General features: G+C 39.2%; 1 long non-coding RNA gene across 2 annotated transcripts; it reads right to left on the bottom strand.

The window, feature by feature from the left end:
* Window positions 1-38,958: 38,958 nt before the first annotated feature.
* Window positions 38,959-58,352, bottom strand: LOC132025172 (uncharacterized). 2 transcript variants are annotated; one of them, XR_009406448.1, is made up of 3 exons: window positions 58,199-58,352; window positions 52,530-52,718; window positions 38,959-39,058 (listed from the first exon to the last, which is right to left on the bottom strand). It is a non-coding gene; the product is annotated as an uncharacterized LOC132025172 (long non-coding RNA). The 2 variants fall into 2 exon arrangements; XR_009406449.1 differs by having other exon boundaries at window positions 38,966-39,058; window positions 52,530-52,634.
* Window positions 58,353-72,089: the final 13,737 nt, after the last annotated feature.

Raw genomic sequence — 72,089 nt, 5'->3', positions numbered from 1 at the left:
ATCGAGCTCCGCATCAGGCTCTCTGCTCAGCAGGGAGCCTCTTTCCTCCTCTCTCTCTGCCTGCCTCTCTGCCTACTTGTGATCTCTGTCTGTCAAATAAATAAATAAACAAAATCTTTAAAAAAATTTTTTTGTATTTCTTTTTGATGCCAGCTTGTCTACCACCTGACCATGACTGGAGAGGCTCCCCAATCATATCTGCATGTTCCCCCCTAGTCTGTATGCCTTGGAGGATGGGGGATACACTCTCTGCCTGCTACCAGGACTGGTCAGGTCAGAGCACAGGCTATGTGTGTCAGTCCCATTTCCCGAAAGGTTTGCAACCCACCAAAATGGTCTCTTCAAGTAAGGTGAAGTGTTGTGTCATTAATAATCAGAACAACACAAATAATAGTATAACAGGTAAAAACAAGTAATAAGTATAGCAAGTATAGATATGAACATGCTGATAAAAAAGCATGACTTCTAAAAGCATGATTTAAAAATCAAAAGTAGATTTTTAGACATTTTTAACTGAATGAAATGACACATGCTCACTGCCAACAAGTTTAATCAGTACAGCAAAGTCTGAAGAAGTAAATGGTTTCTGCGATTCTCATATGATCACAGAGGATTATGTTTCCAGATATTATAACTTTATGACTATGTGTGTGTGTGAGCTTGGTTTTGCATGGATAATTTTAGAGATGATTTCTTCCTATGCATGTGGTATGGTATCTTGTTTTGTACTAAGCAATACGGTATATACATCTTCATGGTTATAAATAGTGAATTCTTACTATACTTTCTAGGGATGCAAAGTACTCCTCAAAAAGAAGTTATACTGAACAAAGCTTAGGTGACTTCAAAATTTTCCCTGTCCTAATCTTTGAGCCCACATTTTATGTCCTTGGTTGATTATCTCTTTATGACAAGTCCAAAGACATTATCTGTCTGGGTCCAAGGACAGAAGTGTAATATTGCAGTCTATAACCATAAGCCACTCTTAGAAGGATAGAAATGTGTATTAGCTACTTTAACTGCTTTGCCAAAGTTTATACACAATACTTGTAATATGTGATATATAAGCTGACTTCTGTTTTTCATAATTTATTATTGAATAGTTATTGGGTTTTAATGAACAAACTGAGGCTCTTCTAAGGCTACGTGGTCCTTTTTGATGAAGACTTTTGGTTCTCTAACAGAGGCATCAATTACAACGGCCTCTGCGAGCCACAACCATCAGCTGGCCTCACAGGTCCCCAATAGGGGTACAGTAATCTACTGATATACTGGAAATACTTGCTTAATGAGGGCATTTCAGATCCCAACACAGATTGTAGGCTAATAGAATGATCTGTGGACCCCTTAGTTCCTGATCTCAGACTCCACCAGATTGAAATACCCTTCAGAAGGTGTCTGCACTTCTAATATTCAAGAAGACATCATTTCAAGGAGTCTAGACTGAGCACCAAAATAAAAGTATAAAGCTCATATTTTACTGCTTCCTTTCCCCACATCTGGTAGCCCCCAAGTGGTTATCACAGAGTTAACCTTTCATCATTCCCTGTGCTGGTTCTTCCTAGTAAGAAAATGGTTGGATCTTGGGAGGAGCAAAGATACACGGACAACGTCTACTACACTTCATCCACAGTTGGTTACCTTCAGCGCTTGCACCAAACTCCATTTACCAAAATGGGTAGCAAATCAGTTTTATTCTATATGATATGCCTACCTGGCAAAGAGGTTAAAGCTACTTTTCTGAGAAGGGGCCCATGTAGGTGCCTGTATTTGAGACCTCTTGTATACCCCTTACTCACTGTCAAGGACACGCTAGATGTTTATGTGGGAGGGTATTGATGTGTGTGGTGGCGGTGGGGAGGGCTCAGGCTCATGAGGGCATAATCAGATAGAGGGGTGATGCTAAAAGGTAATGTAAGTCTTCTGTATGGATACAGACTTTTGTATTCATAGATTGTGGCTTTTATGATTGTAATTTTGATAAGACAAAAAGAGAAGCATCAAACAAAAGCTCTAGTATTTTAAGGAGGAAGCGCAAGCCTTTTTAATAGTACTTTCTCTAGAAAATGTCTTCTGATTTTAAACTTTGAATGCAAGATGCAAAATCCTCCTGGTTTGGTAGGAGTCCAGACCCCTGCCACAAAGCTGATGCGAGACAACAATCAGTTTATAAAAATGCTAAATATCCCTCCAAGGCCGAGACTGGCCAAAAGATTACATGCAGTTGGTCACAAATTCCAATAGAGTTGTCTTCAATTGGGTCCCCAAGAAAAAGATTCTGAATGGAAATCTCGACCTAGAAGTCTTGTTGAGGAGGACTTCCAGAAGATACATTTGCAAGGAAGTGAGGAAAGCAGATTTGGGCAGCAAGGGAACCAGGTGGGTACAGCTGTGACCACCAGCTCAGTGGGTCCTCTCAGGCAGTGATGGGGGCAGGAATGAGCCTTTGCAGCTCTCCTAAAGGGAGTGAGGGCAAGGGGAGCTCTGCTTCTCTTCATCAGCCAACCACCAGCTATAGGAAGGTGAGAGCTAGGGATTTTCCTGAAATCAAGGGGCTCATCTGGAAAAATAACTTTGTAAATATAATTAGGTTAAGGATCTCAAGTTGAGACCTGAGGCGAAACCGAGGAAAGAGAAGGCCACATAAAGACTGAGACAGAGGGGCGCCTAAGTGGCTCAGTGGGTTAAAGCCTTTGCCTTCGGCTCAGGTCATGATCCCAGGGTCCTGGGATCAAGTCCCGCATCGGGCGCTCTGCTCCGCGGGGAGTCTGCCTCCTCCTCTCTGTCTTTGCCTGCCTCTCTGCCTACTTGTTATTTCTCTCTCTCTCTGTGTCAAATAAATAAAATCTTAAAACAAAACAAAACAAAACTGAGGCAGAGGCTGGAGTGATGCAGCTATAAGCTAAGGAGGCCTGGAAGCCCCCAGAAGCTGGGAAAGGCAGAGTTCCCTCTTACAGTCTATCCAGGGAGCTGGGTCCTGCTGACCCCTTGATTTCAGACTCCTGGCTTCCAGGCTCTGAGTTAGTGACTTCCTGTTGTTGGAAGCCGTCAAGTTCATGGTAACTGCTGACCGCATCCCCAAGACACTAATACACAATCCCCCGCGACACAGGGCAAGGGTGGAACTCACACCCTGCCAGCTAATTTGGAGGAGTCGCCCACGTGATCTTAAGTGAGCATCTCTCACATTAGAAGTCACCTCAATGAGGACGGCTGTCATTAGCGGTAGAAGCCGCAGGTTTCAGCTGAAGATTTCTCCAGTATGAGGTGGGACCCAGACACTAGAGCTATGCTAACTGGGTTCAAATCTCTTCTACCCCTACGCCATGCTGTTCACTTGAGCAAATTTTGTAGCTTCTCTGTGCCTCAGAATTCATCATCAGTCAAAATAGAGAAAAAAGGAGCAGTTCTGTCCCATCTTGGCTATGAGAAGTAACTGGAATAATATATAAAGCATTTTAAAATGCCTGTTTCTTGTAAGCTCACAACATGAACTGCCACAATTATTTTACAATTTCCTCTTGACCAATAGGAATACAAGGTAATTCTCATTATCCTCTCCTAACAAACCTTTTAATTAACAGATTTGTCAGGCAATTAGTTTCAATTGTCTGTAATATGAGTACTTGCACAAGGAACTAGATATGGGTACATAATGTCTATACACGAATCCAGCGTGGGCTTAATTATATTAGAGAAGGTGACGCTTCATGGAGAAACACTAGGAGTAAAAATATTTAGCTTTGTTTTTCAGTAGCGAAATATGACACGATTAAATGCTAATTAACACAACTTCTGCCAGTGGGTCAGAAAATCCCTATGGTTTGTAAGTCTTTGTCTGATTTTTTTGGCCATGTGACTTTTAGACTTCAGATATTAGAAATCTATGCCATATATAGATATATCTATAGATATATTTTAATATGAATATGTAGCTCAGAGTCTGAAGGTTACTCTTGAGGGAATATGTCAGGTTTCCCGTTCCATTTGGAGGCTTGCTTTCTTCCCTGTGTGAGAAAGTGGGGGCTCCCATGATCATTCTTGGATGTTCTTATTAAAAGCTGACCTCAAAAAAAAAAAAAGTGACCTCAAAACCTCTAGTATTTACTCAGCCCCAAAATACAAAAACCTAAAAAAAAAAAAAAAAAAAAAAAAAAAAAAAAAACAACTCTCTTATGTATTAAGTTGTGGACATCTTGACAGAAAGATGTCCCTAAACCACAGATTGTTTACCTGGTCACAAGTAGAAAAAGGAGCCTTCAGGTAGAAAAACTGGTGTTTATCCAGGTTGGAGAAAAGTGCCTAGACACAGAAATACCTTTTCGAGCCAAAGTTACGAATATCATATTCATAAGGTAACTGTTCCAGTTGTGGAAATACAGGTCTGTCTAGTTGGTGAAACTCCCAACGGACCTGACTACCCAACCCACCTGAGAAGGAGAGCCTAAATGTCCTGGATTTTGTATTTCGTCCAACTTCCCAACCCTGTGCCTGCGTGTTTTCCTGGTTTCCGGAAACTCACAGCAAAACGATGCCTCCGTCCCCTGTCTTCTTCCTCCCTGCCCCTTCCCTCTCTGCTACAGGTCTTTCCATCGACCCTGCTTGTCCCCAGCAATTTAGAAATGATTAGTCTTTCTGTCTCCCCTGTTCTGTCTTGCTTTTTCCCTAGTTTCCCTAGCCCTCTTCCCTAATCTCCATCCTACCCCCTTCATCAGAGCCCATGGTTCCAGATGTGACGTCTCTTCCGTCACTCACGCTCAATTCTCCCAGCTGCCCAGGCCCAAGTCTGACTACAGAGACCTCCCATCCCTTCGTCCAGCTCTCAAATGCCTTAATGCATCTCTGGAGCCCTCTCTGCACAGATCAAAGGTCCGTCCCTCACCCTCTCTTCCTGGAACATTCTCCCCAGCCTTTCCCCAGGCCTGCTGTTGCTGCTCTGACCAGAATGATCCTGTTTCCTAGGATACCCACGGCTTTCCCCCAAACCTTCTCTGTCTTTTGATTCCTCTGCCAGATTCCTCACACTGATGGGCAAGATTTCTGGGCACAGGTGAGCCTTCCAAACTTCATTGTGATTTGGCTGAATGGATTTGTTGATCTCCTTAGCAGGCTGTTTTTCCCTACAAAAGGTCCTCAACCTAGAATGCCCTTTCGTCATATTGAGGAGCTTTTTAAAATGCATCCTCCTAGACGGGTGGGATGTGGACATTGCTATGGCTTAACACTAGTGTGCTTGTCTAGGTTTGGGAATCAGTCCAGAAGCTTCAACCTACACATGCTCATCTCCCCTGGCCCTTCTCCAAGGAGGTTAGAGTTCACCTTGAACTTTTGAGGGCATAGCAGCCCACCTGTAGGAGGCTTCACCCCCTGTCCTCTGCCCTAGTTCACCCCAAAACAACAGGAACAGAATGTGCCTTCAGAGCTTTCCAAGAAAGTTGCAGGGAAAGTTGGCAACCCATCTGGGCCTGGTGAACTACCAAAGAAGATTTAATAGAAGAAAGGAGAAGGGCCCTGGCTGAAAAGGAATTCAGGGTGATCACACAACAGTGACTTACATTTTTCGATGAACTGTGAACTTCCCTGGAAACTGGGGCAAAACAACGGTGCTGGGCAGTGACCCTGTGTGTCACCCCTGAGTTTCTGCCCCCTCTTCCCTCCTAGGTTTGATTGCTGATGGCTGGAGCTGGACTTTGAAGTCTTCTAGTCTGAGGGGACCATTTCACAGATGAGAAAAGTGAGGCCAGGAGAGATGATCATGATTGGACATAAGGTTCACAGCTGCACAGGGGAAGAGGGAGGCAGGAAACAGTCATCTGCCTGCGAGTCCACTGTCTTTCCAGCCACACCCATTCTCCACGTTTAGTCTCCTTTGGAAATGGGGCCGCTAACCGGCTACATAAAAATTGGTGGTTTGGTAAATGCCTAAGAGAAATTGAATTTTGTAAACAAGCAAGTGCTAGTGGTAATTGGTGATTCATTATTAAACTCGAAAAAAATGTGGGAAATAAATGGGAAAAATGACTCTATCTCTCCAAACCTCTCCACAGCAAGAAGATGCATTACCTCACAGAGGTAGGAACTGGAAAAGAGGGAGCGGATTCAGTGCTTAGTTTGGGACCTGTCACGTGGGAAGAGGACAACATATGGTTGTAGTAACAGGAGGGGTTTTGCAAAATCAGCCCGTTGCAAAGCAGAAACACAATGAAGATCTCGCTGTTTTCCTTCTGAACAGAGAGAAAAAGGAATTTTTGCAAACTGTAGCTGTTGCATTGATTGGGGACTCAGTTTTTTCTTTTCAGTTTAAAAGCACACTTGGGTGCTTTACCCCAGCTCCACACCCTGTAAAAATGAAGCTGATCTCATGCTTTTATTCAATCCAGTTCATTCCTTAGGGAACAGTGCAAACCAAGCTAGAGTAGTTAGTCACATTTGTGACCTTGCAAAGATGAAATAAACATATAAGATAGGTGACAAAGAACCTATTTGCATATTTAGAGTGGAAGCTTTAAAGCATCTTTGATGCTTGGTGCATTTTTTTTTTTTAATAGAACACAAATGTACTGGTTTTTACCACCTTATCACTTTCCTCTAAACTGGAAAACAAATTCCTTGCTGTTTGCAAGAACGTTTTTCGGTTTATTAAGCCCCCCCCCCTTTTTTTCACATGTCTTATAAGAAACGATTATACATTTTTAACTGTTTTATTTTGAATTGCTATAAAACATAATGTTAAATAACGATCTTAAACATGTAAAGTGTACAGCTCAGTGGTAGTAAGTATATTCACATTACTGTGCAATAGATTGCTAGAATTTTTTTTTCAAAACTGAAACTCAGTTTTGACAATTAAACATCAATTTTGCTACCCTACTCCCAGCCGTTGGCAACCACTTTTCTGTTTCCTGTTTCTTTAACTTTGACCCCTTTACATAATTCATGTGTGTCCAGACATCAAGGATTTGTCATTTTGTGACTGGCTTATTTCACAGAGCAGTGTCCTCAAGGTTCCTCTGTGTCACAGCCAGTGACAGGATTCCTGTCTTTTGTAGGCTACATAACATTCCACAGTATGTATAGACCAAATGTTGTTTGTCCATTCACCTGTCAATAGACATTTGAGTTGTTTCTACCCCTCGGATTGTGAATAATGTTGCAGTGAACTTGGGTGGGCAAGAATCTCCTCCAGGGGCACCTTCGGCTCGGGTCATGATCCCAGGGTCCTGCGTTGGGCTCCCTGCAAAATCTCCAGACCTCACTTTTGATTTGTTTGGATGCATACCGGCAGTGGGGTTGCCGGATCCACATGCTAATTCTTTTTTTAATTGTTTGAGGAATCTGCGTCCTATTTTCCACAGAGACCGAACCATTTTACCGTCCCGCGGGGACTGCAGAAAGGTTTCGGTTTCTCCACATCCTGGCCATCCCTTGTTTTCTGCCCTCTTGATAGTGGCTATCCCAATGGGTGAGAGGTGATGCCTATATTTTGAAAGAAACTCTGATGTATAATAATTGCTTTATTGTGATCGGACTAATGTGTGGTTATACTTGTATCATTTCCCCCTAATTCTAAGTGTTCAAATATAAAATAAATTGAAGATAGCAATTTTGCCAATAGACACTTTGTCTCATTTCTTTTTCGGGGTTTGAAACAGTATCAACATGTCTATTTTGGAGTTTTCTTTTTTGATACACTATTCAGAAATTCAGGCCAAAATAAGTAAAATGCTTTCAGTTTACAAATATAATTTGATGTAATTATTTTTCTTATTAAGTTAAAATAATACTTTTCTTTCAGGTGAACCCTTTGGGCTGGAGTCAGATTTGAAGGCAGGAGAATTTTACCCTGCAGAGAAGTTTCCTTAAATGAATTATTCAGACATCTCTCTTTTCTCCTTTTGACTATTTCACGTTGGTCCGCATATGAGTCTCCCCTGAAATGGCAACTGATGGTAGGGTAGGAGCATGAGGCATCAAAGGCATTAGAATATTTTAAGAGCCAGGGCACTTGGGTAGCTGAGTTGGTTAAGCCTCTGCCTTCAGCGCAGGTTCTGATCCCAGGGTCCTGGGAAAGAGTCCCACATCCGGCTCCCTGCTCAGTGGGGGGTCTGCTTCTCCCTCTCCCTCTGCTATTCCGTCTGCTACTCCCCTTGCTTGTGCTTCCTTGCTCTCTCTGTCAAATAAATAATTAAAATCTTTAAAAAAAAAGAATAAGTGCTTTAAAATCTCTATTATTTTGATTATTTTAATCTAATTTCACTTTGTTTTGAAACCCTCTGCTGAAATATTTACATAGAACGAAGGCACATTTTGTGACTATTTTTCATAACTGAACTATGACATCATTACTTTTCATCTTATATGGACTAAGTGAGGGAAGAGAAAGAGAAATTCCAAACAATAGATAATCCAGCCATAATATGTATCTGGCTATGAGGTGTCCTACAGACACACTTAACTTCCTCTTATGAACAGCTATAGTCACCTGTGGATGGGGTTTTATATTCAGCAGCTCACAGTTTTACTGGGTGACAGACTAATAAAACCAGTGTGGCCACAGATAGAAGAAACAGAGTATCCATTTGTAAATGTCTTAAAGTTGACTAAAACTTATGCCAGGCTCCCCAGCCTGCAAATGCATGACCGTATAGAGGAGGCAGATCGGCTTTATGGAATCGTAATGCAGAGAGACAAAGTTCCCATAGTTTGACTCTCTTCTCATTGCACACAATTAATATTAAAAAATGAAATTCTCGGGTTCTTTTCTCTTCGCGTCTTTAAACAGTGAAGGAGTAGGAATATCTTTCACTCCAGGAAGCTGCTGTGATCATGTGCTAATTGGCACACCAGGTGCCTAGTGCCCTCAGCCCAGGTGTCCTCCGACCACAAGCTGAGCAGAGTCAAGGTCGGACTGAGCTACGCAGCTCCTTCTTTGGCATCTATAGCTGCTCTCCATACTCACTCTGTCTGCAGTGATCCCTTTGCTTCAAATGTCCTTCTGGCTGAAACAAATTTCATCTTTAACCAGGAATATATATGTAGAGAGAGAAACCTTGTAATTAATGCATTTCTATACTGAATCAATGTTTAGAATAAACAGTCACTTTTATATTTCAATATTGGTGAAATCAAATTTTATATGCTATACATGTAACGAGACATGGCCTGCTATACATGCCATAAAATAGGAGAGTGTGGGTTTTATTATTATTTTTTAATGTAGAATATAATTTGAGCAGCTTATTCCACAGAGGGTGTGTGAACAGGAATGTACTGAGATAGGGAAGTGACCATGCATAGGAGGAGGTAATCCTTCCAAAACGAGATCTGTTGTGTGTCTACCTCCCCTTTGGTTGCATTTTGGGGGCACGCAATAAATCATGTCCATATTATTTGGCGAAGATCAGCACTAGTTGCCGGATGAACACAGATCAGATAACGATTCAAATATTAGCCTTTTAATAATCAGAGCTAGTTTGCACAACTTATCTTAGAGCTAGAGCAAGTTGGCTAGCTCATACTTCTCACCTGAATTAGTCACACTTGTCCACTCGGTCTCTCCTAGAAATACAAAACCTGCTCCTAAAACCACAGCCCATTCTTGGTTATAGATGAAATGTACCTTCCCTATAGCAAGAACTGAGAAGTGGCTAAGCCAGATGGGTCCAGCGTCTTTGCTCAAACACATCCAATGGAAATGTCACTGCTTCTCTTCTGAGAAGTGTGAGGACCATCCAGGAAGTCAGGGAGCACCAGATGGAAACAAACAGATCTAATCCAATTCACATATGATCACAGAGGCATAAGGGGAGAAGTATACAGTCTGTATAAAGAAGTCTGAGTATGGGACTAAAATATAGACTATTTGTTCTAGAGGCAACTTAGAGATCACCCAACAAAGCTAACATCTATTTCACAGGTAGGAAATGAAATCATAGATTAGGTATGACATTTTCCCAGGTTTTTTTTGTTTTGTTGTGTTTTGTTTTTTTTGGTTGTTTGTTTACTGTTTATTAACCTGGGAATGATTTACATTCTTCCTAACCAAACATCATTCCTTCTGTTTCTCTTAAAAGAAACCGGAGAGAAATTCAGTTTTCTCCCCTCACTGATAACGGGAAAGATGAAGTCTTAGTATAAATTCATTCAGGGCGGGGCGCCTGGGTGGCTCAGTGGGTTAAGTCATTGCCTTCGGCTCAGGTCTGATCTCAGGGTCCTGGGATCGAGGCCCGCATCGGGCTCTCGGCTCAGCAGGGAGCCTGCTTCTCTCTCTCTCTCTCTCTGCCTGCCTCTCTGCCTACTTGTGATCTCTGTCAAATAAATAAACAAAACCTTTAAAAAAAAAATAAATTCATTCAGGGCCACCCAATTTCATAAGCAGGTTCCTGGGAGATGTGCGAACCTAAGATGTGGACTCAGCCTGTGTGTGGGTATGGCCCACTGATATTGGAAAATGTAGCCTGAAACCCCCACTGGACCATACATCATAATGCAGGGTTTGTTTTCCCCCTCTCTGTTTTTGTTTGCTTTTTTGTCTATTTTTCAGTACCTAGATTAATGTCTGGCACAGAGTAGGCACTCAATACACATTTGTGAATAAAATGTCGCTAGAGACTCACCGCTATCAACAATTAACAGGCAGGCCAAGCTGAAGGTGTGTCACACAGCGTAAGTGAGGGTCATGACGAGGTTCTGGTGGGAATCTTGAGCTCCGCAGCTAAGACTCATGGAGCCCTACTGTGTGTTGAGCCCCAAATCCTGAACTGCCACCTCTGACTCCCAATAATCACCCCATACTGTGGGACTACCATCACCCCAGTTTTGCAGAAGAAATTTTTCAACCAAGCTAAACAAATCGCTGAAGATCACCTGTTTAGCAGGTAGCAGAAGCAGGACTCACATCTAGGTGCTTAAATCTTGTTTAATGGAAAGCAGATGCCCCATGTGGTCCAGGCTCAGTGTTTCTAGAAAACTAGTAAAGACGACATCCTTATGCACCCAGCGGGCTCTACATACAGCTCCTCTGTCTTTGTCCTCATGCAAGACCTCATCTGGGTGATATCTCCTGCTCTAGGCTGGGGACTGTATTCTGTGCACCTAACTGCATCTTCATCATCTCTGTAGCCAGCAAAACAGAGGAACACAGCATATGGACAGTCCCACTGGAAAACTTAACCGTCAGCGAGAGTGATGCTTCCATTCACTAGACCTGGTGATTGTACTGAATGAAACTAAGCATTGTGAAACCCAATATGAGAAAAAATACAGCTGATATAAATTTAATGGCATTTATTCTCAGTGAGGACAAGCTCAAGTATCCCAAGGGGTCTACGATGCCAGGCACTTGTGGCTGTATTGAATATTAAGTCATGTTCAGACAGAGTTTTAACACAGGTGTTGATAAAGAAATGCCCTTGGCAGGAAGGCACTCGTTGAAGCTAAGTAAGTATGTGATTCAAGACCTGATATTAATGGAGAAAACATTTCAATTAAACATATTAATGTTTAATCGAAAACAGAGGTCACAAACTCAAGCACCCACTGAGCAGTGGAAAATACCAAAAATAAGAGAATTGCATTCACTGAAACACGGGGAAGTGGTCATTTGTTCTTTCTAATCTAGCCCAGTAAACTGCCATTGTTCCTGTGTTGTCCGCTCTTTCCGTTATGAAACAGAACTTGGAAATGCAGCTTTTCACGTGGAATCTTCTGATTTTTAAATGTTAGCAACAATGAATTACATTTAAAAGATTATGAGAGGAAAATGAAATTTATTAGAAGACCAACTATGACTTGTAGGTCTCCAGATGACATCAGGGGCAAAGAGAAACATTTTTTTTTTTTCTCCTAGACAGAGGGATGACATCTATAACGCAAAAAAGCCCATTGCTTTGTAAAGTCAAGTGGGTCCCCTAGGATGTACTAGGAGACATGCTGGCATTCGTCATCATAGATAAGCCAAATATGGTGCCTGTTAACAAAATGTGGAGGGAGAAGAGAGAACCAGATGCACAAATTGGGAGCTGTGGGGAACCCGGTCAACCAGGGCCACTTTCTGGAAACATGGTTTCTCTCTGTGGTGATGCATGGATGCCATTTCTTTCTTTAAAAAAAAAAAAAAAAAAAAAAAAGATTTTATTTATTTGACAGAGAGCGACACAGGGAGGGAGGGAACACGAGCAGGGGGAGTGGGAGAGGGGGAGTAGGCCTTCCCCTGAGCAGGGAGCCCGAGGCGGGGCTTGATTCCAGGACTTTGGGATCATGAACTGAGCCAAAGGCGGACACTTAACGAATGACTGAGCCACCCAGGCACCCCAGGAAGGCCATTTCCTAAATATGTTTGCAGCACAGTGAGAGGTGTGGCTCCAAGTCTGATCACTCTGGCTCATTTTGCTTAAAGCAGAGCAGACGGGGGAGATTACTCTTCATTTATACCATAATTTTGGAATATTCTTATGAGAATTTGGGGGAAGTCTTGATATAACATTTTTAAAAATTGAAATAAATACTCAAATATCTTATTCACTAATGACTCAGAAGTCATTTTAGTGAAAATTAAGTATAATTATACTAAATCTAAATTTGTCAATAAACTAAAAGAAAAAATGACTTTTACATCCACTATAATTATATATGTAAAATTATATATATTCATAATTGCGTAGATACATATGACACAGGTATATATGTACATACATACTGTGTGTTTGTGTATATAAAATCCCTAACAGATATGCCAAAGTTGAACAAAACATTTCATGCAAAACAAAATTATTGTGAAGCTGGCAGCAAAGGTGAAAGTGATAAAATGACTTCCTTTTAAAATTTTACTTTTGTCTACTTTATACAGAACTATTTGGGATAATCCCAACTTATTTAGACGTCAGAGATTTCTAAACGAAAACAGGAAATGAAAGTCTTGAGGACAGAATGTTGATATTTGGAACGGGGCTCTGGAAGTGTCTCGGGGAAGAAACTGAACAAAAGGAGAGATGCATTTCATCATTCCAGTGGCTCGAGCTGAAGGAGACTGGACACCCACAGGCAACTTAACCAAGAAGCCAGAACGTATCAACTCCAAACAGAATCCCAATTCTGTTTGCCAAACAGAAACCCAATTCTGTTTGTGTTCTTAGATTCTCAGACTGGGTGGAAGATTTCTTGTGTAATTCAAAAAGATTAATGGGGTTCAAAAATCATTTGATAAAAGCAGATTAAAGCTCCCACCCCTTGAACTACTACTAGTTCCTGTCCCTGTCTATCATCCTAATGTAGGAAGTGTTTTTTCAAAGTGTGTCATAGCCTCAGTCCTAATATACGAGATCTTGTCTCCTGAGACTCTTCTAAGAAGATAATGAAGTGTGATGTAATTCGGGGGGTCTGAAGTCCGTGTCTCATGTGGTCGTATTCCTGGTGTCACTGAGGAAGTGCTGTGAGTGGGGAAGGAGGGACAGATGGCTGGTGGACTGAGCCAGCAGCACAGGACTCCGTCTACCTTCTTTTTACCACAGCTCCCAAAAGAGAGGTACACTTATATCTGTTTTAAATATAGGGATCAGAATAAGAACAAGGTTCTGGTATTAAATATACTTCTTTCAGTTGCCTAGGAAATAACAGATGCTCAAGGAGGTTCAGAGAAAGGAGCTAAAGTCACCTAGAACACCAAAGAAGATTTAATGGTGATGAGAAGTAAGCTATGTTAGGTATAGGAAGGTAGGGAAAAGCACATGAGGGCCAATTTCTTCAAAACCCATTTTTATATCAGCTCTTATATTTTCTGTGTTAACTATTTAACTTTGGAGAAAACTGGTGTTTTTACCATGTCACAGATTTCTTCTCATACCTGCTAAATACACTTGCGTATTGCTTTGTTAGGGAAACCCTAACAAAATACCAAAGTCTGGGTGCTTTCAACAACAGAAATTTATTTTCTCACAGTTCTGGAAGCTGAAAGTTCAAGATCAAGGTATTGGCAGGGTTGGTTTCTCCCAAGGCCTCCCTTCTTGGTTTGTAGGTAGCTACCTTCTTACATGGCCTTTTCTCTGTGTGCACACATTCCTGGTATCTCTCCTTTTTCTTAATAGGACACCAGTCATATTAGATTATAGCCTCCTCTAAGAGCCTCATTTTAACCTAAAGCGAGAATCATCCTAGTAGACCAACGAGCCGCCCCGAGCCTCATTTTAACCTAACTATACCTTTAAGGACCTCATCTCCAAATACAATTTTATTCTGCGATACCGGAGAGTTGGACCCTCAACATACGAATTGTGTGGGGGAGGGGAAATACAGTCCATAACATGTTATGAGGGGGAAAGAAAAGATAGCAATTAAAAAATATATATTTTTCAGGGCGCCTGGGTGTCTCAGTAGGTTAAGCCTCTGCCTTCAGCTCAGGTCATGATCCTAGGGTCCTGGGATCAAGCCCCGCATTGGGCTCTCTGCTTAGCGGGGAGCCTGCTCTCTCTCCCCTGACTCTCTGCCTAGTTGTGAGCTCTGTCTGTCAAATAAAGAAATAGAATCTTTAATATATATATATATATATATATATATATATATATATATATATTTTCAGTGTGGTACCCAACACTAAGTATGTAGTCCTTTAATTAAAAGTGGTAGTGAGCTAATGCATATAAGGAACATAAAATGGACAGTTTGAAAGACCATGTATTTCAGATTGAAGGGTTAAGGAGAACCATATAAAGGACTTAGAGTCAAAGCTGGGAGATAAGAGCAGATCTCAGATCTAATGCACATGGGGAGGGAGAGGCTCTAGCTACTGACCTCCCCACTAGGACATAGCAATGGAAGCAGAGAAGTTAAAATAATTTGGAGACATCGAGAATTAGTGTCAGGACTGGGTCTTTCTTTCCAAATATACATAAACCCAGCATTATCCTTGGAAATAAACAAATTGGATTGCTTGTCCTTTCTTGTAAAATCTTTTGAAATTATTTATATTATCCCCATGACAGTGTGTCAAACTGAAACTATTCTTCCTTTTTTTTCTGTAAAAAAACCTGTCAAATCTTCTGTGTACTCAACAATTATGGGAATGACTAGACCACTACAGGAATCTGTTTATCTGGTATTTTCTTTAAAGAATTGTATCTTTCTAGCCTCTTGTTTTTGTTGTTTTTTTCTAAGCAATACAACAAATATGATTCTATACTTTTATTTTCACACATTGTATTGTAAAATGCTGATTTTCACTTTTACTGTGCTCCTAAGATGTAATTAAATAGGATACTATAAGCTTTTTATTTAATTCATGGTTTACATTTTATGTATTTTTAAAAACATAGATAAAACAAGGAAAGGGAAGTTTATTTTATTTTATTTTTTAAAGATTTTAGCTATTTATTTGACACAGAGAGAGAGAGTGAGAGACGGAACACAAGCAGGGGAAGTGGGAGAGGGAAAAGCAGGCTTCCTGCTGAGCAGGGAGCCTGATGTGGGGCTCGACCTGGGACCCCAGGGATCACGACCTAAGCTGAAGGCAGACACTCAACTGACTGAACCACCCAAGCACCCCAACGAAAAGGAAGTTTAAAAGCAAAATTGGAATAGCCTTCCTTGTTCATTTAATATCTAAAAATGAGTAACTTTTAATTATATGTATTTATCTGGAAGTAACATATTTTATACATTATAATCCAAAGCGATACAGTGTACCAAAATATTATATTGAAATAACTTACATTAACATACACACTTTAAATAATCATCTGGAAACCACACACAGAATTCTTTATGACTATAGAGCAGTTGATAGCATATGGATTTAAGCATCAGTGATAATCCAAGATGAGTAAAGTCCCCAAAATCATTACATCTGAAGCAAAAACGCAGAGTCATAAGAATTAGACCTCTTGCTACACACAAGCATCTACAGATAACTTCCTGTCCTTCTTGTAGCTACAACCCCTTGGGGCTCTTTGTCACATTATGAGGACCAAGACCCGTCTAGAAACATTATCCACTTCATGATGTGAGCGAGCACAGAATGTGTCTGCTTCAAGAGGTTTTCAAAGAAGAAATCTTGCACCAAAATTCAGAAAGGCATCGATATACTGCCGTATTGCAATTCTCTAATTTCATCCCAGTTAAGCCCAACATGAAGGTGTGATACCAATCCAGGCAACAGGATGAGAAATCATCCTCTTTTGAGAGGCAGAAGGGGATTTTACCATTTACATAATTACTAATTGGGCTGTAAAGTCTACAGATGCTTCCGGGCCCTCCAGCTAGGTGGATACACGGCATGCTATTTCTGATTCACACAGGACTTCCCCCACAAAATCCAAGATTCATACTTAAAGCAAAGAAAACAGTACCCGACTACGTACACCTTAAATCAGAAATAGCTAACGGGAGCTGTTTTATGGCCTAACAGGCTATAAAGCAAATTTTCTGTAGGGAGTACACTGCTGGCTTTCTCTTAAGATAAGAGTAATAATGCAGGAGGCAGGCAATGGATTCCCCCATCACATACATTTTTAACACGGAGAGAGCCAAAATAAATAAAAATCATAAAACTTTATAGGTCTTCCCCTTTCCTTCAAGTTGTTTACTGAGAGTAGCTCACTTCAACTCAGTGTAACCCTCAGGCCCCCCCCTGCAGGAAGCTACAACAGACACACCATACCACTGCCATTCCTCTCTGTGGATGGAAACATGTGGCATGAATGAATTTTCCAGCTAAGCGAGATAACCAAGCTCCCAGAGGTGTATTTTAATGACTCTTCAAAAAAGTCTTTTTGGGTTCCTGGTGTTTGAAAATGCACTTACTACACACACTTTCATATTTTCCAGACTTTATAGTGACATTTTTTTTCTATAGGTCCTGCACTGGGCTGGAAGCATTTTATGCTCTCTTGGTCATACTTCCCTCCCAGCCCCAGTACTTGGTTTGCTTTATCATTTTAATGGCAATCTCTCCAACTTCCCTGCAAACTCCACAGAAACATGTTGGCTGACTTCCCGTTGTAGCTACAGTGTCCAACACCGTTTCAGGCACGGAGCAGACAACCAATTAGTGGTTTGCTCCGTCAGTGGATCTAGTTGGAGGAGGAGGAGGAGAGGTTTTAGCAAAAGAAAGGTCTGAGATTTTCTAGTTTGGATATTATTTCCAACTTGTCTGCTCCCAGTTTAACTTCTACCTCATAGCCTACATCTCCTCTGTCTGCAAATCCGTTCAGTCGTCTCACACTTGTTTAAGCTATAAGATGAAAGTCTCATCAAATGAGTCTTTTTTTTTTTTTTCCATTACATTTTTATGGCCCCAGATACCAGCTAGAAATTAGCTGCCTGTCTCTCTCCCCGGAACCAGTGTCAAAGTATATCCCAGGCATTCAGGAAAACTCTCCAATAGTAGTACCTCGAACATGTTCCAGAATGTCACTATATTTCTCCCACTCTAACCTCTTTGTCTTATCAATGCACATACATACAGGCAGCTGACCATGTCATTGACTTCATGAGAAACATCAGTTTTTCTAGTACCATCTGTCACTTCTCCTGCCCACTCTGAGACTGAGAAGCAGTCACTCTTTCCTCCCTATAATGTTTATACTCAAGGATGAGTGTTGGCATTTACCTACTCTACAATGGCACAACCGAGAGTTACTGGTAATTCTAAAGAAAGCCTACTTGAGGGGCGCCTGGGTGGCTCAGTGGGTTAAAGCCTCTGCTTTCGGCTCAGGTCATGGTCTCAGGGTCATGGGATCGAGCCCCGCATGGGGCTCTCTGCTCAGCGGGGAGCCTGCTTCCTCCTCTCTCTCTCTCTGCCTGCCTCTCTGCCTACTTGTGATCTGTCTGTCAAATAAATAAATAAAATCTTTAAAAAAAAAAAAAAAAAAAAAAAAAAAAAAGAAAGCCTACTTGAAGGTTTGGGGATATTGGAAAGGACTGAACCCTCCACTCCCCTCCAAAAAAAATCAAGTCCTGTAACCTACTGCCCAGACCTAAGCCCAGACTGTGCCCAGGACCTCATCCTGAACCAAGTCCCTGCTCTCTTTGTTCCCTATGGACAGGTGCCCTTCCCCCAGCACCCTATCCCCATTAGAACTGTTCACTCCAGCTTTTGCACACTCAGAGGCTGGTCAAACACAGAAACAAATTAGCCTTCTCTCAGTCCTGGACGGGGCGGTGAGGGGGGCAGTTTGTCTTCTGACCCTTGTCCCAGGCATAACCTCTGAATTTCCACTTCCTACCCTAGGATTAACCCCTGCCAGGGATGACTAAAGCCAAAATGTTTCTTTCATTCAGGGCCAAGTTTAGGTCCCACAGAAGAAAGCTGGTCATATAATCTCAACAGATACTCGTATTTGTGCTTTCCAAAATCTGGGATATTTATTCCCATTTCATTGCCATATTTCTACTAAAATTAGAAAAACAAGCATTTGTCTTGATTTGTTCCACTTTTCTCAAGCTTCTTTGTCCCACTGCCAAAGACAGAAGCTCTAGCAGTCTTTGAATATCTTCCGTGTCAGGCAATGTAATAAGCATCTTTAAATTACTAATTTAAACACAAACCATGGAATAGTTACTGATAGTATCTTTTTTGTAGAAGACAAGGCTCAGAAAGAGGAAGTGATATGTCTGAGTTCCTTCTGCTGATAAGAATTTAATCCAGGATGAACATCTACATCAAACTCAATTCAAAGCTTGTATGGTTTCCATGATGGTAATGGTTTCCAGAGTATATCCCTTAATTCACATGAAATTTTGGCAGCATTTTAATATATAAAATTAGGCTTCTAGTCAAAATAAAGATCAAGAGCTTAGAACTTGGCCCCTTTGTTTCTCACGCCACCACCCATAAGGCTAGAAACCTAGAGGTAATATGTAGGATGGATTTAGGGAAACCATCTAAGTATATATGAAATGATTGAAATACATTCCAAAGTTACATCATTCAGAAAATTAATTTCAGGTAGATTAAAGCTTAAATGAAAAAAGGAAAATTTTGAAATGTTTAGAAGAAATTATTCATAGAAAAATAAGGAAAAATTCTTAAACCAGGTGCAGAAAATGCAATCTGTAAGAAAAATGACTACCTCATTTAACTACATTGACATTTAGAATTTCTGCTTAAGAAAACACAAAAACAAAAGCAAAAAACAAAAACAAAAACCCAAAAGCAAAAACAAGCCACAGAGTAGGAAAAGATGTTGGCAACACATACAACAGATAGAGGAATTGCATCCGGAATTAAAAAGAATTTTTTCGGAGCAGTATGAAAAAGTCATCAGTACTGCCTTCGCATACCCCCTCAAAATGAGCAAAGTTTTTGAATAGGCAGAAAAGCAAAAAAAGAAAAGGAAAAGCCAAGTAACATGAGCTGTCACCCATCTCAGTAATAATCAGTGAAGTATATATTAAAATGCCCTAAATTATCAGTTCTCACTTAGTAGACTGGTCACAATTTACAAGTCTGACAATATAAACAATGTTGAGTTTTTGGAGAAATGAGAACTTGCTTTCCCTCTTGTTCAGGGTGTAAAGGGTACAACCAATATGAAATTTGGAGATTTTTAATAAACTTGGAAGATGCACTTACTTGATATTCAGCAATTCCATTAGAGAAGCGGTCGCACGTATGCATGAGAAGGCACGCGTTGTCCACTCCAGCTTTCTATCTTCTATATTGCTGGAAAACTGGAAACGAGTTAATGCTTGTAAATGAGATGCCAGGCAAATGTAATTATGTTGCAATTACATAATAGAATACAACGGTGTAAACCGGTATACTAGCCTTCCATGACTCGTGCACAGGGATAATTGGCACAAAATTCAGTATCTTGTGGATTGTGCATATACATTTTTATTGATTCTATTGCCTGTTGTTACACGAGAAGAGGAAGCTGTGATGTGGATAGAATGCTCACAAAAATACAATTTTGGGGGCTCCTGGGAGGCTCGGTCAGTTGAGCATCCTTCTTTTGGTTTTGACTCAGGTCATGATCCCTATGCCCCGGGATGGAGACCTGCCTTGGGCTCTGTGCTCAGCACGGATTCTGCTTGTCCCTCTTCCTCCCCTGCCCCCGCTCTTCCCCCCACAGGCACACTCTCTCTCTCAAATAAATAAAATCTTGAAAAAAATTTTTTTAAATACGATATTTTTTCTATTTCTGTTTCGGCTTACACTCTGAATATTGCATTTATATAAATTATAAATTCCTTCTACTTCTGTGAACTCACATCAAGGGGGAAGAAAGGCCTATGGATGGCAAATCTGTGTCATAAAATTCATGGATTTGGTCTAGACACGGGGGTGCTCTTCAGACTCTCTGACAAAGGAACTAGACTAAGGAACTTTGACTTCAAACTCCAGGTCACAGAAACTTGGCATTAACTAAATTAAAACGAAATTTGGCAACTGAGAATAGGAAGCAAAAACTATTATAAAACCTTAAAAGTCAAGGATCATTGACTGATTGATTAAGAAGCTCTCCACACCAACAAAACACTTTTGTTTAGTTCTTTTTTTTTTTTTTTTTAAAGATTTTATTTATTTATTTGACAGAGAGAGATCACAGACAGGCAGAGGCAGGCAGAGAGAGAGAAGAGGAAGCAGGCTCCCTTTCAAGCAGAGAGTCCGATGCGGGGCTCGATCCCAAGACCCCGAGGTCATGACTCCAGCCGAAGGCAGCGGCTTAACCCACTGAGCCACCCAGGTGCCCCCTTTTGTTTAGTTCTTAATGAGTGTTTTCAGGTGTCTATTCTAAGCCAGGCATAAAATGGATGACCGAGATACATCCCTAACTTCAGAAGCTCTTCAAGGGAGAGGCAAATATTGATAATTGTGTATATGCATGAGAATATATACATAGTTATGCATACATATTTTTAATTGTTCTAAGACTGGCCGTAAAAAATTCAAGCTTCCTCTCACTCTTCTCATGTAAATAAGGTGGGTGTGCGCTTGAAAATTCCTATGCAAGTTCTGTTTTGTAAAAAGTCCCTGACAGGGTGAATGTCCTTTTTCAATCAAGTATATTTGTATAGTTCTGCTAATTCACTTATTTGCACAGCTGGTTCTTTATTCGTTCACGCCTCTGTGCTAACTTGGCCTGTTTTAGGCAGAGCTCTGCACGCTTTGTGGTCCTCACCGGGTCTCAGTGTAACTTGAACTGTTCTGCCTGTAGTTTGACCTTCATCTATCTGTTTAGAATTGCCAACGAGTCTGCCACATCAGTGTAGGCGAGAACAGGGCCGTTCAGAATCCAGCACCTTGGGAAGAGGGTTTCAACGCCTTTGGAGGGCTGAAATTCAGCTCCTGTCCTAGCAGGGCTTAGCTCAGAGTCTGGAACATAAAGTCATTCAGCATGGACTCAGATGAATCACTCCTGAAGCATTTACTGGCAATCTTCATTGGGTCTTCATGGGCTCTGTGGGCTATGGGAAAGTATTGTGTGCAAAGGCTCTCTGAAGTCAAAGTTGTGGCGGGCGGTGAAATGATTTATAAGGGGATCTCTCTTTAGTTAACAATATACTCTCCGTATTTCAGAAGATTGAGACATGGAACCTGATGAGGGAGCAGGAGGCTGGCTGAGGACGGAGCAGGGGCTGGCGCCTTGCACTCCCTCTCCACCCACTCCCCTTGGTAACATGTGTGACATTCCACAGGCACCCCTGACGGCCCTAAAAGAAGAGCAAATGGCTATCTTGCAGAGATCACAGTCCTGCAAGGCAGGAGTCTCTCTTGGTTTACAAATGTCCTTGAGATTTACAACAAAGAAGTTGTCTTATCAATAGCCCAATTTCCAAAGACACATAACTCATTTCTTCAAGCCCTAACGTCACCCTCCCCTCCATAAAAAAAACCAAAGGAAACGGAGGTAGAAGGAAAAGTAAATAAAGTTAAATTTCTTTTAAAGACCTAAATCTCAGGAACAAGGACGTTTGATAGCAGGAATGTAACATTCCACCAGGAGACTCCCAATGGTCTTTATGTTAGTGCCTCATTAGAGGGAAAGTGGCCTTGGCTTGATAGTAACCAGGCCTTCAATATCCTGACAGTCTTCTTTACCCCAATAGCCCTTCTGAACACCCCTTTGTCCTCACCTACCCAACTCCTGTGTATATAACCAGCCACTCCTCACAGGCCCTGGGCAGCTGCATCTCTGCCTGCCCACGGGTCCTGTCCCCGTGCTCTAATAAACCACCTTTTTGCACCAGAGACGTCTTAAGAATTCTTTCTTTAGCCGTCGGGTCCGAACCTCACCCCACCGAACCCCACCTAGGTTCAGGAACTTCATCAGAACCTAGTATATCAGAACTGTTCTTCGGAGCAGGGACAATAATTGACTTTGGTTTTGAGAGGTGGTGTTTCCCCTGGCTGTTGGGCGAGGTAACATGAACCCAAGGACTCCGGACCCGGGAAGCTGCCGCTTGTGTTTCTGGGTAAACTGTTTATAAACTATTCTCTCCCTGCTCCTGCCCATGGCTTCCTGCGCTAAACTACAAACACAAGTCAGCCGGGAAACTTCTTATTAAACCACACACACAGACAGCTGCACAAAGTATAAATTTCAGGTTTGATGCATGTTTACGGACTGAACACCACCAGTGTCCTGGAGCTTCTCCCCCACCCGCCATCATTGTGTGCCTTTTCCCACGTTCCGATCTCGGTGCTCCAATGCTAACCACTACCCTGCCCTCCAATGTCACTGTTTGGTTTATCTGCTTTTGAATTGGAAATGGGGGAATCACACAGCGTATACCCTTGGGGGCTTGACTTCTTTTGTGCTCCCAAGTCCCACCCCTGTTGTGCGCAGTTTTCTTTTCATTCCTTCTCATTGCCGTAGTATTCCATTAGGTGACTACACTGCAGTTCACGGATTTTTTTTTCTGCTGATAGAGGCCACTTGGGTAGTTTTTAGTTTGGGTCTATGATGACGGGTGCTGCTATAAACATTTTTGGGGTGGACCTATGCCTACCTTTCTGTTGGCCACACAAACATAGGACTGGAATTGCTGAGTCATAAAATAGTCATATGCTTCTCTTTCCAACTTCCAGCCCGGTTTTCAGCATGGCTGTATCAACGTGTACTCCCACCGGCAAGGTAAAAGAGTTCTCAGATTTTTCCACACCCTCTTCAACAACTGCTGTTTTCTGTAATTTTGTGTTAGCCACCATGATGCCAAACATACCCTCAGAGGTATGATGGTCGGAAACATCCCTGGCCTGTTACCTTAAATGAACTTGATTTTGGCAGTGTGTGTGGGTTAGTTCTCTCTTAATGAAAGGAATCTAGGGCAGATTAAGTGGATTCGGCCACTTGAGTCCCTCAAAAGTGAATGATCTCCCAACCTTCTGCTACCTCCCCTCAAATACAAATGACTTAGCTCACAGTTACCATGGCCTCCTGAGAAAGTAGGTTTTGCCAACACTATCTTTTTCTAGTTTCCTTGGGAAGAGATGCTATAGGATTTTTCCCATGAACCAAAACAATCTCAGCTTTCAAAATATATCTGTTGCCACCACGTCTATGTTTTGTTCATGATTCCAGGGGAGGGTAGAAGTGGTTTTTTATACCTGTTGGTCTTGTAGTTTATGTCTCGTGTATTTTTCAGGACACTGCTTTTCACTGCAACAGTTGAGACTGAAAAACAAGATGTTCCCTTTATTGATGCACATTTCTAAAATTCCTTCTTGGTCAAAAGTGTAAGTCTGCTGACCATTCCAAACTTGTGTCTTTCTGACAGGAAAAGAAAATCAGGGAGGAAACATTTTGAGATCTAGTATTTTTCATTGTCTTTGTGCTTCTTTTGCTCTATTTTACTTCATGTAATTTCCAATTAATAGCATTCTGTTTAACATTTAGCTACTTTATAGTAAAGACTTGAATTAAGTTTCATATTTTTTATTAAAGTGTCATTTATTTAGAAAGTTTTTTTTTGTTTTGTTTTGTTTTGTTTTTGGTAATACAAGCTTACGTTTTAACTCTGAAGTTCTTCTAGTAATTTGATTGAGAAAGTTAGAAATTTCTCTTTCTGTTGAACACAGTGAGGTGACCCTATGAGTTCCACAGGGATTTTTATATGCAATGATCCTTCAATGATGAGTCTCTCTTAAAAAAAAAAAGAATCTTTACCACACTTAATTTATAAACATATCTTTGAACTTTGAATTTGTCTCTTCATTTTGTTTATGGTTATATCTTACCATAAATACATTTAATTTTAAAATAGCCAAATCCACCTGATGTTTCCTTTATGATTTTTGAGATTCCTACTATCCTTAGGAAAACCTACATTTCCTACCCCAAATTTATACAAATAGCCTCTTACAGTTCCTTCCAATATTAAAAAAAGTAATAAAATAAGGATCCAGTTCTTTCTGCATAATCAATCACAATAGCACCATTTATTAAATTAGTCACTCTTTTTAAGTGAGATTAAAACCACATATATACTGATCTTTCTATAGATGCTCAGTCATATCTGACTAATGTGTTTGTGTATTTTTGTGCCAATATCACACACTGTTGACTGTAGTGACTTTATAGTTATCTTACTATCTGGAAGTCTCTCACTTCACTTTTCTAATGGTTCGTATTCAATATTCATAATTTTCTTGACTACTCTTCAAGATTTGGTCTTCTACATACATTCCAGAATCATTTTATATGGTTCCATAGACAAGTTCATTGAGATTATAATTTGAGTTGCATAACAATTTATATTAATTTTGGAAGTACTGACATTTCTGTAGTTAGTTCTGATTCAAGCGATTTATGTACTTTTTTTGATTTCATACTTTAATTTTTAGGTCTAACACTATTCTCGCTACATTCAGGTCCAAGAATTTTCTTGTTTTGTCTATATTATAAATGGATATATTTTTCCACTTTATTTTTAAACATTATTGTGAAGACAGAGAAAAAGCTATTGATTTCCATAAAGTGTCAACATAAATGGGACATTAACATTTCCCTTCTAATGGAGTGATTAGAAATTCACTTGATAATCACTTTTTTATTCAAGGCAATTTTATTAATTAAAAAAACAAGCCCTAATCATAATATTAATAGCATAATCATGTTCTTCCACTTAAGGAAAAGAAAGCTTAATGCCACAAGGACATACTGAAATTTCTTTCATATCCATCTTGTTCCATCTTGTTTGTCCAGCTGACTGGTTTCCTCAATATTGGCTTTCTGACAAATCATTGCACAACTCTGATTTTGTTTGTTTTTCAGCTTTAAAGTCGCCTTCAGGCCAATCAACAGTTTGCAAATATTTGATTATATTTGAGATTATATGCAGGAGACTCTTTTGCTTCCTCTTTGAAACTGGTGGAGACTCCGACAGGATTAGGACTGACCATTTATGACTCAGAGTCTCAAAACAGAATTCGTGTGTCATTTGATAATTCACTTACGTGTTCTTTCATTTCACTCTGCACAGTTCTTTGGGTGGGTCTCAAAGATCTCGCTCGCATGAAACTTAGATTTCAGTGAGGAAAGACCCAATAAATAAATAAAGTGGTGAGGAACACCAGGAAGTCATGCAGACAGAAGAGGACAGAGAATGACAGCGGAGAGGGGTGGGGATGCCCTTTCATGTGACAGCGAGGAAAGGCCCCTCTTATGAGGTGACGTTCATGCAGAGGGTTGTAGTGAATGAGGGATTAAACGGATATCTAAGGGATACACAAGGAAAGAGACCCTGAGATGAGAATACACTGAATCATACCCAAGGAGGGGCAAGAATGTGGCAGGTCTGGAGTCTTACGAGGAAACAGGAGAGACAGAAGACCCGTGTTCAGGAGCTCTATCATCAGGGACATACTTGTTTGGGAAGATGGCTCATGTTTGTGTATGAGAATAGACTCTAGAAGTGCAAGGGTAAAGGGCTATTACCTACTTGCAGTGTCTTTCCCGATTGGATGGGGGGGCGCCTAAATGTGGGGCCAAGGGGTGGAAGCTGGCGGCACATGGCAGTGAAAGGATTCACCTGAGGCAGAACAAAAGAGAGAAAACGACAGAATGCGCAGCAGGGGGGCAGCAGGCGGCACAGCAAAAGGGAGAGTCTGTCCACAAGACGGCAGTGGGTGGGAACTGCATTTAAAGGAGGAAGATGAGGAGGTATGGGGACTTAGTGTAGAAAAAAATGAATTTTAGGTGTTGACAGAAGGTTATACGTTTTCCATAGCAGGCTTTTCTGTGTTTTCAGATTCTAGGGCAAAACGAGTGAAATGACTATTATGAGAACACAGCAGAGAGATGACAGTGCTTGGACCAAAAAACTCTAAGTGAGAAGAGGTCAAACTGGAAATACTTTGAGAATAGGTGCAGAGAATTTGCTGGATGTGAAACAGGGCTCATATCTCTCTGTAATACAGGACATTAAATTAAGATAATCAGAAGTGTGTTTAATAAAGGAATTATTTAGAAAGATGTTGGCAGCAGGTAGCGCAATGCCCTGAAGAATGAAGGGAAGGTGTGGTTATTCAATCTTGGAAGTTGAAAGTCCAGTAAAAAACAAAAACAAAAACACCCCAAAAAACCTGTGTTAAGTGGAGTTAGAACAGACCAGCCTTAAGGAAAACACCCAGCCCAAAGCTGCCTCATAAAAATACAGACAAGGGAAACAATGCTTTGGCCTCACTCTTCTCCCCAGCTCCCATCTTCAGCAAAGGCTCCGTTGACTGAAACCAAGTGGAAGACAAAGGGCGAGAGACCATCTTGATTTAGTTCCTACACGTGTGTGCTTTATTGTCATGAATCAAGGGGAAGAAGGGCGGAGAATGAGCTTGGAGGACACGTGGAAGACACAATGACCCTTCAGACTTGGCTTGAGTACTTGGAATTGCCTAATGATAGGGTGTGTGTGAACGTACGTGTGTGTGTGTGTGTGTGTGTGTGCGTGCGTGCTCTAAAAAAGGGTTAGAAAAGGGGCGCCTGGGTGGCTCAGTGGGTTAAAGTCTCTGCCTTCAGCTCGGGTCATGATCTCAGGGTCCTGGGATGGAGTCCAGCATCGGGCTCTCTGCTCAGCGGGGAGCCTGCTTCCTCCTCTCTCTCTCTCTGCCTACTTGTGATCTCTGTCTGTCAAATAAATAAATAAAAATCTTAAAAAAAAAAGAAAAAGAAAAAGGGTTAGATTAAAAGAAATCAAAGTTCAGTTTCAGATAACACAGTTTTATTTGGCAATTTGACAGTAGATGTGAATTTTAAAAATGTATGTCCGGAGGACATGGGAGTAGTTGGGACTGAAGACCGCACAGGAGGAATCTTAAGCATACGGTTGATGTATAAACCCTTGGAACTTGTTGAAATCACCTAGTCAATGAGTATTGACGGAGAGGAAATCACGAAAAGCAAAAAGGACAGCAAAGAAAATTTTTTGAAAAAAGGAGAGTCATTTGTTATGTCAAAAATGATTACTGAGAAATGATATTAATTTATTTCAATGTAGAAGTCATTAATGACCTTCCTAAGATTAGTGTAGAAAAAAAATTGTGTTTCAATGGAAAACGATGCATTTCATCGCAACCTTTCTGGGTGATCAGTTGATTGTTTTTGAGCAATTTCTGCAAATCCTTGTGAACATAGGTAAGTGATAGGGAAATTCTGGCTTGTCTGGCAGTATTTAGTCGACATTTTCTGTCCACTTCGGTGGGGACTTAATTGGCTATGGAAAAACCAGTTTGGTCTCCATTCTATGATTCATTTCAACATGGCTTTACTCCATACAAATTTCGCTGTTTTGACTTTTCCTTTGAACTGATTAACACCTGCCTGGTTCTCTCATATTATAGGAATAAAAGAAATTCTTTCATGTTCATTTTACATCTGCATGAGAGACACGATTTTACCTTTTTTTTTCTGAAAATTGTCTTTGAACATTAGTTTTGGTATAGAGATGTGGGCCGAAGACCGACTCAAGCTGTTTGAGGGAAAACAGGGTCAAGACAGTCGGTTGGATATTCAGCAAAATCTTTTTTGGTAAAGCACAATGAAAATTGTTAGTAGAATTTACAGATCAACTTTTTGAAGCATGGTAGGAAACTAGACACTTGAATAATAAGAAAGCAATCCAGAGGGCTAACGGAGAACTAGTTGTGCCCTTGGGACAGGAAACAAAGCTGGCGACCAGAGCTGGGTAGGAGGGAGGACTCTGAGGGCAACTGAGGACTGGGATTCTTCAAAGGGTCAGCTCTCAAGGGCAAACCTGCCTTCCCTTAAAAAACGGAGACGGTGAAAGTACTTGCCCTGTTTTGGTCCTAGCTCTGGCTGAGGCAGAATAAAAGAAGAAACTTCACGCTGAGAATTCCTAACCACAAACTAGCCCACACTATGCATGTGTGAGGAACGCAAATGAGGCAGGTTTAGAGAGAACATAATAAGCTAAAGGCGTAGTCATGTGACCCGGGAGAGATTCTTTTTCTAGGTCCTTGTCTGTCACCTCCTTGCTACCCCGACATGGAATTTACAAAGGATGACTTCTCTATTTCACTGCATAATTCAGCTAGAAGGGCGTCTCTCGCTTCACCCTGGCTTATAAAAGCCCAAACATGATTCTTCCATTGCAGTGCACACATACAGGTCACAAGGATATTAAAATCTGCAGATTCCATCCCTCTCCAAGTCTCATCTCGCAAGAATTGGTTGGTGACATGATAATGATATTTACTTAAGTTTTTATTTTGTCATTCGATCCGTCAATTAATCTGCTCACCCCAGGCAAGAACCCTAAAAAAGAAAAAGAGTGGTTCGCACAGAATTCTCCTTCCCCTCCTCCCATATTTTCTTTTCTTTTAAACAGACATTCTTTTCCTTTGCCGAAATGGTTAAATGAATCATTTGAAGGGGGAAAAAAAATCCCAGGATGAGAAACTAAGTTTGAGGGAAATTATAAATCTTAGCTCAAAATCTCAGAGAGAGTACTTATATTTAAAATTAACTTAGACCCTTCTCTGAGCTCCAGTCCCATGGTAATTCAGTCGGACTCTATCTGGGTGTGAGTAAGCGAGCAGGCATCTTATGAAAAAGAGGGCGTCTGAGGAAAAGCCTTCTCCATCTTGCACCCATTGGGATCCCTCTCAGATGCCTTGTTTCAGCTCATACAGGGCTACCGACAGCTGAGAGCCTTGGCTTTCTGTTTCACCTGGAAGCCCAGTCAACTTTGCAAAGGCTAAGAACCTGAGCCTAGATTGCGGACTCAGGCAACAATATAGCCCCCCTCCCCAAATCAAAAACTCTCTTCATCTCCGGAAATGCTCGGAGGGATTAAGCTCTAGGTTCCAACTGGGAATGTCAGATCTGCTTTTCCACCCTTGCCTTCAGAGGATGCACCCCCCCCCCCCCCCCTCCTCTGTAGCACAGGCACTGGTCTCTTTTCCCCTACCTTCCAGGAGGGCCAGAAAGACCATCCGTGCTGTCCTATAGCACAAACCTCCTATGAGGCCAGAAAACACGCAGGGGCTCGCCGCCCTCTTGGAGTGCGCTGGAGTGCGGGAAAGTGCATTAGGGACAAAGCACGAACTAATATCCCAATTCTACAATTTCCTAACGTTTACAAGCGTGCCCTCCCCTCATAACCGGAAATGCCTGATAAAGGAGGGCAAGGTCCTTCCCGAATATACTGCCCAGTTTGTGGGTGAGCCAAGGGAGTGCCCAAAGCCTCCATCAGTGGCCTGACCTTTATAATCTTTTTACAATCACAGTTTTTTAATTTCTGAAATCTGAAGTCAGAGGCAGGAGGAAACTTAGATTACAAATGTTGTGGCGCATTTATTTAAAAATTATGTCATTCTACTTACACAGATGTTTCGTGTTCTCTCGCCATCTTTCTAAACCTTCTGTACTAGCGGGCGCCTGGGTGGCTCAGTGGGTTAAGCCGCTGCCTTCGGCTCAGGTCATGATCTCAGGGTCCTGGGATCGAGTCCCACATCGGGCTCTCTGCTCAGCGGGGAGCCTGCTTCCCTTCCTCTCTCTCTGCCTGCCTCTCTGCCTGCTTGTGATCTCTCTCTCTGTCAAATAAATAAATAAATCTTTAAAAAAAAAAAAAAAAAAAAAAAAAACCTTCTGTACTAGCATATCCTTTAGTGTATGAAAGAAATGAAATCATCTCTTGCCTCCCATGGGCAGGTGAGACTATGGTGGAAAGATCTTGCCGGGAATAATAAGCAGGTGAATGTTGCTTTTGCTAAGAAACCAATGGAGATAGGTTTGCTTTTTATAAATGCCTTGTCAAATAGTCATATGTAGTTAAATGAAAGATATCGTTGCAAACGGCAAGTGATCATTCCTCAACAAACCAGAAAGTCTAATCGGCACCAATGAGCATGTGTATGTTGGAGACGATCCCGGGTCAGGAAGGAAAGAGCTATTATTTTGTCAGCTTTTCCGTTTCTTGGGAATGTAGGACTGTGTCCATTGGTTGAAAATTTTAAAAGTTGGGTTTTTTTTACCTGTCAGTGTGTTCTTTTTTTTTTTTTTTTACGATTTTATTTATTTATTTGACAGACAGAGATCACAAGTAGGCAGAGAGGCAGGCAGAGAGAGAGAGGGAAGCAGACTCCCCGCTGAGCAGAGAGCCCAATGGGGGGCTCCATCCCAGGACCCTGGGATCATGACCTGAGCCGAAGGCAGAGGCTTTAACCCGCTGAGCCACCCAGGCGCCCCTGTCAATGTGTTCTTAACTAACATCTCATATTAGACTGAAACCTTATTGTTCTCCTTCTTTATTTCAGTCTGAGAAAGGAGTTGGGGAACGTGAGCATTTTTTTACCCCCCTTATATTGCGTTTATTTTGCGCAGCTGGGAATCTCTAAAGTTCCACTGGCTCGACCTCGGACGCGGCCCCAGAAAACGTCTCTGGTGAATGCCGGAAAGAAACCAGAGAGGAAGAGAACTGGACGCAAGATGAAGATGCACGTTGGCATTCTAGCTGTTCCTCACAACAGCACCCCATTTCAAATAGTCTGCTTTCATAGGGAACAGTTTAAAGCTGGCATCGCTAACATATACTCAGTGCTCAACTTCCAGTATTCGATCAGTTCTGAGATTTATTATTATTATTATTATTATTATTATTTTTGGCTTTTGTTTTGTTTTGTAAGCAGGAGGAAGGCGAACCAGCCAACCTTTTAGATGTTGGAAGATGCATACTCTAGCGCCACCTACTGGCTATTGGTTTACAGTGCCCCAAATTCTAAGGAAAACCCCAAACCTGATTCTTTCCCCAAACATTTCATTTATCTCCTTCCCTTTCCTCAGTCTTGTTGCTTTTCTATTCATTTCTCTTTATTTTCCTTTACCTGTTAGAAATACTCTGACTTTCTCGATGTAATTCTCATACATGATTGTCTAAAAGAAGCCCCTTCATGACATGTGGAGAGGCTGCAGATGGGGAAAAAAAGAGGTCCACGTCAGGTCGTATGTCTTCACCTTAAAAATGATGCTTCGTGGCTAACTGGATTCAGAAAAGCATTGTTTTATATATGAAGTATTTTTTAAAGATTTCACTTATTTTTTTGAGAGAGAGAGCAAGCACAAGTGGGGGTCAGAGGGAGAGGGAGAAGCAGGCTTCCTGCTCAGCAGGGGCTCAACATGGGACTCGATCCCAGGACACCAGGATCACTACCTGAGCTGAAGGCAGATGTTTAACCGACTGAGCCGCCCAGGTGTTCCTATGTATTAACTATTAATACTTCATATTAAGGCTTAGTATTTCCCTGCCTGGACCCCACTGAATCCCACTTTTCTACTAGCTAGCTATGAGCCTGCCCAATTGTCCGTATCTCTATATTCTTACTTGGAAAAAGGCAGTGCTAACATCACATAACTCACAGTAATGTCAGAAATGAATGATACATATGCACATAAATTCCTTGGCAGAGCACCTTCCGATGCAGTAAATAAACGTGCAGTAAATGTTTTCTGTTATTATTACACCTCTGAGGACACTGTGTTTTCATTCACTTCTAGAGCTTTAGAGTGCAGAGAAGGGGGTTTATACAAGGTAGAAACTTAGTGACTGCCTTTTGACTTAAACATTTAGAAAGCATGAAATTATTTACAAATAAACAGTGTTACTATTTCCATCGCTGAAATTCTAAATTTTTTCTTAGAAAAGATATTTGAAAACATTTAATCAGTATTTTCTGTCTCAATACAGGGCAGAAAATGCATTGTGTATAGTATAGTAGAAAAAAACCATTATTACCTTTTTTTATGATGTTTTTAATGCAGTTTCAAGCTTATGATTACCACATAATGGTAACAGCTAAAATGTATTGGGCAAGAACACTCAATAAGGCCTGCCCCTAAAATCCTCCCACTTTTCTTCTTATCATCACCCTGTGATGGAGGTACTCATTTACTCTCATTCTAAGATGAGAATGCTTTAACATATAGAAAATAAACACATTCAAAGTCACAGATAGTTAAGTGGACTATCTAGCTTTCAAATGGACATTTGAGATTCAGTTTGTGTATGTTTTTATTCCTATGGCATTATAATTTCTAGACAATTAGGATAACTGGAATCAACTTTTAACCACCCCTTGACATTCCCTTGACAATCCTCTAAGATCTTGCCAGTTTGGTTCGATAATCTTGCTTTGATATCAGGCATTGCTGGTTTCCTCATTTTGTTTTCTTTTGTCTTACTGTATTTATTATGATATCTCCCTTTGCCCATTAACTATGTTTCATAGTCATCAGAAAGGATAAAAATAAATATTGGAAGACTTGTTTTTCTTTGCCTCAGCTTGGATCAAACTTATAAAGTACAGAAAGGGCCTTTATGGTAATGTTCCAGAGACTAGAAAGGACGGGATAATGCAGGAGTCACAGGGAATAGGTCTGCAGAATGGAGAAACCAACTTTCTTATCACTGAACCATAGTGGAATCTTTTGGCCTTGGCTAAATTACTTTAGTTGACTTTCCAAAGAATTAAACAAATTCATGGTCCTCTATGTTGTTTTATTTGGATTTTTTTTTTTTTTTAACTAGGGAGATTGAATCATAGCAATGTAATTTAAGAATATTCTAAAATCAAACATTAATGCTTTCTTTGTGAAATAATTTGTTCAATAATATACACAATTATTTTCTTTTATTCATATGGAGTTTTCTAGAAATGCATTCATTTGGATTTCTGACTTTATATTTTCTCCTTGGGATAAAATGAAGTATTTCCCAATATAATAAAAAAGAAATGGGGGCACCTGGGTGGCTCAGTGAGTTAAAGCCTCTGCCTTCGGCTCAGGTCATGATCCCAGGGTCCTGGGATCAAGCCTTGCATTGGGCTCTCTGCTCAGCAGGGAGCCTGCTTCCTCCTCTCTCTCTGCCTGCCTCTGTGCCTACTTGTGATCTCTCTCGGTCAAATAAATAAAAAAAAATCTTAAAAAAAAAAAGAAATGGTAACTATGAGAGATGTTGAATGCATTAATTAACTTGGTTATGGTAATCATTTCACAATGTGTACATATATTAAATCATTGTATATACATTAAAAGTTTCTTTAGAGGGCACATTGGTGGCTCAGTCAGTTAAGTGTCAGACTCTTGTTTTTGGCTCAGGTCATGGTGTCAGGGTCCTGGGATCCAGCCCTGTGTTGGGCTCTAAGCTCAGCATGGAGTGTGCATGAGATTATCTCCCTCCCTTTCTCCCCCTCTATGTCCCTTCCTCCATAAATAAACAAACAAACAAATAAATAAAAGTTTCTTTAAAAATGACTGCTAAAAAAAAAGAAATATCCTTCCCCCTCATATATTTAGCACAGAAAGTTATGAAGTAGCATTTAATTCAGTGTTGAAAGAGTTCAGTGTTATAGTCCAAAAATCTAAAATTAAGATCTGGCACAGCACTTGGGATTAGTTGAACAGATTAGAGAAATGATTCCCAAATCTCCACCAATCTGCAGAATTTGCTTGGGATAAATTACGTCTTCGACATGCTTTTGAGTTTTATGTCTATGCTTAACCAGATGTTATTAACATTTCTGTTTATGGACTACACCATCTCATTGCCTTCTAAATTAAGAGAGTTTGACCTGATTTACATTTAATTTTGAAAGGGAGAATTCTTTATTGCTTTATCCTTCTAGTTCTCTTTTAGCTCCTCTGCTTTATGGGCCATCTGTTCTGAGTGGTGTCCTTTGATATACATCCCATGCTAAGGGAGAACAGTATTATTAACGTAAGATATATCCAAGAGGAGATCTAAACTCATTTAAGTAACTTTTAGATGATAACTCAAAAGAAACAAACGAATCCAAAATCAAAGAAATTAATGTCACAAAAAACCCATTATCATAGCCAGGAAATTACTCAGATTCAAAAAACAAGATATTTTCTTAAAGTGTTTGTTTTAAAATGATTAAAGTAGACACTTCTATAAACAGAACAAAAACATGTGGCATGATCCTTCTAAGGCAATGGAAGTTCAAGTGTGTCCTTTGTGGGGCAAAATGAGTACTCTATTTTGCTCAGAAAAATAACCATTCAAATTAAGAGACGTATAGAGATAAAGTCCACAAACTTGAATAAATCCGATGTATTGCCTTGTGTAACAGACAGAATTCTAAAATAACCTCCAAGATATGTGACCCTTAATATACATGTTCTGTATAATCTTCTATCCTTGAGTATAGATAAGCTTGGATATAATGAGGTATTACTCCCATGATTATGTTACATTTTACAGTAAAAGGAGTTTTTTAGATATAATTAAGGTCCATCATCAGTTGACTTTGAGTTAAATAAAGGGGAGATTATCGTGTGTGGGCCAGGCCTAATTAGGTGAACCCTCTAAAAGAGGGGTTAGGTCTGTCCTGGAAGTCAGAGAGATTATCATACTAGCCTTCAGCAAGTGGGCTCCATGTTGCGGGAGGTCTGTGGGAAGGCCACATGGGAACTGACCAGCCTCTAGTAGTTGAGCTCAACTCCCTGATAACAGCTGGCAAGAAAATAAGAACCTCAGTCCTACAACCACAAGCAACCCTGATTTCTGCTAACAGCCATGTGAACTTGGAACAGGATCCCAAACTCTACAAAGGACCACCACCTGACCAACATCTTGATTACAACTTTGTGGGATCCTGATTAGAGGGCCAACTAAGTTACACCTAGACTCATGAATCATAAAAATGGATTTTAAATGCATGTTGTTTAAACAAAGGCTCAAAGATTTTTTTATCTTACTCCAGTTAAGTTTGCATATGTTTGATGAGAGAAGAAACCCTATTCTTTTTTCTCACAACAGCATTTTTAGAGTTTAAAAAAGCAATTGGAAATTAAGCACAAGTTTATCACATGACCCAGCAATTCTACTTGTTGATATTTACTCAAGAGGAATAAGAACATGTCTATACAAAGATGTTTTCATAAATATTTGTAACACTTGTTCACAATGGCCTAACAATAGGCAAATGAGGAAAGGAATTCTAGTCTATCCATATAGCAAGAATGCTCACAATAGAAAGGCATGACCTATGGAAATGCAAAAATATGGGTGATTCTCAAAACCATTATGCTGATTAAAAATGGAAAATCCTGGGTGCCTGGGTGGCTCAGTGGATTAAGCCTCTGCCTTTGGCTCAGGTCATGATCCCAGGGTCCTGGGATGGAGCCCCGCATCGGGCTCTCTGCTTAGCAGGGAGCCTGCTTCCTCCTCTCTCTCTCTGCCTGCCTCTCTGCCTACTTGTGATCTCTGTCTGTCAAATAAATAAATAAAATCTTAAAAAAATAAAAATAAAAATAAAAAATGGAAAACCCAAATATAAAATGGTACCTACTGACTAATTCCATTGATAGGAAATTCTAGAATAGGCCTGTATAATCAAAAGATCAATGGGTGTCTAGAGGAGGGTGTGGGATAGGGAGTGTTTTCAAGTGATGAAATCTTTGTGTCTTGATCATGGTGTTTGTTACGGTATACACATTTGTTAAAACTCACTGAATTGTACACTTAAAGGGGTCCTTTTAGTAGAAAAAAGTTCACCTTTGTGAAGAGCTCATTTTAGTGAAATTAAATCATGATAAAGCTGATTAACAAAAACAGCATCTGGTATATACTAAAATGTTCAACAGATATTGTGTATTTACTTAATGTCAGTTTTATTCTTTAAATAACTTATAATTTTAGGAGAAATCTATTTTTCATAATAGCCCCATGGGTCGGTTTATAAACAGAGTCAGAACACAGATTATAGATGTGGAAAGTACAGAATTAATGTCACAAATTATCTCACTTGTCAGCAATTGTGGGATACTTCAGGGAGTTTGCCATTTCTGATGCAATCCAGTGTTAATTCCTCTATGTCTTGAGGATTCTCTATGTAGTGAGTTTTAGGCATCATAAGATTTCTGAAAAGATGTGGCACAAATTCATCAACAACACAGTTTAGGAAGTCACAAAGACTTTGAGGATCAAAATAATACATTTTGATACTGGAATTAAGGCATTCTGAGTAACAGGTCACATGTTACATTAAGTAAAACTGATTTAAAAGTTTGGAGTCCCATTACGCCTTAGAAAATACTACTTTCATGTCTTTGGATTTATTAGGATAGGGTGTCCATTTGCTAGCCAGGAGTTTAAATTGTCATTTTTTTTTCCTTTTCTTTTTTTTTTAAATTATTATGATGTTCAGTTAGCCAACATATAGTAGATCATTGGTTTTTGTTGTAGTGTACAATTCATTAGTGGTGTATAACACCCAACGCTCATCACAACACGTGCCCTCCTTAATACCCATCACCCGGTTACCCATCCCCCACCCCCTCCCTTCTGTAACCCTCAGTTTGTTTCCTGGAGTCTAGAGTCTCTCATGGTTTGTCTCCCTTTCTGGTTTCTTCCCATTCAACTGCAAGAACATATATCTGGATAAATTGTCAGATTTTTTAAAATAAAATTACAACCTTGAGATCATTGATATTCACGGAAAATCAAAATAAAGTAAGATATTTGTAGGAAACTTGGCAGTGCCTATTAAAAAGCAGGGGAATATAATTGAGGTCTCACGCTATTATTTCTCTCCTTGCTGAGCTTTCAGATGTTTCATAGAATTGTCTTTTTTATGCAAATCTCCAATAAGGCAGGATTTGTTACAAGCTATGACTCTCCCTTGAAAGCAATAATTTCATTAACTCGTGAATGATACAAAAAATAAAATTCAAGAATATGTCTCATACATTCATAACTCCCCAACCTATTTTTCATGGTTCTCTGGTACATCCTTCCAAAATCTTCACGAAATCAACTGTTTGCCAACCTGAGACAAGCTGTTTTCTTGTGCTCAAATACTTCAGCATCATTACGTGAACAGATCATGGATTCCTTGCTGAGCAGCTGACATTTCACAATATGTAACGGGGACCTGCTCAAACCAATGAGGTCATTTCTGACAGAAGCTTTGAACTTTCTGCGTAACCACTACTCAAGTTCTCTTCCACCGTTTGCTCCACGGACAAAGTTTATTTTTATTTTTATTTTCTTAAAGATTGATTTATTTATTTCTTTTAGAGACAGTGAGCATGTGAGCAGGGGGAGGGGCTGAGGGAGAGAGAGAGAAATAGTCCTCCAGCATGACCCCTGCTGAGCTCAGAGCTCCAAACCGGGGTCAACTCCGGGACCCTGGCACCATGACCTGAGAGGAAATCAAGAGCTAGCCCCTTTAGGGACCGAGCTGCCCAGGCGCCCCTCCAGGGTCAAAATTTAAATGGTCAAGAAGCTGGGAAATTACAGGAAGAATTCAAGAGTCAGGAGAGTCATTGGATCAGATATGCACGTGACGCCGACTAACTGTGTTTTACACTGACAAAACAGTTCAACGTTGGTTTGCAAATTTTTAAAATAAATTCCAGTAAGTGAGCTGGGACCATGTTTATTTAGGGCTACACGCTCGTGTCTGCATCTCCCAGAGCTGCAGAAACACCAACTCACCCACTGTAACTCCATGGAACCGCAGCGCTTTGCTCTGATTGAGTTCTGCGTTGTTGTAACACAATTTTTATTTCCTGACTTCTTTTTTAGCGAATTATTACTGACATTTTGGAAATAGTCAGAATCGCTTCTCAAATTTTATGCTTTCTCCTTTCAAGGGTGAGAAAAAGTTTTCTCTAAAATGGTCTGCACTTTCTGCTATGATATTATTTGTGGAAATACATATAGACATATAATATTTTAGCAAATAATCCCATTTTTAAATTTTAAGATATGTCTGCTGTTGAGATTTTTCATTAAATGTTTCATTTTGTCCATGGGTGGTCTTTATGCAGCAACCACTTAAATTATTCATCTAGACCATATCACTCCTGTACTTAGGTCATCAGAATTATACACAATAACTTTTGAGAGCAAACTTCATCATTAACCTGACACTAACCTGCTCAACTTTAACTTTCAACCAGTCGGGGAGGGGGGGTGGAGAATAAAGGTATAAAATTTGGAACAGAATCATGACATTTAAATGTTTATTAAGACATTGGTATTAGCAACAGGATACTTTATAGATAAAGTTGATAGGGGCCATTATAATTCCACATCTGTTTTTAGTAGCCTGTCAAGATTTAAGATTTAATCCATCAACATTTTCTTGCCCTTAGCATTTGAAAGATAATTAACTGCTTTAATTAAAGGCCAGTGAGAGATATATACCAAGCGGCCCACACAGAAATCAAACCTATGATTATCCCAATGTTCTAATCAGCTGTGCTACACACATTAACCACAGTCTTGATTATGGTAAAGAGCACAAGAAAAAGTCTATATTAAAATGTCATTGTGTCACCTTTTACTATGTTACTGAGCATCCTTTCAAAGAAATACATTGTATTATCCATGCTTTTCTCCTATAAAAGATAAGAAAAACATGCATACTTGATTCCTTTTTCTTGAATCATAAATTGAATTGAGGTTTGGGAAGGCAAATACAGCGCTGCTTGCACATCTAATAAATGTTTCGTTGCAGTACCTGTCTATTCTGAAGAGACGGGCTGAAGGAAGATATGTTCGAGGTCCTCAGATGAGAAGTCGACGGATGCCAGCTCACCAGGTACTAGCTATCTGTCACATAAACTCCTTGCTGTTCCTAGGACAGAATGAGAGCATTATGTCATTGGTGTCCTGGAGGGCTAGGTTTTCCAGGATCTTCAAATATCTGTCCCTCTAGACTTTCAACGGCTCCATCCCACCAACCACAACGCATCTCCCATCTTCCATCATAATCCTAAGACACTTTTCCACGGTATTCTTCCCCTGGACTGTGGTTGTCCACAAATATCATGCAAGTGAAAGAGACACCATCTCTGCCCCCGAGTTATCCAATTGTCTTCTAAAATTATTCTCCCATCAAGAAACAATTAATTACATTTAATTAATGATCTAAATGTTAGAGAAACATCACTACATCACCATTAATTTTAGTAGCATAGATTCTTAAAAGTTCTGCAACAGGACAATTTTCAGCAATTATTTTTACAGCCAGTGGGAGTAATATTTTGATATATTCTTTAAGTCACAATTTACATATCTAGTTGATATTTTGTTCTGGTAAATTTAAATGATGTTAGCCAACTGTTCTCATGTTTAATTTGCTACGATGCTATGAAATCGATGCATTAAAGAAGTAGGGAGTAAGAGTATGGGTTTGGGGGTGTAAAAGTAAGTTAAAATAAAATTCATACATATAATTGCATTCTTGAATGTAATTCTTGTCATAAAATTAATCCTCTTCTAAGGTTTGCAAAGTCAAAAGTTACGTGTTTCTCAGAAATTTTCAGGGGTGTCTTGAGCTTTGAACTTGGCTTAGTAACTCATTAATTTGCAAGTCATCTTGAAATATTTCCTATGGACTCCATGGTAATTTATCAGCTGCTACAAAGCTTAAAAAGTAGAATTATTTGATTAATTTCAAGATCTGTTTTGGGGATACTCTATGCATTTTCAGAAATACTATTTAGTTATAATGTTATTGTTTTCACAAAACTTTTTCCTCCGTTAAAGTTATTTTCCTGTTCTCTCTTGTATCAGAGATAAGTATTGACAGTTCCAGGATTGGAAACATTCTTTCTCCACAACATCTATGGTGGTGTCTGCCACGATTATCCACTAACTACCACATGAGGTCTCAGAGGATCCTGCTTACAGAGGGGAATCTTGTAAACACTGAAGTAAATCTGAGGTCGAACATTAAAAGTAAAATAAATATTTGTTATACTGAAATAAATCTATTTTTATTTTTTTAAAGATTTTGTTTATTTGAGAGACAGCAAGAACGAGACAGAGCACAAGCAGGGGGAGGGGCAGAGATAGAGGGACAAGGAGGCTCCCCGCTGAGCAGGGAGCCGGACCAGTGTTCTGGAATCATGACCTGAGCTGCAGACGGACACTTCACTGACTAAGCTACCTACCCAGGGGCCCTGAAGTGAATTTAAAAATGTAAATACAGCATGGGAATTGATGGCCTTCTGTGAGAAAGTGGATGGTTAAACTGCACCTCTGAAAATCAGTAATTCTATTAGAAATTAAAAATCAGTTGTAATACCAATAATTGAGGGGCAAAGACTCTGATGAGGGAAAGAACGCAACTGATGTCCTCTAGTTTTTCTGGGCAAATACACTGTTATCTATCTATCTATGTCTATCTATCTGTCTAGATATTAGATTTCAGAGTTTTTGCTTTTATTTTTAAAGATTTTATTTATTTATTTGAGAGAGAGACAGTGAGAGAGAGCATGAGCGAGGAGAAGCTCAGAGGGAGAAGCAGACTCCCCGTGGAGCTGGGAGCCTGATGCAGGACTCGATCCTGGGACTCTGGGATTATGACCTGAGCCAAAGGCAGTCGTGCAACCAACTGAGCCACCCAGGAGTCCTGAGTTTTTACTTTTAAAATAGTACTTAAGCCCTTATGAAGAAAATGATAGTCTTGTTGTCTTATTTCTTTTAAAGTATTTTTCCTCAGCTGTTTTACCTTAAGTAAGGCCTAAATCATTAACATTCAAGATGGGTTTTGTCTTAGGTATAAGCAGTGATTTGGTAGACCTCTAAATAGAAAGGTATCTGTCTATTTCCCCCAAAGTCAGAAAGAATAGATTTCAGATTTCAAAGATATAGTTTCGAAGATTCTCAGGCTGAGACACAGAATTTAATGAGTTGTTTATCTTGAGAATGTGCTTTACCTATAACAGCTAGAGCCTATATCTCCACACATTATGGTGAAGTAATTTTCTAAATAACTTTTTGAGGGGTAAAAATAGATCTGTAGGAGAACTGGCATATATGTGTTTGTGCATCTGTGAAATAAATGCCTCAAATGTATTCCCTATGGATGTTAAGTAACATGATGGTTTCAGTTTTTTAGCCTGCTTTCTTGTATGACAAATGCAAACATGAGAAGGATATTACTCAAAGGGTGGCCAGATTAACACTGCTAAAGATGATTCTAGTTATTCTAAAGCCATGAGAAAGGATTACACTCCCAAGCTTGTTTATGCTCTCTTGTTCTGGGCTACAAGCAAATCCCAAAATATTATCTTCCCCGGGGATACTGTTGCATTTGGATGGCTATGTGCAAGTTTCAAACTTTCCTGGACTTTTTCCAACTCCACACTGATTTCTTGTAGTTCATCAGCAGCAGAAATAAGAGGAAGAGTAGGGAATAGCTTTACAATAAATTATCATTAAAAAATCACTGTGGGGGCACCTGGGTGACTCAGTCAGTTGGGTTTCTGCCTTCGACCCTGGTTGTGATCCCAGGGTTCAGGGATTGGGTCCCACGTCGGGCTCCCTGCTCGGTGGGGAGTCGGCATCTCCCACTACCCCCTCCCCCTGCTCATGATCTCTCTCTCTCTCACATTCTCTCCTTAAATAGGTAAATTAAAATCTTTAAAAAAATCACTGTGGATATTTCATTACTGGATGATTCTAGAAAAATGCAATGGTGGTGGTACCTGATAGTTTACATTCTAGTAAGGGAGAAGAGAAGCAAAAAACGAAACATATATATGAACACAATTAAAGACTGTAAGAAATACCAGTAAAGAAGGAAATGGGGTACTTTGATAATGAATTACTGGGGAGTTTGGATTCAGTATGGTTGGTCAGGAAAGACTTCCAGAGGAGGTGGCTTTTGAAGTGAATCTTTGAGAGTGAGAAGAAGTTGGCCATGCTAAGGATGAAAAGCTTGGAGTTCCCAATACACAGGGGTTCCATCACTTTCTTTTCTTTAGTTCATGGTTTGCCTCGAGTCTGACTTAGTTACTCTACTTTTCTCCGAAAGCCTGACTCATACTTGCTTAAACTCTAGTATTTAGCTCAGGCATCTATATGCTAGGAAGTTATTCCCGAATCTGTTTTCATTTTTCTTTTCCAAGATGTCTAGATACCCATTCTTAGTGTTTCCTTAATAATCCATAAACAACTTTCTTAACATACTTCCTTTACTTCACTGAAATTATATGTCCTTATGCCACACTACATTGTATTTTTCTTTCTAATCCTAGAAGCTAGCACTTCGCTTCATTAATTGCAGTTGAAAAAAAGGGGTTATTATTAACAAAAGCTAGAAATGAAATTTGAGGCATGGTATAGCAAGAATCCGATCCAAGTGTCTCACCGAAACTCCACCAGGCTCAAATCATGATGAATGAAGTACACCTTTTTGAAACCTGTCTTTTCTCTCTCCTAGTTCCCTTTGTTTGTTTATTTGCTTGGTGAAAGAGATTTTTTTTCTTTTCTTCCCTAAGTTAATCATTTTCTTCATCAGAGCCTACTTACACTGGAAGAAGATGAAAGGCAAAGGGAAGAATAAGGATTTTTCCCATTCAAACATTTTTGTCATCTTTGTAAATGATAGAAAAATAGACTTTAAAGTCAATTATGGTCTCAGAAACTTTAAAGTGTATTTTTGGGGACTAAGAGTAATATCATGTCTGCATGCTGGAGTATAAATCGAGTGAATCGTCAGCATAGAGATGATCAATTCAGATGTAGCATCTGGTCCTATTAGTAGAGGCCAAAATGAGCTGTTACCTCACCCCATTATCTGGAGGTCAGGTTGAAGGTTTAATTCAAGTTTTGTTATGTGGATTTATAAACTGACCCTATATTATCAAGTTTACTGAAATGCCACTCACCCACTGTCTCTGCAGTAGGCAGAAGAGTAGCACCCCAAGATGTTCTCCCACGGATGTCCTAACCCCAAAATCCTGTGAATAAGTTATGGTTACATGGCAAAGGGGAACTAAAATTGCAGATACAGTTAAGGTCGCTTATCAGCTGATCTTAAATTAAGGGGTTCTCCTGGATTACATGGGTGGAGCTAATGTCATCACAAAGGTGGAAGAGGGAGACAGAAGCGAGTCGGGGACAGAGATGTGACATGGAAGAGGCATCAGAAAGACTCTGTGTTGCTGGCTTCAAAGTTGGACGGAGAACTGGGGCATGTGGGCATTTTCAAAAGCTGGAAAAGGCAGGACACAAATTCTGCCCTAGAGTCTCTGCAAAGGAATGCCATTCTGCTGACACCTCGATTTGAGTCAATGAGACCTGTTTGCCTAACCTAATTCTCCAGTTAGGTATGTGTGGGACGAGTACTCTGTCTTACAGAATAGGACTGTCTCAGAGAGTAAAGGTTTCCTAAGTGACTTCCGGCTGTGGAAATTCTTTGTTTCCTCTTTCAGTAAACCAAATATCAACAGGACACTTGAAATAATATGGAATTCTCTAAATGACCTACAACTGCTCTTTCAGACTTTGAAAAATATGTGATTATTTTTTATTATTTTTAAATTATTTTTTATTATTTTAAAAATATGTGATTATTATTTAATAGTTTTCTGCAAATGAGGAAAATCAGTTCAAATAGGGCATGGCAGTCATAGGAAACCTTACTCTTTAGAACTAGGGTAAGAATCTTGAAGGCTGAGAAAGAACTAGCATTTACCCATTGCATAGTTTACTTTACATGAAGAAGTTTGCTGCAAATCGTTTTGAATCATTTCTTTTCCCAACTGAATAGAAAGCTAGAAAAGAGCAGAAGAGAACAATGTGTGAAAAACACAGCAGTAATGAAGTTTAATATTCAAAGGGAGCTGTTTATTTTCTTGGCGTGTTGTAATCATCTCTGTGGGCCTACTTAGTATGTTGTGCAGAATTACCTTTCTGGAAGACAGTTAACTTTCAAACATTATCTTCACTATATCTTGCCAGTGTTGGTTCCTTTCTGTATCATTTGGTCATCAAATGCTTCAAAAAGTCTCTTTAGTATTTTTGTGTTCCTCTCATGGTCATTATGTAGAGAAGAGAAAAGTTTGGAGGATCCTTAAAACCTGTGTGAGCTCTGGTCCTTAGTACATGGGTACATGCTATAGGAGGACACCTCCACAAGCCCCTTATGGTAGAGAGATACAGTAACTGTCAAGCCACCCATTTCTTTCCTTCTTCTTTTTTTTTTTTTTATAAAATGTATTTATTTATTTTTCTTTTTAAATTAACATATTAACATATATGTATTATTAGCCCCAGGGGTACAGGTCTGTGAAGCACCAGGTTTACACACTTCACAGCACTCACCATAGTATACCTTCCCCAATGCCCATAACCCCACCACGCAAGCCACCCATTTCTCATCGAGCTGTTGTCCTGAAGCAGAAGAGCAGCTGGGAACTCTGGATCTCACGCCTCCCGGTACTCAAGCACTTTTTGAACCAATGGTAGTCAACGCCAGCCTCCAACTCAATGGTAACACAAGAGCGTTCTGTGGCCCGCTCTGGACTTAATTAATATGCTCACATAGCAGCCTTGGGAAGGTAACCTTTTGGTTTCAAAAATCTAATCTGAGTAGCTTAAAAACAGAGCTTTCACAGAAGGTAACCTTCAACACAACCCCCCACCAGGGTCTGTGCACAGGCATTTTTGTTTTGACAATCTTTCCTGCTCTTTCAAGGATTATGGGGATTTTGTAAATCATTCTCTGTAACTCCCTGTAAATGAGGAGAATGATAAATGTAGTGATAGAAATGGCTCCAATACCGGAAGAGCGGAAAAGGATCGAGGTCTTAAAGAAAGATCAGTATCTTCTCTTCCATGATTATATCTCCCACTGAATGCCATATCACAAGCACCACTGAGTTTTAAATTTTTCATATCACGATATCTGATTTTCATAATATTTCTATTGGCATTTTTGAACTTACTTAAAAACATCAGCAGGAAACTAGAAATGGATCTATCAACTTCCTAAGAAACAGGTCAACTACAGTGTCTAAGCAATATAGAAGGATTAAAACTCACATTTCCAGGTTTCATTAAAGGAAAAATTAAAACTCACTTTTACTTATTTGAAATTTTTTATACATTGAAAACTTCAGAGATTAGTGTGAATTAATGTGAATATTTATTTCTCTCCAATAGAATGTAACCCTCATGAAGGAAGAGATTTTGCTTCGTTAATTGCTCCCTCCTTAGCACTTAGCCTACGGCCAGGCCCAGAGTAGATATCTAATGAATATCAGTGAAAAGCTCAATAAAGGAAGCTCAATAAAGGAAGCTCAATAAAGTAAGATGAATCTGAACAGTTAAAAATTAATAAATATGACAAAAAATTAATTGCACTTAAACTTAATGCAGACATTGATTTCTGAGTACTTCATACTTGGTTGAAATTAAAATCTAGTCTTGGTGCTTGGAACGCAGATTTATGTGGTTATTATTAAATTGGTCCTCCTGAATTGTACTCCTGTTAGTACAAAAAAAGATGTGAATTGTATCAACTTAACTTCCAGATGCTCAGCATTTGTCAAGCCTATGTATGTGGGACAGGAATGAAAATACGAATAAATGGTGTTTTCGTATGTGTGCACGTGTACATGTGTGTATGGTTAGATACTGTCTCACCCACATACCTTCAAGATTAAGCTCTTAATGATCCAATATGCATACTGTCCTCTACACTTGTGGCCAGTAGGGGGAGCTGTCACCTGTCACTGTGGCATGACTTTGTAGGTGCAAATTCATTTTGTGTGAGGGCTTGTACCTTAGTGGTAACTTCTACCAAAATAAATCTATAGATTTTGATTGGCCAATATGTCAATAGGCCAATCAGATAAATTGAGACTTAGGAATGAGTAACATAAGACAGCTTATAGTACATACTAGATTTTGTTTAACAGTAAATCAGTTATAATATTAGATAATAAATTGGATCAATGGTAAATCATTAGCATTTATCTACCACAGCATTCGTAGGGTATCAGATGTTTATCAGCATTTATCTTCTTTTCTCATAAACTCCACTGTTTGGATATTTGTTTGTATTTATGTTGTATGGGTACATATCTTTATTTAAGATTATATTTATTTATTTGAGATAGAGAGCACACACATCAAAAGAGGTGGGGAGCAGTAGAGGCAGAGGGAGAAGCAGGCTCCCCACACGGCAGAAGCCTGACATGGGGCTTGATCCCAGGACCCAGGGATTATGACCTGAGCTGAAGGCAGATGCTTAATCAACTGAGCCGCCCAGGTGCTCCTACTTGGTACATACCCTTACCATCCACAAAAAATAGAAAAATTAAAAAGGAGGAAGAGAAAAGTCCATGTGACCTATAAATCAAATTTTAAAATGTAACATGATGTTTTCAAAATTTATCTCAGAAATTTTTATCATCTACTATGTATAGGCTCCTATCAGACTTTACCCTACTTAATTCTCAAAAATCATGTTCTCGCTCAGTTTTATTAATCAAATTTACAGGTGAGGAAATCACTGCTCAGAGAAGGTAGGGGACTTCTTAACACTCACATGACTAAGAAGTGGTTAATCTGACATATCAGCTTTAATCTGTTGACTGTTATTCCCATGTAATTACAGCTTATCCTAAATTACTCCTCCAGTCAGCTGTTCACCCAGTCCCTGGTACACGCCACGTATATGGGATTATTCTCTCTTGGATATAAGTTTTCTCTTCCTCATTCTCATGCTCTGCTTTTGAGAACAAAATCTTGCCGAGTTTCGCCATGTGCTAAAGGCACTGATGTCACTCAAAGAACATGTGATCTTTATGTTAAGAAATCTAAGAAGAGCCTGTTGTGCTGCTCTGCTCTGGCTGGCCTGGCCTACAGCAGAATGTTCTGGGGACCTGAGGTGGTCAGTGGTCTTGTCACCCACCTAGAATACTGGGAAATTGACTGAGGCTAAGATTCATCAAGAAGCTGAGTAGGGGACGTGTGGGTGGCTCAGTTGGTTGAGTGACTGCCTTCGGCTCAGGTCATGATCCTGGAGTCTGGGATCGAGTCCCAGCCACATCAGGCTCCCTGCTCAGCAGGGGGTCTGCTTCTCCTTCTGACCTTCCCTCTCCCATGTTCGCTCACTCTCTGACAGATGCTGATTTTGCATTTGCTTCACCATCTAACACAAAACGCCTTATGATTGCATTTTAGGGTATAAGGAAAGATGTTCTAAATCCAAATCTTCTGGTAATCAAGATCACCATCAGTATATGTTACTCGAAAGCTAAGGTGGGTCCTCTATATCAACACTGTGTTATCAAAATGGAAGTTGAGTTATTAAATGATTTCATTTAATTTTTAGAAATTGCCCATAAAGTACATTTGAATAAGAAACATGACTCAGAAGCATAACCTCTGTTTAAATAAAGTTATGATTCATGAGGTTTTTTTGTGTGTATTTATATAGTCATTTGCCAAAGACTCATTATTTTATTACGAACTTATCTTAAAGATACTACTGTTTATATTGGCAATGCTTACACTTCGATTTTGTTTGTTATGGGTGGGTTCTTGTCCTCACTTTAACATATTATGTCCAAATTTTTACCATTTTGATTTTGTCGAACGATTCTTGCTTAATCTGACATGTCCAGTAGGCTGAATGACTGGTTCCTTAACAATAGTTAAATATTGGAGTGCCTGCATGGTTCAGTCGGTTAAGCATCCGGCTCTTGATTTTGCCCCAGGTCATGATCTCAGGGTCTTGAGTCTGAGCCCTGAGTTGGGCTCCTCACTTAGCTCTAGATTCTCTCCTTCTCCCTCTCCCCCACTCTCATGTCCTCTCTCTCTCAAAAAGAAAAAAAAAAAAAAAACATTGTATCAATTCTACTATTTATTTAAAACTGCACACACATCTCTAACCACCCTTTCCTCTTCCCCTTTCGCACGATTTAAAGGACGGGGCTGTAATAGAGAGGGCAGGCATGTGAGGCAGGGAATTGGAAGAATGAGGATCTAATCCAACAAACTGTGTCCATAACGCGTTGAGATCTCAGGTGAGGCTTGAATTTAGATTAGATAATTCCTCAGGTCCTATGGGGACAGTGTGGCACACTACTTACGATCACATTACTCAGAGGAGGCTGGTTTAAGTTCAAATCCCAACTCCTACGCTTACCAGCTGTGTGACCTTGGGCAGGTTGCCTAAAGCTTCCGCTTCCTTACCTATCCAATGGGAATAAAAATAGCACCTATTTCATAATGTTGACAAATTTAAATGAGTTAGTACGAATAAGGCACCTAGAACTTATCCTGGCTCAAAATAAGAATTGTAGTTATGCCTGTCATTTTTATCTAATTTGCATCAATATTTAGAAATTTATGAGATTCTGAGCAGAGCTCAGATATTCTTAGAGCTCTATTACATGCTGGGTTTTCTACCAAAGTTAAAGGCTATATCCATGAACAAAACAAAGAATTGCCTTGAATTTTCACTTATACCAGTATTTACAATTACAGTCTCCCTCAAATTCCAACCTATGAGAAAAAGTATTTGTTAGTTGCTTTTTTTTTTTAAAGTAGGCTCCACACTGGTTGTGGGGCCTAAACTCATGGCCCTCAGATGAAAAGCCGAATGCCCAACCAACTGAGCCACTCAGGTACCTCAAGGTCTGTGCTTTTTAATCTTTGTTACTAATGTGTCTAGTTGCAGAAAATGGTTCTCTCTCTTACCCGATGCTCTCTACCTCACTTCATACTACTTTTTTCATACTATTTTTAAGTCAAATACAGTGCCTGAAACACACCAAAGCCTTAGTTAATGCCTGTTTCCTATGTTGTAAAAAAATTGATGATGTCTCATGACGTATTCTGTTTCTTACATTTTTTTTTGTAATATATATTCTGCCTCTATTTCAACAATTATGTGATTCATCTATGAATACATTCCTAAAATTTTGGTGTAATATATACTTGTTTCTATCTTTATTTTTATATATTTTTTGGTAAAAAGAAATGTATTGATATTTGAATGCTTAATAACAGTATTCAATAACACTGCTAAATATGTTTACAAATCGTAACAGGTGGCTACAGTTGCTTTTTCTTTTTAAGGGGGGGAATGCCAAAATACACTATCATGTCAATTGCATATTATAATGTTTTATCTCTTTCTTTGCAATTTATATTCCTTTCATTTATTTACTTGGGACCTCTGACAATATTGAATAACTGTGGTGATAGTGGACAAACTTGTTCTATGTCTTATTCATTTCAGGGAAAACATTCCATATTTTACTATTATGGTTGCTATAGTGTTTCATTACATAAACTTTATTAAATTAAATAAATGGCCTTCAACTTATACTTTGTTGAGAGGTTTTGTATATCATGGATGGGTTAAAGTTTATAGAATTATATTTGCATCTAGTTGAAATTATTTTTCTCTTCCATTTTGTTAATTCAGTGAATTTAATTATTTTCAGATTCCTGGAATAACCCCAAACTGGTTATGATAGATATCATCCTTTTTATATCTCTGTATTCAATTTGCCTGTATTTTGGTTAGGATTTTTGCATACATATTCAGAAAAGAGATGGGTCTATATTGATTTCATGTAATCTTTCTTCTCAAGTTTTGATATCAAAATTAGACTAGCATCATAAATAGAGTTAGAATGTATATCCTCTTTTCCTAATCCATGGAAGAGTTTTGATAAATTATTTCCCACTATCTCTTCAAATATTACAACACTCCCTCCCTCTTCTCTGGAACTCTAATTTCACATACGTTAGAACTTCCCACCACATCATTTATGTATGTTTTCTACACAACTTTTTTTATAATTTCCATCTATTTTTCCCCACTTGAGATATTTTCTTTTGGCCTGTCTCTCAGTTCTTGTCTCCTTTCATCATTGTAAAAATCTGTTTATTAAACCATTTTAGCCTTTTTGTTTTGTTTTGTTTTAAGATACCCATTTGAGGGCACCTGGGTGGCTCAGTGGGTTAAAGCCTCTGCCTTCGGCTCGGGTCATGATCCCAGGATCCTGGGATGGAGCCTGGCATTGGGCTCTCTGCTCACCAGGGAGTCTGCTTCTCCTCTCTCTCTGCCTGCAATCTCTGCCTACTTGTGATTTCTGTCAAATAAATAAATAAAATCTTAAAAAAAATATATCCATTTGATTCTTTTTCTAGTTTCTAATATTTTATTGAAAATCTCTGCCATCCAATTTCCTAGACTATGATTCTCATCTATTTTAATTTCCAGTAACCAAAACTTTGTTTCTCTCTATTGTCTGGCTTTTGTCTTTGGGTTTTTAGCTATTTGGTATTGTATCCTGGCATACCTGGTAATTTTTATTAATTCTGGAAATTCAGTGTGAAACGTACATGACAATTTAAGTCTCTTGATGATATTATCCTTTCCACGGTGGTTTTATTTTGCTTTTGGCAGGCAATTAGGGTAGATGACTACCCCTTTCCAATCAAGGATTGAGATGATTTCAAGCTAAATTTCAGCTTCTAAGAGGACTGATTTCTTTCCACCTCTGTTCCTCAGAAATAGCTCTTAGAAAGAAGAGCTCAAGCTAAAAGCTGGGAAATTTACCAGAGCTCTCTTCCTTAAGAGGACTCAAACTGTATTTCTTCTTTCTTCTCCATTAGCCCCATGAAACAAACAGGTAAGTATCTGCTTGGTATCTTGCCTCTCTATTGCTTTTTCTGAATTAGCGAAGTAGCCCTGAATATATCTGTTCTCTCTTCTTTCCAAGATCTTGGCCCTAATTTTCTTGCGATTTATTTGGTTCCTTCAAAGCCTCTTCTGTTTTTTTGGAAGTTGTCTGTAGTCCTCTATCCCACGTTGATGTTTCTGTAAGTTCCCAGGATATGGATGCTTTGTCTCGCTCACTTCAGTTTGTTATTTGGGTAATCCACCCCATTTTAGAGTGCCTCTTTCCAAAACACTGTTCTAAAATTGCAACTGATAATTTATATTTGTGAGCCTCCCACCGTTAGGAATTTAGAAGATAGTCCACAAAGAACATGACACTAGGGAGAGTGTGAAGGGAGAGGGGCTTGTTTTGTTCTGTAACTTTTGCTTTAATCTGAATTTATGAATGAAAGTTCCTACTACTCTATTTTCAAAAAGAAGACAATTAGCCTCTATTTTTTTTGCTCCAATGTCCACAAACAAGACACTGAAAGCAGTGTTAGGATCGCTTAAAATGCTCCAATCTTGTAAACACCTTGCCCCCATAAATATTTTTTATTTATGTATCTCTAAATCTCTGTCCAGAGAAGTAGAGTTATTAGTTATTGCTACAGATCAGCTATCTTTTGTACAATAAGCTTTTTTTTAACCATCCTACTATAAGCATTTTTACTTACTGATGCATGCTTCAGAGATTTTAATCCAAAATTTCCCTATTATAAATAATGTTGCAATATACAGATACATATCCCTGATTATTTTCCTCTTTTTTACTATTTCCTTTTAATATATTCTAGAGCTTGAGAAGCAAATAACAACAATAATAGTTAAACGAAGAAGCTTTGAAGTATTAAAAACCTGTTCTCCATTCCTAGTTCTACAACATTCAATCAGTTAGACCTCGGGCAAATTACTCCTTTCAGGGCACATTTTTCGCATTTGTAAAGTGGTGAAACCACACCAATATCTACTGATTGTTTAGGGTTGGTATGAGGATCAAATGGGCTAATGTAAAATTAAAATATATATAGGGAAAGTTTTGATGGTGACATTTATGGCCGAGATGGTGGTGATGTTTTCACAAGCATATACTTACCCCCAAACTCATCCAGTTATATGCGTTAACTATATATTGTTTTTTTGTATGTCAATCATACCTCAATAAAGTAGTTAAAAAAATTACTTTTAAATAAAATCTATTTGCCACCAGATATTTATCAAGCCATTCATTTAAAAGTAGCTGTTATCATTATTATATTATTATCATTATCATCATTGTCAATAATAAAAAGAATTTCTACTTTTTTGGAAAACAAATTATATTTTTTTGACTTACGTCAAAAAAATAGTAGCAGACCTCTTTGTATATGATTTATTCCTATTCTTATCACCTTTAGATTATACCCATTATTGCCATCTTTAGATTTTGTCAATATAGCGCCAAAAGCTGTTTCTTGAATATCCTCTGTCACGATAAGGGGGTTGGAAACATTCTTTATTGTGCTAGAATTAGCAGAAAGAATAGGCTATTTGTATGTTATTTATTTTGCTTTGAGGTGTGCTTTATCAAACTTGTTCTACAAGTTAATACAAATACTTGCCTGTTGTGTAATAAAAATACCTTTTCCACAGTTGTATTCTTTTCTTTCTATCCGATGAGCCACCTGAGAAAACTCCGTGTTCTGTTGATGTCAAATCTATTCCCCGGGTACTCCCAGCTCTTCCACTTCAAAAGAGATAAACGAACTCAGGTGAAAAACATCCATGGGAATGTATCTGTCAGCGATCAAGGTCTAGCTTCAAGCCAACCCTAAGAAAGAGATGTGGTAAGAAATTCCACCCAGTAATGAAGACAAAAGAAAATATTCCTGCAATGAACACTTCCTCACTCTGGCTCAAGCCTTTCTATCTCAGATGAAAGATGCTCACATCTACTGAGCAGGGTCAGACCAAAGCAATTCTACCAGAGACCACTGCATAGACGAGCAGGCTGTTGCGCCAACGGAAGGATGTTGGAAGCTATAATTTCTTGGTTATTTCAAACATATCTAAAATATTTAATTAGTAAGTGGCCTGGGTTATGTTGACTTTACTGTTTTGTTGGAAACCCCTCTGGTTTTCAGATCTCCATCATCCAGGTGGAAATACGAAAGGTTTGAGTCACAATCCAAACTAAGCTCAATCCAAGCCTATGGAACTTTTTTTTTTTTTTATGTTGTTAAAGATCTTAGAATTATAAAACATACTATTTCACTTTGCCAGTAACATTCTTGATGATGCAACTTTCCCCTCTGTTATGATCCAAGAGGCATTCATTCTGAGAATCAAAGAGCCTGATTTTTTTTTTTTTTAATGGCACAAATACATGTCAAATTGTTTCCATCAATACTGTTTTGTGCAAGGATTTTTATTTGGGAAGGAGGGAATAAGGATAAATTATGCCTCAGGGCCCAGATACATCCTTGCTCTCTGAGTGGTTTCGACTTGGTATTAACCAGGCTAATTGGCAACATCTGAATAGTGAGAATATTCACAGGAAAATCATAAAAATGCAAAGATACTGCTCTCTGTGGGATACCCCTAGAAACTAAACTTGAAGTATGTAATACTGAACTAAACAGAAGCCTTTCTAGTGTCTTCTCAAGGTCACTCTACGTTCCATGCCTCCTCTTCCTTTGCCAACAAGCCAGTCTTCTCTCATCTCAAGGACTTGCCATGGAGTGTCAGAGACACTCTTCAATCATGAGAGAAAGGTAAGGAAGGTAACAAATGCCAACAGAGGCCAATTCTCAGACCTTTTGTTATATAAGAAAAGAACCTCTCTAATGCTAACCTCCTGTTAGACAAATTTTATCTTCCTTGTACGTGGAAGTGTTCCTCACTGAAATTCACATCTTGATTCCAGCCTGTTGTTTTGGCAATTTTCATTAATGATTGGCCATGTTGATCCATCACTATTTGGTGTTTTCCTATCAGCCTGGTAGAGCACAACGATGTCTGTTTCACTTTATTTTTATAGAAATTTAAAATATCTCATTACAAGTCAGAACAACCTACAAAGCTGATCATGCTTTGGCTCAGTTCAGCATTTTTTTAGTTTTAGAAACATCATCTCTCATTGAGAGAAAGAATTTCTTTTATTCATTCATTCATTCATTTTAGGGGGAGGGCAGACGGAGAGTGCAAGAGAGAATATTAAGCAAGCTACATGCCCAGCACAGAGCCCTAATCGGGGCTCGATCTCATGACCCTGAGATCATGACCTGAGCCTAAAACAAGAGTCAGACACTTAATCAACTGAACCACCCAGGTGCACCGAGAGAAAGAGAGATTCTTTAATCTTTGCTGAATTCTCTCCAAAAGAATACTTCCATGCATAACACCTACCTCAACAATAAAAATCTTCTCTGCCTACCCTTCGGTCGTTGCAGAGACGCACTCATCACCGTTGGACAACTTAGTCCTAATCTTCTCCCTCAGTTTCTACAGTCTTATTTAATCTCCTCTTCCAACCCAGCCCAATCTCTCACCTCTCTTGTACCTGCCCTTTTATCCTTCCTTTTCTACAAATTACTCCTGGCCCTGAGCAGTGAACAGTAGTCAGGTAGGTTTCAGCTTACAGATCTTCCTGCTTCATTTCTCACTCATCATTCCAGATTGTGTACATGGCTAAGCCCCCAATTGTGGAGACAAAATAAAAAAGAATTCCTGGGGATGTGAGAAGTATAAGAGGTTCTGAATAGTCACTGTCATTTTTTTTTTTCCTGGATCATTACAAAGGGTAAGATGTTCAAAAGACTAATGTATTTAAAAGTGATTATTAAAGAAACACAAACAAGGAGAGAACTATTTTATTCTCATCACTTCATAACATGGCCACTTTCTATATTCTTCTATTAATATCTTTTAAAAATTTTTTAATTAATTTATTTTTAAATTTATTTGATAGAGATTACAAGTAGGCAGAGAAGCAAGCAGAGAAAGGGGGAAGCAGGCTCCCTGCTGAGCAGAAAGCCCAATTCGGGACTTTCGATCCCATGATGCTGGGATCATGACCTGGGCTGAAGGCAGAGGCTTTAACCCACTGAGCCACCCAGGTGCCCGAAAGATATCTTTAAGTCTTCTTGTTAACATTGCATTGGGTGTTGAAAGTTCCTAGGTTTTTAATAGTTCTATGAATTTAAAGTAGTACTGGAATGCTGTTTTTTCTTCTATTGGCTTAAAAAGGAAAATATTTGGCAATTTAGCAATACCCTCGGTTAATTTATGCTTAGCTGTAGCTAACTGTCCATTGCGTGAGAGGGAAAAGTAGCTTTCTCAGTCATAAACCTGACTTCATATATCTTGACTCAAACCAAAGCATCCAAAGCTCAAAGCAAAATTATAAATGGTTTCTCTGACTGTACATTTCCAGTTCATGAGTTTTGGTTCTCCCAGAGACAAGGATGTCTGTGTCCCATTAAGTAACTGCAAACTATGTGCAATTTATGTTTAAACTAAAATTTGCAATTACTAAAAGTAGTTTTATAGCCTTGCTTGCCCTAGGAATACTTAACATGAATCGTTTCCAATGTTAGAGAGGGTCAGACCCTTTCTACTGTTGAATATTTGAAAACACATCTGAAGTCAATATATTAAAAAATACTAACAGTGTCTTTTTCTATAGGGAGTGAGATAATGAGTTGACAGTTCTGTAATCTACATCATACTCAATTAAAAATAGATTTGAACTTATTTTTGATGTGTCAGAAAAGGCAGTTGAAAGACCTCGTTTAATAAAAAACAAAACAAAACAAACCTGAGTTTGTGAGGGTTTACTATTCTTTTCCATGAGGAAATGACCATTCAGGTCTGCTATGAAAGTATCTATTGGCCGTCAGTTAAAAACACTACCCAGACTTTTATAGGTCCTGAAGGAAAACTGGGGGAAAATGATTAGGGGTAAGATAAAATCTGTTCTTGGGAGAACTAGCTCTTTTATTATACTTAAAATGTACAGCAGCTTCTAAACTGGATAGATACACTTCCAGTCACAGAACATTATCCCTGGTTATGTGATGCTATTACTTTGAGTTATAATACATTTCAACAACAGTAGGATTCTAGAAAACAGCTCCACAGAACTCCTTCCATTGGAAGACTTGGGCTCTGAAGTGTTTATCTTTCCTGGGGGCATCAGTAAAGATAGGCCAGGTTATGTTGTGGGAACAAACTCCCAAATTTCAAGACTTAGCACATACAATTGGACTCTTCTCTTGCCTGCATAGAGCCATCTCTGGGACCAGGAGCTCCGTAGGGCAGCTCCCATCCGAACAATGAATTTGAGGATCAGGTTCTTAAAAAAAAAAAAAAAAAAAAAAAAAAAAAAAAGAAGGAGAAGGAGAAAAAGAAAGAAGAAAGAAGGAAGGAAGAAAGAAAATGGAAGACGGAAGAAGAAGAAGATGAGGAAGGAGAAAGAGGAAAAGGAGGAGGGGGGGAGGGGCCTGGAGAAGAGGACGGGGAGAAGGAGAAGAAGAAGGAGGAGGAGACAAAACCCTATAGTTCTACCAAAAAAAAAAAAAAAAAAATTAAAAAAAATTTTAAAAAACCCTTATAGTTCTACCATTTGGAACTGCAGTCATATAACAGAGGGAGAAAAAGCTTGAAGAACCCCACACTGGCTCTTAAATGCTTCATCCCAGAGGTGACACATCATTTTGGTTCATAGAACACTGGCCAAGAGTAGCCTATGTGGAAACTGGGATAGGTAGGAAAGCCCAGGCAATATTTGACAAATTCCATGGTCTGTGCCTCAGGACGCATGACACCTGGGAGCCTCCGCAGTGATAAGTGCAGCCAATCCCCAGCTCTCTTTTTTCCTAAACCAGCAACCCCGGAAATCAAGAATTTTCAATGATGGAGCTATAAGATAGAAAGAGCTTGGATATCTGTGCTGTCGCTGGGAAGGACACAGTTCTAGGAAGCCACCAAATTATATCTGAATTGGGTGAACAAGAAATCAACTTTTACGTATCAAGTGGGTGAGATTTCAGGGGTCATTTTTTTTCCCTTATCAATAAAGCACAGTTTGCTTCCTTCTGTTAAACTCTGAGCCAGCCACTTTCCCCAGGCTGCCTGGGGAGATATAGGAAAAGGAACATAGAGGGCAGACGAGACACAGGAGAAAGACCCACAGGAGGTAGAGATGGCTCTCTCACGTGGTGAAGAGGATGAGAAAGGCCATGGTCAGAAAAAAGAGCCCCATGGCCTCCAAGAGGGTACTGCTCAGAATGGTCTAGAAGAAAACCTGTTGCTTCAGAGAGGGATTCCTGCCATAACCAATGATAAGTCTCCCAAACGCAGTCCCAATTCCAGCCCCAGAGCCAACTCCTCTCCCATGGCTGCCCAGCCCCAACGAACTTGGCTGCTGTGTCCACGTCCTTTGAAATGACACTAGTTCAGAACTGTAGTTAGGAATAAGTAAGGATAGGGGATTTGTGGCTGTCAAGCTGCTAAGGCTCTCATCTGTCAGTGTCCTGGGGGGGAGGTGTTTAGCACCCCTGCAGACAGTGATCAGCTCAACAGCTGAGAGGGACTCCGGACTAAGAAGGGGGCAGAGCCAAGCTGCACAGGCGTCCATTTCCAGGGGATAAGAGAGCTGCTCCCCATGCAGAGAAGACAGAGAGGTGTTCAGGGGTCATCTTGTTACTATAATATAACCTACCTTATCCTGAAAAATCAATTGGATTGAAAATGTCTTGTCTTCCTTTATCAATGCAGGTCACCAACTTGCTACAAACTCTACTCTTTTCTATCCTCAAATCACCCCCAGGGTTTTGTCAGATACTGTTGTTGCAACCTTGGCTCTACACTGATTCTCAGCTCTGTCGGTACTTCTGGGTTCAAGGGTCTCTGATGTTTTGATTTATATATGGGAATGTGTTTTCTGTTTTGTTTTGTTTTCTTTTCTTTTTTTTGCTTAAGAGTAGCAAGAAAATATTTTAACCTACCAATCTACAGACAACTCTAAATAAAAAACATCAGTATAATTAGATATCATCAAAACTCTTCATGCCAGATAAATATAATAACCTGGGAAACCTTATACCTGATCAATTTAGATTGTCCAGTTTCTCTAGAATTATCACTGTTCATGAGTTGAGAGCTCATGAGTAGAAAATTTTAGGAACGTAATGGTTTCAAAGGTGTGTTAAAACATCAGAGATCCCCTTTTTTATAACGAGCATTAAATTAAGATTCATGTACATTGTGGATTAGTTTGATTGTACTAAGCAATTAATCATGGCTTACCCTGTTCATATTCTTCATTGCTTTTAATGCCTTTAGTCACACAGGGCGGAGGAGCTTGCATTTCATCAGGAACAATTCCGGGCAAGGAAGCATCAGGGACAATGACTGCTGATGTCAAGGCTCCGATGACAACCCTTCTTAGGTAACCCTTAGCTTCTCGAGAGAGTCACTGGATTTCTTGGAGTCCCCAAGATTCTGTAAATGGATTAATTTTTCGTGACATGTAAAGAAAACCAAATGCTTAAGTCTGGAACTTTTCCAGAAATAGCCAGTCTGATTTTAACTTCGTTTTGAATATTTGCATTAAATTTAATAAATAGGCATTGAAGTCCTGATATGTTCATATCATCAAGTTAGGCCCTTTGAGGGATGGGGTGGGTAAGGTAATAACTTTCCTTTCATGCACTCACATTGTTTTTTTTTTTTTTTAAAGATTTTATTTATTTATTTGACAGACAGAGATCACAAGTAGGCAGAGAGGCAGGCAGAGAGAGAGAGAGGGAAGCAGGCTCCCCGCTGAGCAGAGAGCCCGATGCGGGACTCGATCCCAGGACCCCGAGATCATGACCTGAGCCGAAGGCAGCGGCTCAACCCACTGAGCCACCCAGGAGCCCTCACATTGTTTTTTTAACGTGTTTTTCCTTTTCTTTTTTCTTTTTTGTTTTGTTTTCGATTTTTATCACGTTATTTGTTAACTACATTTAAACACAGAGTTATGAGATCACGTTCTTTAGAGCCATTAAGTAAGACAGTAGAAAATGTATCATTAGGAAGGTAAAGTTTAAGGTAACATCTTCCATAAGTTGAATACATAGGTTTTACAAACTATGTAGTCACTGAGATACACATAATGAGACAGTATTTCCTTTCCCACATTTTCACAATGAGTCAATCATGTCATACAACCTTTCCCTTAGTCTCTGGTTGCAGGTCAGGGTGAGGGTGCCTTGACTTTCTCACCCTGGACATTGCCTCAGTAGCACCTTGGTTTGACGAATGACTCAGGAGAGCCTGGGGCGTAGTGGGCTGGAGAGTCTAAAACATATCCCAGCTAATTCCTCACTTGAATTGTCTCACTTGTTGCTTTTCTGGGATAGGTAAGTTGGAAAATATTTTCCAGAACCTACTCACCCAAATAATGTTGAGACTCAAGGTCCTGCTAATCTCAGAGTCCATTTTCTAACACGTCCCCATATTAAGCCAAAGTTAAGCACCTGATTTTCACTTTAACGCAATTGAATCCAGAGATGATCGTGAGGTATAGCTTATTCCAATTTATCACTGTGCATTTAACACTCTGATAAAATTGCTGAATTTTTCTTTTCTTCTTCTTTTTTAAAAAAATATTTATTTATTTAATTAGAGAGTGTGAGCAGGGGGAAGGACAAAGGGAGACGAGAGAGAATCTCCAGCAGGCTCCATGCTGAGCACTGAGTGGGAGACTGACAGGGGTGGGTGGGGGGGGGGCGATCTCACAACCCTGAGATCATAACCTGAGCTGAAATCAAGAGTTGGACGCTCAACCAACTGAGCCACCCAGGTGCCCCTAATTGCTAGATTTGCCTTATACCCATATGCATCAACAATATTTTTATATGTATGATAAGATTCTATGTCCTCACTATTCCTTTATTTTCCCAAAGTTTCTCTTAAAGTACCTATTTATTTCAAGTGGAGTTATGTATTTTAAAATAGTAACAAACTGACAAGGTCTCATGAAATTACATGAGGCAGATATATTAAGGTCAAATAAATAGCTCTCTTTGGCAGAATGATTATTAGTTCTTTTCAACAGTTGAAACAACATGATTATATGATTCCTAATTATATCAAATAGAAACACCTTTTTGTAGTGAGAAGAACAGTAAGCTTCAGAGGTTATGATTTCACATGATTAGCTTATCAGCCAAGATTCCAACAGAATAAAGAAAGCATACTCAAACTGGACAATTGATGAGGTTTTAATAGAAAAGATTTCTTTTTTAAAGGAATAGGGTGAGGCTTTAGGAGGACAATGAGGAGGGTGCTATTTCCTGGGACCACCACCAACAAGGAGCTGGTTCTTTCCCTAGGCCAGAGGGACAGAGGAGAGGACAGTTAGGAGAACCCAGAAAGAGCGGTTACATGGAGACCATTCAACAATGACTTCCAAATCTTCTGCCAAACTTTTCTTTTGGCCAAACACAAAAGGAGGTTAGAGGAAAAGGGAACCATTGAAGAAGTTCCTGTGTACTAATTTCCTAGCACACAGAGCAGGATGAAAAAGGGTGAAAGGTCATCTGGGAAAGGAGGCAAAAAAATATATATAGATCTAGCACAACTAATGTATATTTTTAAAAATAAATTCAAATGGCAGGCTTGCTTTCTGGGTAAGAGGGCTCTATCTGCCCTTCTATTCCTCATGTTTTTGTTTTGTCCCTAGAAAAGGAGAAATACATTTTTATGGTTGGCAGGAGGCCCTTAAGGAGCAAAACAAGTAAGAAAAAGTATGCAATAGTGTTTATCTCTTACAAGGCTTGTTGGATTCATTTTGAGACACCATAAAGAAGTCAGTAAGATAGACTGAAAAGCCATGGAAATATTAAGAGTTTGCAGAGTCCTAGTGGCAAAATGAAAAGTTGAGACAGGTTATTCTCACCATCTTTGCATGGAATCTAAGAATATTCTGGCAATCCCAAGACTGGAAGTTTTTGAAGCATCTGTAAACTATACTATGGGCATTACTACTGAACTCATGGAAAAGAGTGACAATGGTTTAGCTCTTCCAGATGGCTTCATGGGCAGTGGAATAAACCACAAATGAGAGCTGGCAGGAAAAAAAGGCCAGTGGAAACCTGGTGAGAAAAAGGCATAGCTCTTAGTTTTTGCCCCCATATCCAATGTCAAGCTATCATCATAAATTCACTGAACACAGACTTGGGAAGAGTTGTACACAGTTGGGTCTTGTGAGCTCATGGGAACACACCCCAGCACGGCATTAATCACAGACCGCATATCCTGATTATAGCTGAAAACTGACTTAAGATGCACATGGTGGTCTTACACTTTCATGATCATTACATTCTACCAACCAAGTGGATGGACTATTGCATCATGATTTAGGAATCAGAACACCTTTTAGGAAGTGTTACTTAATTCTTTCCCCTATGGTCTGAGGTCAGGAAAATCTGGAAATCTGAGACATCTGGGCAGCATGAATAACGTCATAATTATGAAAGGTCCTGAAGGTATGTTGAAGAGCTTTGTGTATGGCTCAAACAGGAATACAAGTAGAATGGAACAATAGAATGTCTAACACAAGGTCATGTGGGTCCCAGGTCGTCTTCCAGTTTGACAGGGTTATTTCCCTTTCAGGTCTGCTTTAGTAACTCTCTCTTCCCAACTTAACACAGTCGTTTCCGTGGCTGAGGATTTTCCCAAAGTACCATGTGACCACTCACGCCTGCTTTGACTCAGCAGTGACTTCTGAATTTGCATGGGTGAATTGCTCGAGTCCCATCTCCTATTTCCTGGCCCTGAAATTCCCTTCTTCACAGTGACTCTTGCCTGCCTTTGAGGTTCCTCAAATTATCTCAGGTTCAGCTACACCCTCTGATTCCGCTCCTTGGCAGGTTCTTGGAAGTTGCTGGTAGACTGGCTCATGCCGGGTCAATGATGACACATCCTACTGAGAAATTAGATCACTGCCAAATACTAAAACGGCATTATCCATTTTAAAAGTTCAATGTAGGCAAAAGGTGTCTTCTGCACCAATCTGTGTCTTCCTTCAATGCCATTTTAACCTGCCTTGTCTCTTGCATAGTCGGTAACCTGGCAACCAACTTTATTTAGCAAGTATGTGTCTCTTGAAAGCTAAACTCACTTAAAGCCATTAAGAAGACTAAGGAAATAACTCTTACTGGCTTTCTACTTACAAAATATTGAGGTCTAGAAGGCATTTTGGAACAAGGTGACCTCCCTTATTCTCCATAAATCATATCACAAATTAAGTCAGCACCTCTCTGGTTAAGAAACCAGCCTTGTAGTAAAATATTATTTATATCTGACATTTAATCTGCTCCCTTTGCTGGCCTGGAGAATTGGAACATTAATTCATTCATTTGGCCAACAAATATTTATTCAGTGTGGATACTTTGGGAATGAAAATATGAACCAGATATGGATTCTTCCATCAAGTACCTACACTTTACTAGGAGAGGTAAGGAAGGTACACAAATAACAACGCTAGCAGGTGAAAGGTAGAGATGGATAAGGGCTTTGAGGAAAATGAAAGAAGGGAGAAAACATGCTTTCAGAGGACTGGATTATGAGGAAGAGGCATTTGGAGGATGGGGACTGTAGCTGTGGGCCAGCTGGGCGTGAGGCACTGAGTGGGGCATTCCAGGTAGAAAGAAAAGTTCGAATCACTTAAAAGAAGAGCAAACAAGCTGTCTGAGCCAGAATATGGTACTCAGTATAACGCACAAGGGGCATTAAATTAGAAAGGGAAAGTGATTGAGGTGGTGGCAAGTCTTGAATGCCTGATTAAGGTAGGAAGTCATTAAAGGCATTTGATCAGTAACCTGAATGACCCAGAATTATTAATATATAAATTATTATATAAATACTTATTTATTATATAAATATAATATAAAAATTTATATAAATTATTATATAAATATCAGGACATTTAATCCTGGCGGCAATACATAACACATATGGGAGGTGAGGGTAGGTTATATTAGACATGGAAAAACCTTTTGGGGAGGCTATTGCAAATATAACAAGGCAAAAAGTACTAAGATTCTAAACTATGGTAAGCCCAGTAGGATACAGAAGGGGATCAGATAATAACAGTAGTTAATACTTAGTGATCACTTACTACATACTAGGCAGTGTGCAATGAATTTTGCATGACTTATCTCACTTTAATGTCACAACAAGCTTATGAGATAAAGTGGAAGAACCAAAGCTTTCCACTGTGGAGAGGGTCAAGCAAAGGCTGACTTGAACACCTGCCCGAGACAAGTCACTTCTGAGCAAGTGCTTCTCTCCTGTAAGAGGTTTCAGATTGGTTGGAAGATCAAAGGAAAAGAAAAAAAAAAGAACTCTTGAGTTTATTCACAAGCTCACTGATTAATGAAAGACAAAATCTGTGAACATCGTTTTACACAATGAATACAGTTGTCATTTTAATAACTTTTTTTAAAAAATTAAGATTTCCAAGATTTGGGGTTAACACAAAATGATGGTCTCTTTAGTAAAATGATTTGATATATTGGAGAGTCTTGACTATCTTCACACTGAATGTCAGGAAAGATAGAGAAAGAGTCTGCCAACGTCTGATAGAGAACAGCACATGTTCTAATTTTTTCTGGGGATCAGTCCAAGAAGTCAGATAACAAGTGTCTTTGCTCACTGGGTTGTCATTAATTCATATGTTTCTTTATAATTGATCATGTCAACAGAGGCAATCTTGATCCAAAATCTGAGTAAGGTATGTGTAGTTCCATGAGTTTGATTTCGGTCTACTTAAGGCTCTATGCCCAGTCTAATTGTGATTTATAATTCCCTTCTAATAAAGGCTAATTTTATCTCAAGGAAGAAAAAAAAAAATATATATATATATATAAAATATCTACAAGGCATATAAGACATATAACATTATATATAACATGTTATTTATTACATAAAACATATGTAGCATATAATGTTATTTATTGTATATGATATGCACACACACACATACACACACCCATTGGTAAGCAATATTATCATACCCATTTATAGGTTAAAGACATAGCTGAAGGGGCGCCTGGGTGGCTCAGTGGTTGGGCCGCTGCCCTTCGGCTCAGGTCATGATCTCAGGCTCCTGGGATCGAGCCCCACATCAGGCTCTCTGCTCAGCAGGGAGCCTGCTTCCTCCTCTCTCTCTGCCTGCCTCTCTGCCTGCTTGTGATCTCTCTCTGTCAAATAAATAAATAAAAACTTTAAAAAAAAAAAGACATAGGCTTAGAAGGGTAAAAACTTACTCAAAGTTACATGGTAAGATTCAAGATTTTAAGATAATTACTAAGTTACTTTTTCACTTATTTATGACTATTACACCAATGAAAATATAACGTTGATGAAGACAAGTGAATGAATTTCTGTTCACACCTCTATCTTCAGTATCCAAAATACTGCCTGGCTGATTGCTATTGGCTGCCTAGGTTAGAAGGTAAGTGGATGTCTGTCCTCCGAGGAACTCTCCTCAGCCACTGGACTCCGTGACTTCCCTAGGGACAATCAGAGATATTGAGGGATGAAGAATAAAGGAGAATGTCTGCAGGGCAGGGAAAATCAGGAAGATGGTAGATTCATGAGGTTTAAATGAGGTAGTAGTAGAACATATACTAATTTGTGTTTTTATAAAATATTTCCACCATCAGTTCATAACTTGCCCAAATATGTAATAATTAGGCAATTTTTTTTTTCGTCTTTCATCATGAACTAATACCTTATGTGCTATCAGTTTTAGGAATTTTGTTTCATTTATTTTTTCCTGCATGTGTTCATTGGAGATGGGCTGAGTTGGGGCGTTAATATTTTTGTGTATGTTCTGTTTTTAGGCTCTGAATACTAACTTAGCTTGGCTCCCTGGGAAGAAAACTGTCTCTATATTTGTATTACAATATGGAATTCTGCTGCTTTAATTAATAGGTGTAGAAGTTAATTAACATTGGATATGAATAAAACACTTGTGAAACTACCATCAAAATAATTATTCATACAGAACATAATGTAAGATTTATTTAGATGCTTATTTTAGTTTTGAAAATATGTTGAAGATTATTCTATCATAGGTTGAATTATTTTAGAGTATTTTCCATTCTATGGCTATAAACAGTGTCTCGAAGTAAATTCATCCCTGCAATAAGCTATAATTTTCTTAAATCACCTATAGAGTCACACAAGCAAAAATTTCAATTTCCATTATTAAAAATTATACCAAATGAGTTCGCATTCATCGTTAAGCTTGACAAAATAAAAAACATAATTGTCTTCTTTTGTATATATTTACTCAAAGTATTCCTGATTTGAAAAAGAACAACATTGTAATATTGCATTTACCATTTTGTTCCTTTTTCTAAAATAGAAACGCAACTTCTACATTTTACTCTTAAAGGTTTGAGAGCTGAATTACCATCATTGTGACAATTTTCTTTAAATGTATAATAAGATACTCAAAATATAATTTAATTTTTTACTTAACAGACCCATAGTAACTTCTTTGTAGGAAATGAATATATACAATTATAATTTCAAGTAAAGTTAAAATTGTGCCAGCAATAGAGCTATGATTAGAAATGACTAAAGTAAGATAAACTTTGCGTCATTAATATTGTATTATACAGAACACCCTTCTGGTGACATACAGTACTTAGATTTGGAAACAAAAACATATGAAATCAGAATTAACCTAATAGACTATATGTTAGTGTTACAATGAGTCCTTTATAGAAGCAAAGAGAGTCTGTTTCGTGTGATTATTTAGTGTAGTTTCCCATCTACAGACCACGATGCCCCAAATATGGCCATACCTTTCATGTTTTAGAACTATGATGTAAATCCCTTGTCGGTACAAATACAAAAATAGAATTTAAGATATACTGAACTGAGCAATGAGTTTTTAGTAGTAACCAATCAACAAAAGGCTGTCCTCACTCCTCTATTAATTATCCCACGTTTTCCTCATTGCTGGTTACACTGTACTTGGTCCAGGCTGATCACTTTGTGGAGTGACCCATTTCCTCAATTCTGAAGGGCCTGTTTTCTTGATTCCTTGCCTTCCTCCTATGGCCATTGCTGTATCAACCCATTCACTGCTATTTCCAGGTGTACAACTCATCCAGATGAATCTCCCAAGGTCCTGATACATGTGTTCCCACCTCCATTATATAAAAGCAAGCCTTAGTAAATGCCTCAGAGACCCCTCTGACAAAGAATGAGTCACAACTTCAGGTTCCAGGAGAACCTTTATTATGTCCTTTCTGGAAACCGGAAGGTCTAATGGAGTAAAGGCCAAAGTTGTAGAGACAAGAAGCACACATTCTAGAAACGCTTTACTGGGAGTTAAGGGTCCCAGGCTAGAGCAGACACCATGGGTTCTCTTTCTACATGCCCTCTGATTTGTCTTCCACTCCATGCATAGCTGCCCCCAGTGTGCTCTCACTTCCACGAGCTGGAACCTACAGGTTTGTCAGGGTGAGTCTGCTTGGGTTGCTTTAACGAAGCACCAAAGACTAGGTGGCTTAAACAAGAGAAATTTATTTTCTCATAGTTCTGGAGGCTGGAAGTCCAAGTTCAAGTTGTCAGCAGGCTTGGTTTCCTCTGAAGCCTTTCTCCTTGACTGGTAGATGATAATTTTTTGCTGTGTCCTCACACGGTTATCCTTCTGTCTGTGTGCAGTCTGTGTACTAATCTCTTCTTATAAGGGCACCAGTTGTATTGGACTAAGGATCGCCCAGATGGCCTCATTTTACCAAGCTTCTAAGCATGGCTGAGTTTTTCTGGTGATCAATGTCATCTAGGAGCCCACTAAGAGTCACCTCATTAAAACGAAAGATACTGCTATTATCTAATAAATTCCAAGGGAGTTAGGAGTGATGCTCCTAGTGCTCTTATCACTGAGGAAATCACAAAGATTTGGAGTTCTATGTCAGGAACCCAGGACAGAAACATGTATATATATATATGTATATATATATATTTTTTTTTTTTTTTAAAATATACTTATATATATATTGGGTGACTGGTGGCTCAGTGGGTTAAAGCCTCTGCCTTCAGCTCAGGTCATGGTCCCAGGGTCCTGGGATCAAGCCCCACATCGGGCTCTCTGTTCAGCAGTGAGCCTGCTTCCTCCTCTCTCTCTGCCTACTTGTGATCTCTGTCTGTCAAATAAATAAATAAAATATTTAATATATATATATATATATATACTTACACATAGCCATATGTAAATTATTAAATATAATTATATAAAATGTATAATATATATTTTTCTATTATTTAACATGGACTTTATTGTAAAAATAATAGAACTATAATGACGACTGAATCCATTGATTTGGCAAGTCTTTTTTTTTTTAGTATATGTGCTGCTGAAGCAAGCACGATTTGGCAAGTCTTTAATGCTAAAATCAAACCCTGCTAGGAAAGGAGTGGGGCCCTAAGGCACTGAATGGGGACATGGATGGACCCCAGATTCCTCTGAATCACTGGGCCTGCTGGTATGGCCTACTTTGTGTTGCTGCAGAAGAGCAGCCTTCTCTTGCCTGAAGACCATGAAAACATCAACTGAGAAGGATGCCTTGGAAAATAATACTTGTTCTCTTCAAAATATGACCCACTTCCTGTAACTAGGATTAAGTCTCAGCACGAGCCAGCTAGGGAACTACTTTCTTGTTAGAGGAAAAAAAGAATTATTCACGAAAGGAATTTCAGGATATGATTAATTGCAGCAGAAGAAAGCAGGGGTTGGGAGAGCATGCCGGAAAGTAAGTCTTGATAGCACTGGACTTGGGTAGGGTCTGGGGGTGGTGAAAGATAAGTTCAATAAAGGAGAATTGGCCAATAAGAGAGCATTCTCCCATGACTGATAAGAGCACCTGGAAAGGGTCCTAATATACTGCTTGGATGGTTACTAGAAGCTTGTGGGAAACAAAAGGCTCATACCAAATTAAGTGCAATGACAGAGCTACCCTGGCAGGGTTTTGAGGAAGGGATCAAAAGGCTCAGAGGAGTGAACATGCTAGAATGGTTGTATTGTATAACCCTTGAGAGCCCACCAACTGGCTGGGTTCTTTGGAAACCAGAGAATGCTCTCGGAAGGGCCAGAGAATGCTGTCATCAGTAAGCTCATAAGGAATATGCTAGTGATAGAGGCATTGGCATGTCTGAATGGCTCAGCGGCAGCTGTGGCAGGGTTGATGATAGACGGTATTGTTAGAGAACTGTTGTCCGTGGGAATGACAGGATTCCAGAATAGCAGACAGCAAGGGCAATACTGAACCATTAGGGATCTATGGTGATGGCTAATATACCAGGGGGTTTCTATAGGAAAAATAGATGGGCAGCCAACAAGAGCATGGTTTGACACACATTAAAAAAAGCATTAAAATTGGATGAGCAGAAGCCTGATATCATTATTGCCTGTGGAACATGACTTCCTCATCCAGTTTAGAGACCTGAGCTAGTGCCTACACCCACAGAAGGCCCCTACAATGCCACAAGTACAGCTCATATATATTTCTGTAATATAATTTTATATATTTTGCATATAATTTGAAATTACAATCAGCAAGTCCTCTATGAACATTCTAGTCTCTAGTGATGCTTCCCATCTCTGGTATACGCTTTTGCACCTTCTCTCTATGTGAGTCTTACTCTGTTTTAAGGACTCAGAAAAGCCTTTCCCAATGGCCCCCATCTCTTGGTCATCACCCCTACCTCTAAACATTCATTTCACATTAACTATTTAACATTAACACATTTAACACATTTAACATTAACTATTTAGTGCTGGTTGTTTATTGAAACTTTTATATATAAAGGAAAGTTCATTTTTCCAACCTGCTTCTTAGACCCTTGCAAACAGGATTAATCTTATACCCCACAACTTATTACCATGCTCTGTGTCTAACAAAATCTTAATTAGAATTTCCCATTTAGCTTTTTAATCCCTTCCGTTCTTTGAACTAGGAATGGATGTATTTATCACTACCTATAAACATGCAATTACACCCATACATTTATCTTAGATTCTTAATTGGCAGAATTACTTGAAATCCTTGAAATAAACTTAGATAGGAGAACTTAATATGGGGTGATTAGCTTGCATATACATGTAGATTAAATTCAGGGCTGTTTATTTTTTAAACTGGAATTATAAGTTTTCAACATCAGATGAGTCATAGGAAAGTTAATAGCCACTATAGAACAGATACACATTACCATTTGGGCTCTTTTGTAACTCTGTCATCTCATTTTTCATAATGACTAAAACCCCACAATACTTATTAAAAAATCTTTTCATAAAGTATCATACCAATGTGGGGTATGTGACTAGCTGTTTCCTAACTGCCAAAAACTATCAAAGGGTCTTGGTCCAGAGAGACCTGACGATATTGGAACCACCGTAGCTGATGTCAGAATGCATTAGACAACTTTCAAATTTGAGATTCTACGATACTGGTTAAGAGAAAGATTAAAATATAGATGGAACAGAAGAGCATATCTATCTACCTACCTATATACACACATGCACACATTAATATATGGTTTGTAAAAGCTTCTTTATATATGATAAGACTCACAGGAAAAGAATTTTCAAAGAAAGAATCAAAGTGAATATGGTGTTAGCTAAAAAAGATTTTACAAACCAAAAAAAAAAGGGTTGAATTTTTTTTTTTGAGTGTTTTTTTTTTTCCCCCAAGGTAGTGACAGCCCAGCATAAACCACAAACTTAAAAGAGATCATTTACAGGATGATAATAATCTCTTCAAAGATATCCTTAGTTTCTTGATTAAAATCAGACATCCCTTCACTTGACACTTGACTGGGACCCCTACTTCCTGTTTTTTTTAGCACTCCCTGGGTTACTCTGAGGGCCTTGGGAAAATGGCCTTCACTTAACTGTTTCCTTGTGCTGAACTGAGCTACCTGGCTAAACTAGGAAGCCTGCATTTCTAAATCCGCAGTTCAGATAATGAGGCGTTTTGTTTTTCCCTTCTTTTGAATCCTAAGGTTGTTAGAGCAAACACATAAAGATGACGCATCTCTCCTTTACCACCCATGTGCTTTGGATTCTCAAAGTTCTGTAGTATAATTATTCCATAACAACCAGCTGAGGAAGTGACTTCACAGCACCAGGATTCAAAAGGAAAACCTGCTGTGACAGGTTTAGAGCTCAGCCATAGAGCTGTATCCCCTCTGGTTTCCAGTGTTAAAACACTGCAGCCCCGGAAGGAAGCACTCGCTGTGGTCTCTCCCTCTCCCGGGCTCCCATTACTGCAGCATGACTGGCAATTTCCCTGAACATGCTGTTTCTTCATTTCAGTGTTTTTCTTTAATTTGACAGAGAGAGAGATTACAAGTAGGCAGAGAGGGAGGGGGAAGCAGTCTCCCTGCTGAGCAGAGAGCCTGATGTGGGGCTCAATCCCAGGAGTCTGGGATCATGACCTGAGCTGAAGGCAGAGGCTTTAACCTACTGAACCACCCAGGCGCCCATCAGTGTTTTTCATAGAATCACTTATGGTATTCCCTCCTTTTCTGTTTTGTTGTTGTTTGTTTGTTTTTAAATGACAAAGAGTCTTCTGATAATATAAACATCTTGCTTGTTCTGAATGGCAACCTATAATCACGACTGGGAGAACAACTAACAACAGTTCACTTATTTTCTTTCCAGTTCTTAAGATCCCTTCTACTCTCTTCTCCTGAAGGGCCAAACTCCTGTGTCTTTAACAACAGAGAAGTTCCGAGAACATCGAAGATGTACGTAAAGTGAATCTACTCCCCAACATAACTTCATTTTCACTATGAAAAAAAAAATGCAAAATGGTAAAATAACCATTTCTGAATGAAAATGTTTACTTGTCCCATTTCAAAGCTATATAAATCATTTTCCTTAATATGGTCTAATTAGGAAACAGTTTTGTTCTTATTTTTACAATGTAGTCTTTAGTCCATTTGATGTGAGGAAACAAAAATGAATCTTCACTGAAAAATGTGTATGTATCAGAAACTACGTTAAACTTTCTACACAGATTTCTACACAGATTTTCTCCTATCGTCCACGAACTATATGGAATACTAACTGCTATGTATAGTTTATAGACAGCAAGCTAAGGTACAGAGAGATAACAAAACTTGTTGAAAGTTAGCTAGTAAGTAACACATTAGATTGTTGTCCAACAACTGGATTCCAGAATCTCTGCTGTTAGCTCTTAGCTCCTATTTAGCCTCATCAGCTCATCATTCTTAAAACATAAATCATCATTTTCTTTTCTTCTTCTTCTTTTTTTATTAACATACAATGTATTATTAGCCCCAGGGGTACAGGTCTGTGAATCGCTAAATCATCATTTTCTACATCATTTACGCAGACACAAAAAAGTAAGTGACACCATCTCTGTTTCATAGATGAGGGAACTTGGTTGTAAAGTCACTTGTCTAAGGACCTCTATAATAAATGGCTAAAAAACAAAAACAAAAACAAAAACAAACCCACTGTGTGTGCGTGTGTTTGAAACATATAGTTTTACTGCCCCGGTTTAATTTATTTTCTCAAAAATTTTAAAAGCTCTTTCTCCCTCTCCCACTCCCCCTAAGTCTGTTCCCTCTCTCACTGTGTCTCTCTGTGTCAAATAAATAAATAAAATCTTAAAAAAAATAAATTGCATTCACACTCAAATTCTATAAGAAAGAAGCTTGCTCTTGGATAGTTTATGCCATAGTTTTTCAAAGCCTGGTCTTTAGGGAATAGTCGCCCAGTTAAGTTCTAATTCTTCCATTTAGGGACCATGGAACTTTCAGCAAATTATTTAACCAACCAATGTGAGGCCTCCTGCCGGTAAGGAAAATAGTGGAATCCAGTTTGCAGATTGTGAGGAGGATTACCTCCAGGAATGCATGTTACAAACTTTCTGCATAATGCTGGGCAGTGGGTATGTAAGCAGTCAATGTTATCTTTTGTCCTTATTACTTAAGGTAGGCCTGAAGCAAAATTGGAAGACAGAAAATATGGAAGCTGATTTTGAATGAATGACAGGATTTCTCGTTGGATAATGTTCAGGTTCTACATCAGAAAGGGTGGGCACTGGAGGGCCTCAGTTAGTTAAGCTTCCGACTCTTGGTTTTGGTTCAGGTCACA

This window comes from Mustela nigripes, chromosome 9 (assembly GCF_022355385.1).
Source record: "Mustela nigripes isolate SB6536 chromosome 9, MUSNIG.SB6536, whole genome shotgun sequence".
Taxonomy (NCBI): Eukaryota; Metazoa; Chordata; class Mammalia; order Carnivora; family Mustelidae; genus Mustela; species Mustela nigripes.
The sequence above is the reverse complement of the archived record's forward strand: the minus strand, read 5'-3'. Positions and strand labels throughout refer to the sequence as shown.